At 39.1% G+C, this 51,982-nt stretch overlaps 1 protein-coding gene across 4 annotated transcripts; it reads left to right on the forward strand.

The window, feature by feature from the left end:
- The first annotated feature begins 22,571 nt into the window (after positions 1-22,571).
- On the forward strand, positions 22,572-49,480 carry CHODL (chondrolectin). 4 transcript variants are annotated; one of them, XM_088051699.1, is made up of 8 exons: positions 22,572-22,749; positions 38,120-38,432; positions 39,132-39,289; positions 43,032-43,079; positions 43,448-43,531; positions 44,857-44,959; positions 47,171-47,243; positions 49,007-49,113. In XM_088051699.1, exons 1-7 carry the CDS (start codon positions 22,659-22,661, stop codon positions 47,238-47,240), a joined length of 867 nt encoding a protein of 288 aa, XP_087907825.1. In that variant the 5' UTR covers positions 22,572-22,658; the 3' UTR covers positions 47,241-47,243; positions 49,007-49,113. The 4 variants fall into 4 exon arrangements, with proteins under 4 accessions (XP_087907825.1, XP_087907824.1, XP_087907823.1 ...); XM_088051698.1 differs by lacking the exon at positions 49,007-49,113 and adding an exon at positions 47,375-47,404; XM_088051697.1 differs by lacking the exon at positions 47,171-47,243 and having other exon boundaries at positions 49,007-49,480.
- The last annotated feature ends 2,502 nt before the right edge of the window (positions 49,481-51,982 follow it).

The following is a 51,982-nucleotide window of genomic DNA, read 5'->3' on the forward strand; positions in this document are numbered from 1 at the left end:
CAAAGCCTAATTCCAATTCCATAAACATAAATTCCTGCCTTCCTCATTGCAGATATGTTAACTGCTGACTCTGGCTATGAATCTCCAGCATGTCCTATTCCCATAACTATATATAGCAGTCAGCATTACATGTCCATCAGAATTAAGAACTTATCTTTGGATAGACCATAAGTAATCACGTATTAGTGGGAGGAAAATCAATTAAGAATAATGGAAATACAGGTGTGCTCAAAATTGTTAAAACTGAAAAGGTTTCCTGTTCAGTGTATTCCCATCTGAAAAGGTTATTTACTTAAGGCTATGGGAAGTGGATATTAGAAAAAAAAAAACTTTACTGGGAGGGATCACCCATCCCTAGAAGTGTTCAAGGTGTGATAGTGCTCTGAGCAATCTGGTCTAGGAAGGTGGATGGAACTAAATAATCTTTAATATTCCTTCCAACCCAGGCCATTCTGTAATTATAATCTTCCCATGAGCCAGGATCTTCTAAAGAGAGGTACTGGAGGGTGCTACACTGCCTCAGTAATAATGAACTTTACTGTCCCACTGATGCTGATAGATGCATCAAGAGTGGTGTAGGCTAGACAGGGAGTTTACAAAAGATTCAATAAGAGGAGAATGCTTCTGAGTGTCAGGATGTTTGCTTGTGCCATCTCAGCCACAAAACAACATGGGTTCTCAAATCTGAATGATTTTAGTCAGAAATAGCTGAACAGCACAATTCAAACTGTCATAAAATATCTCATTCACAAGATAAAATATCATTATTTTCACTATTCTGTCTCAGAATTAAAAGCTGATGAAATAATCAGTGAGAGAGCAGTCTGCTATTTCAATGTTTCTTACTTAAATTAAGCATCATCCACTAATAGAAAATTGTCATCACTGATAAGAATTGATAATTGTCATCACTTCACTACTTTTAGTTAAAAAAAAGAGAAAGCATTAGCTGTATCACTGCAAATAGATAACGTGAATAAGCAGATCAGGCTGATTTGCAAGGCTATGGGAAGAGCTACATGAGATTACCAGATCACATTGACTGATCTATCGGGGTGCTCCCAGTTTAATGCTGACAGTTCTTCACAATTTTGAAGGCCATTAAAAAATGCTATAATAATAAAATAAATAAAATTGTTTTGTTGCTGGAATGTGTAGAAAGAATTTCTACTATTTATTTAATCTGGATTCTTAGATTCTGTTAGGTCTGTTCAACAATGTGTACATAGTACAAGTTTTATTGTAGCAGAGGTACCTTAATGAGTTTGAAAACAGACTGATATGAAACTACCTCACTGAAGAAGAAAATTTGGCATGGTCTAATTAACCATGTAGAAACAAAAAAATGACACTGATAAATTTATGCAGCCAATGTTTCACAGTAAAAGACACTGCAAACACGTTTATTTCAGGTGACCCAAGATGGCACCCATATGGGTGGTCAGAGAAGTCTCAAATTAACAAAACTCACCTAGTCTTAAAGTCAGGATAAAGAACTGCATGAATTACTTCCTTTGCTAGTAAATATTAAAAGTTATGAGAGATTTATGTGCTGTTACTGAATTGGTCTGGTTTTGATCTCCTTAAAGAAAGGATATAGGTTTTGAATATGCATATTTTTATTATTCGGTTAAACACCAGGACCATTTGCATTTGATTCCAAAAGTTTGTAGTCACAGAAGATCCACACTTCCCCCCTGACCATCACTCCAGTGTCACATGGGTGGCTGCTGACTAGTAGAACAGAAGCAGAAGTGCAGAGAGCTGCACAGCAGGAGTGTTGAGTTTATATTGGCCTCTAGAAGTTGTTTGTCTATCCGTTTTGGCCAGGGTATATTGTCTTGCCAAAAGCTGTTTTCCATCTGAAAACTTTCACTGACTGATTCTGTGGTGGCTGGACCTTGACTGGCTGCCAGGTACCCACCAAAGCCATTCTATTACTCCCCTCATCAGCAGCACAGGAAAGAGAATAAGGACAGAACAAATTTTTGTGTCCAGATAAAGGGTGGGCAGAGATTGCTCACTAATTAATGTCATGGTCAAAACGGACTCGACTTGGGAAATAAATTTAATTTATTACCAATCAGATCAGAGCAAGGGTAATTAGAAATAAAAGCAAATCTTAAACACCTTCCTACCACCCTCTGCCTTCTTGACAGACTCATCTTCACGCCCGATTTTCTCTACCTCCTCCCCCCACAGTGGCACGGAAGGATGGAGAATGGGACCTGTGGTCAAGTCATCACGGGTTGTCTCTGCTGCTGCTTTCTCCACAGAAGGATTCTTCACACTCTTTCCCAGCTCCAGTGCTGAGTCCCTCCCATGGGAGACAGTCCTCCATGAACTTCTCCAGCTAAAGTTCTTCTCATGAGCTCCAGCTCTTCATGAAGTGTTCCAGTGTGGGCTTCCCATGGAGTCACAGCCTCTTTTGTGCATCCACTTGCTCCAGCAATGGGTCCTTATGGGCTGCAGGTGGATCTCTACCACGGTCTTCCTCTTCTGACTTCAGGGGGCTTGCATAGCAGACTTCTTAAAAAGTGAGGGAAGGCAGGATTTAAATAAGCACAGTGTGTAAGGTATGGAGAGAGTAATCAAGTTTAAAATGGAAAACACTTCATGGATTTGATGAATAATATAGGTATCATTGAAATAGATATTCCCAGATAAAATGGAATTTGAGGTTCATTATTCTAAATCACTAATGGCTAGAAATTGAAAACGGTAACAACACTATTTATTATTATTATTATTATTATTATTATTATTATTATTATTATTATTATTATTTTAACTTTAATTGGCAATTCAATTTTCCAAAACCTGCCAATCTTCTTATCTATGCACAGCATCTTGCCCTTATTTCAGATCTCAGCAAGGAAGCTCAAACTACCCTTGCACTGGTTAGCTTGGAAGAATATCATAGGACTGTGTGATCCCCATAATGGTTAATCCAGGTGAATGCCTCTATCCTGGATGTCATTATTTAGTCAATATCTGTAGAGATATTTAGTCAATATCTGTACAGTCAGTTGCAGTTTGTAGATGTACCTGCAGTCAAAGTGCATCAATCTTGAGTAAATGTATAGTATGTAGTCTTGTTCCACTGAAATATTGTATGCACCTGTTCAGGAACTGCAGCTTTACCAATGAGAATATTAAAGTGCTTGTCCAAGTGACTCTTCAAACCTAAGTGCATATTCCAGTCCTGACTGCTGTCACTGACTGAGAAATCTGTATTTTGACCAAGGCTCTGTCAGAATTCCAGGGATCTTTGAGCTGGTCACTGTGGCTGGGTTCTGTGCTGCAAGCTGTTCCCTGACCATAGATCCTTCTCCTATGGCATCACCTCGGGGTTCCCAGCATCAGAAATAAGATTTTATAACTTCTATCACCTTTTTTGGGCTACTAATGAATAATTATCTGCATTGTGAGTGCATTTCTTACAGGATGTGAAAAGAACTGGCACCTCCTCGGGGCAAAACAGCTCTTGAGCTTCTTGCTGTGCACACAAGACCAGACCTCTGCCTCTGTGCTAGTAAGCTGAACTAACCTAACTGCAACAGAAATAGGTTGCATTTTTTTTCCTGCCCTCTTACACAGCATGATGAACTCTGACAGTGAATTTCATCTCTATAGCCCACTTCTGAGCAGTACCTGCAGTAATAAGTAATAATAACTGTGGTAAGGAGTGCAGTGGGATATTTTTGGAATAGGGAAAACCCCTCAATTTTCTGTAAGACAATAAAATTTACTACTGCGTGCACTTCAGCAAAAAATTCACAACCAGTCCTTCTGTGTTTCATTTTTTTTTAACTCTTGGAAAATGAACAGCATGCTGAAGCTCCATTTTAACTGGTTTTCCTCATTAATTTGGCCACATTTCACAAATGCAAACTGCTTGTGCCAAGCTTTTATACACTGCTCTTACTTTCTCTCTCCAGTGTGCCAATAAAAGTGTTTTTCATCTGAAGTCTTATATATATTACTTTTGGTGTCACTTCAAGGAATAAATCTATCATGGAGCAAAGTGCAAGTCAATAAAGTAGTGTACATATATCAGAAAAACTTTTTACCAGCTAAGGTAGCTAGTATGTTACAGAAAATAGAATTCTTTGAAATATACTGTAAGGTAATATTCTTAACTCTAGTTGTAAATTCTGCAGTGAACCAATAAAAGTGTGCTTTTATGCTCTAATAAATGTCAGGTTTAAATATCTTAGGATGCCTTAGCCTGTTTTAACCTCACCCCTATAGAATTGCTCCTTTGAATTAAATAGAAAATACATTTCATCAATTTTTCCTTCAAAAATAATTTTTAAAAAACCTGTATTGTTGGTAGGGCTTCCACAGAAAATCTATAATGAAGACCTCTATATCCTAATAGCTCCAGACTCACTAAAACTATATGATTACATAAAATAATGACCTGGAGGGGAGCTGTAGAGGTAAAATAGATATCCACAGCCACTTAAGCTGTGTATCTTCTCCTGTTCTTCTGGGTGGCTCAGCAAAAGCCAGAATGATCCAGGCTCAGGCCAGAGCCTTACCTTGATGGAATGATCCTTTGGCTACCTAATGCAATTGGCAGGGAAGTTTCACTCTATTTTTTTTCAGATGTTTTGCTGGGAATTTGAAAAACCCAGACACCAAAGGGATCCATTTGGTGGACTTATCTTGTCAGTCCAGTGTGTGGGCTGAGTGGTTGGCTAGACAACCTTCAGGCTGGCTTCTGTCAAAAATTTTGATGGAACCATCAAGCCATTCATGGGAACAAAATACCATCTGTAGTGGGCATTATGAGTGCACTAAAAAATAGGCAGATGAACAGGCACACATGTATATTTGTGTGAAGTAAACTGCATGGCAGTATGAAAAGCAGAAAAGGCCTTGGCTCTGTGCAAAGCCCCACTCAGGAATAACAAAAACATCTCTATATTATCCGCTCTGTATTCAGCACAAACCCAAAACACAGTCCCACACCAACCTCTGTGGAGAAAATTAACTCTACCCCAGCCAAAATCAGCACAAACTCTTAGAGTTTTAAGACAAGGAATGGTATGCAAGACTTGGGTATTGCAAATAGCTTCTCTCAGACAGGCCATATGGCCCTGCCACATCACACTGATTTCAGGATTCTGGGTATGCTGTGATTCAGTAACTTTCAGATTACATTTGCTCAGTTCACATGCAAAACAGTGTTTTGTTTGGATTTTATTACTAGCAGTTCTGTCAGAGCATGCTTAAATCTGAAAGCCAAGCTACTTTTTCTTCCCAGCTCATGCATTTTCCAGTAGAAATGAGGTCTCTGGTGGCCTAATTTCACCCCTGCTCAAACTGGCACTAGTCTTGTCCTTAATAAGGGCTTCAATCTGTGCAATTTTACAGAAGGTATAAGAGATGAGGAGATTACACATGTAAAGGCAAATACGTTATGGCAGAAGAACTGACAGCCAGATGTAAATCATTCTCTTTTTGGATTGGCACAACAGCGGGAAAGAAAGAAGAAACCACATACCTGGCAACACTTGTTCCATTTAGATGTGCAACAGGAACGCTCAGATAAAGCAAAATCAGGAGTGTTTTTCCCCAATCACTTTTCTGACAATTTCAGAATTACACCAATTTTGTGCAGTTTGACTGTGATCTGTGCACATTCATCATTCATTTTTTTCTAGAGTGCTTAACACCTCACCTCTTTCAGTACTGAATGTATTTTTTGCTGTTATCATTTCTAGTTCTTGTGAACTCAACATTTTTTTCAGATTGATCTTATTTGTGCAAATGGCATGCTGCACACAGTCTGTAAGTACACTACATAATTTAAAAAACCAAAATTCTTTTCACTGGTTAGCACTATGGTTAGAGTTTAGATACTGCGGTGACTAAACACGTAAATATTTAGCAGCTAACTTATACATATTAAATACTGATGTTTTGTAATATTGAAGACAATAATAAAACCGAACTGTTTTTACTGCCTTATCTACCAGCTGAAGAGGTTGTCAAGATTTCCAAGTGCCTGATGATGTCCAGTGACACATTAGAAGGCTAATTACCATCCAACCCAAAAGGCAGAAGAAAGGAGACATTTTTCTCTTTGAGGAGAAATGAGGCTAATTTGCAGACGAAATTTGTCAACAGAGAGTATTCTGCTCTGATGTTCTGCTTTGACTATGGCAGTGAAGCACAGTGTCTTAGCAAAGACCATACAGACAAAACACTACTAATAAAATAGTGGCAAAAAGATCCTCTAGGCAAGCAGATACTCATCAGCTCTTTGCTGGAATGATTTGTGCTCAGCATTATTATTTGTGCTGCCCAGCTGCCCAGAAGCTCTGGTTGTTGTTACCACCTTTTCTAGAATGATCCAGAAGGAAACACTGCCTGCCCAAATCAGGGCATCTTTTGAAAGAAACACTGATAACTGGTGTAAGAGCAGTACTGTCTACCTTACTTTGCTGATTGGGATCTGAAGTACTGCTAGACATTACATTCCAGGATGCTGAAAAAGCTACAAAAGAAGCCTATCTCAAAGCTTGGCCACAGTGACAAAAACTTTATTACTGGGAAAGGGGGAATGTTTTCAAACTTAAAGAGATTTGTTTAGATTAAGTATTAAAAAAAAAAATCTTTACTGTGAGAATGGTGAGGTGCTGGCACAGGTTGCCCAGAGATGCTGTGTCTGCCCCATCCCTAGAAGAGCTCAAGGCCAGGTTGGATGGGGTTCTGAGCAATCTAGTCTGGTGAAAGCTGTCTCTATCCACAGCAGGGGAGTTGGAATGAGATGATCTTTAAATTCCCTTCCAACCCAGGCCATTTGCAGTAATTAAGGTGAGTTGAAATGAAATAGGAACTTTGGGCAGTATCTGTGAAGGAATGTAAAACAATAAAGAGAAGAGAAGGTCAAAATCTCCCTGCTGAGCACAATAAAGATATAAAAGTGTAACAGACCCTCAGGACCTGAGAATGTGCTGCAGTTCCAGGGCACACTTCACTGTATGTGAAGTAGAGCCTGACCCAGCACCAGCAATGGGCCATTCTGCCCTGTGGCTGGGAAGCTTCTGAAGAGCTGCAGCACAGATCTCTGAGAAGCAGAGAGACACATTCTTAAGCCTCATTTCAACCCTTGAGTTCCTGCTGTGTTCCCTTAGAAACAAACCTAAGGCTAAACGTCTTCTGGAAGAGGGCTACATATACTATTTATCAATTTCAGTATAATTTTAGTTTCATACAGGGTATGTGCTTCCCACCTCCTGCAGCTGTCTTTGCATTTAGTCTTTGTCATACTGTCATCACCTGAAATTGGCCACTGGCAAGACTAGAGACTCAGAAATGGTCATTCTGGGAGGAAGAACCTCTCTTGTTTTGATTTTCTTAGTAGGTGACTCCACTGCAGCATTCAGTTTAAGGTTAAATACTTTGCTTTCATTATGAACTAGAAGTAAGGCATTACTGATCAGATCTGAAATGAAAACAAACCTCTGTATTTACACATTTGCCATGCTCTTACTGTAATTATTGGTCTTGAGTCTTCTCATTTACATTTCATTTTAGGACTTGCAGGTAGAAAAATTAGACTATTCCTCCAGAGGGAAAATTCTGCTTTCTTATCAAGTCTATTTTAATTGCCAAAATTAAATCCACAGCATGCAGAGAAGTCTGTGTTCCAGAAAAGCATCTTCCCTAACTCCAGTACTTTTTATGACCATTTAGTTCACCTTTGTTCTCTTCCTCTATTTCACAAAGATGACGTGAGTAATGATTATTATATTATCTCTGGTACCATGAATGCTACAGCAGACTTACAACATAATTCTCTTCCTCCTTAGGGAATTGATATTTTTATTCACAGCACAAGAAAAACTAGTCTGTGGCCAGAATATTTTTTTCCCTATTTCTGTTTCTTTATTTGGTGTTTTGATGCAATAAATTGATTAGATAGAGTAGCCAGTAGTTTCATAATCCTGTTCTGAGCCTACCAGAATTAATTAATGTTCACAGAATACTATTCAGGAAGTATGTTTTAAAAAGCAGACTACTCATTCTGATATAATTTTCAAGGATGCCATCCACATGGTATAATTGCCAGCAGTTATAGGGACAGATACTTGCATATTGAAAATGGGCAGCACAGGTCTCAGGTGAGGGGGTGTCCAGGGTGCAATGTGTGGTCCTGTGTGAGGTTCTTCTCCCTCATCAGATCTGATTTCCTCTGCCCTGACTGCAAGTATCAGTACTATGTCTGTGAGTGCAGAGGGTGTTAAACCTCTACAGAATGGGTAAAATGAGTGAAATAGGAAGCAGCATTAAAAGGCTTCACGACACCCCATGTCAGGTGTGCTCAGTGTCCGGTCCCAACACAGTCTGGTCTTCAACACAGTCCTTTGCAAAAGAATTGAGAGAGTTTTTATCCAATTCTCTTGCCTCAAATAATCCAAACTTAATAAAAAAGGCATGTGAAAGAGTATCTGGAGACCTCTTTAGCAGTTTGTTTGCTATTTGGTAAACATTTCTCAGCATCCACAACAGAAGTAACTTGATAGTTGCCCTTACAGACTCCAAAACTGGGCTTTATGTCCATCTGGTCCAGCTTATTTTTGATACTGCACTTTTACCTGGTCTGTCCCACCACAAAAGAAGAGGAAAACCTCAGACTTCGATAGTGCACAAACACAAGCAGCTTTCATCAAGAACTTACTAGTACACCCAAAATTTCTATAAATTTATTGCCAAGGTCAGTGCTGAAGGGTTTTCCCTCAGTCTAGTCTCTCTAAGCCCTGAAAGTCAGCCAGTGATGGCTCTGTTGCCCGATCCGAAGAAAACACAAACAACCGAAGTCGTTTATGCGGTGCTTTATTGAGGGCCCGGGAGCCTGTGGACTAGCGTCCAAAGACAGAGCCCCATTTCACAGAAAAATCACAGGGTTTTTATATGTTTTCTACATGATTTCTTCATCATCATAATTTCTTAATTCTCTCTCACTACCTGGTACAATTATCTCTCTGACATTTAAACTTTGCCAAAAGTACATTCCTAGATTATCTCCTAGTTACACTGCTTACTTTGCAATATCTGCCGTATAGTTCATCTGCAGGTTACATGTGGCCTACCAAGCCTTAGCATAACTACTACTAATGTCAAACTAATGCTAACTAATACAGTTTATTGAACCAAATGGCAACAGCTCAAGTCCTTTTGATTATGACAGCCTCACTGAGCTTCTCAGGTTTGTCTGTGAATCAAAGGGGAAACTGAGGTACATAAACACTACAAAATTCTGAACACTACAAGATTCAGGAATCCGTGGTATTCCTGTGGATGATTCCTTAGTGCCCTGGTTGCAGAGACTGGGCAGAGTTTAGCACCATGTGGTCAGAGCCAAGTAGAAAAGAGTGGGCTTTGGAATGACCTAATTGCAGCTTCCTAGTACCTCAAGGGAGCTTACAAAAAAGATGAAGAGAGACTATTTACAAGGGCCTGAGCGACAGGGCAAGGGGCAATGGCTTCAAACAGATAGACAGTAAGTTTAGATTAGCTATTAGGAAGAGATTCTTTCCTGTGATAATGGTGAGGCACTGGAACAGGTTGCCAGAGAAGCTGTGGCTGCCACATCCCTGGGAGTGTCCAAGGACAGGTGGGATGGAGCTCTGAGCAACCTGGTCCAGTGGAAGGTGTCCCTGCCCATGAAAGGGGAGTTGGAATGAGGTGTTATTTAAGGTCCCTTCCAAACATTTTATGATTCAATGGGGATTCTGTGGCATCAAGGTGACATTTAGAGGATGATATTCTTTGTCAAAATACAAAGCCTTGAAGTAAACCAACATTTATATTCCTCTGCCACTTTTGTTTTGCACCTTGCATCTGCAGTGATACACGTGAATGCTGCACACCTGAAGAGCTCTATAGCTCTGAATGCCTGAAGCACATTAACAGCATTGGAATGGGCTAAGGCATACAAATCACTGTTAAAGGAAAAGTGGTTGCCACAGTGCTGGGATAGAGCTAAATGTGATCTTCAGAGGCTATTAAGTTAATGCTGTATCATATTGAACAAAGTAAAGTTAACCACTGATGATTCATGTCCTTTCCACCACAGCTTAATAAATGGATACAGAAGTATATTGATTTTCATGGATGAGGAAGTAGATCTGAAATCTGAAAACTTGATAAAATATAAATTATGGAATATGGACCACGTGTGATGATCTCATAACCGAGTGAGAAGTCTATCACTTGAAGAAAGTATGCTAAACTGCAAAGGATTATTTTGACACACTATCACAATACATTTGTTTTGTCTTTCCTTTTTTTTTACAGTTTGACAAACTTCTCCTTGTGCCCACTGGGATTCTCTGAAGCCTTGACTCTAGCTGCAGAAAGCTCTAAAGTGGAATACCTAGTTTGTCATAAAGTGGAGAGTATTAACAGGAAAGTAGCAATGTGAAAAGGGCAAATTCAGTCATTAGCACAGAATGAAGAAATATGAAGAAAAACAAAGTTTTTATTGCTTTTAAAATGAGAATTTGACAATCAGCTTCCGGATTCATTGTAATTAGAATAATAAGAAAAAGAAATCATTTTACCAGATATTTTCTACATAATAGTTTCCTCTGGATTTACTTTGTGGAGGATTTCAACCATTATGGTTCCACAGGTTAATGCTTCCAGCAAAGATTTATTCCTATAAAATTAATTTTCTTTTTCATAATGCAGAAGGGAAATCTCTTGAACTTGTAACTCAAATAGATTTTAACCAAAATTAAGAACTTTTTCTAAGTAACTGTTGCCAGCTTGTACTGGAACTGTTAAAATATTTGGTTTAGTAAAGACCTGAAGATGGAAGCAGACCCTCATGCTTATTTTTCTGTGCTCTACATGGTCAGACCAAAAATGTTAAACAGAGGAGTACTGAATCATCAGAAATGTTACTGTACAGGTTATTCAGAGGTCAAGAAAGTACAAAAGGGAATTTAGCATCCTTGTATTTTCTGATGTCTGCAAATTAGTTTGAAAAGTCAATGAGGAGCTTTTTGAACCTTTTAAAAAAGAGGATATAGTCCTTAAGCTCATTGGTCATGTTTCACTGTTTTAGTTGTTTTCCCTTAATACCCCTGGGGGATGGCAGTGTAGGGACACTCTAGGAAGCAGTAGTAGGGCAACAATTTTTGCCCAGTTTTTATTAGCAATGCTTTTTAACTGTTAGTATTATTTTTAAAATAGAATTTTGTCCATGACCTTATTCACATTGACTACAGAGGAATCCACCCCTCTCCAGAAGAACACATCATGTGGCACAAAGACATCCCAAATATAGCTCATGAGGTCATGGGAGGCTGGGAACATATGTTAGACATTTGGAAACAGTTCTGTGGCATCATGTCAATCAAGATCAATAAAGCCTCTAAGAGATACTGAGTTTGTATTATTTGTGGAAAGAGGATTCAAAGTCTTGGGTCATTCAAATCAGCAGCAAGCGCCTCATGGGCCTCAAGGCAAGAAGGACAAGATCTGTGACACACATGGGATGAGAATAGGATGCTTTGAGATTTTTCAGATTTTTTTTAATAGCATCTAGATCTGAAAAACTAGATTTAAGGTGTTCAGATACTCAAAACTTCTGAAATGCACCTCCTATAACAGACTGCAGAACCTCTCATTCCTATCCTCTGTGTTTCAAGATGGAAAACAGTTTTCATGGGAATGTAAAACTGAGGAAGAACACTAAATGAGAGACAAGAAACCCAAAATTTAAAGTAAAAATTCATTTCCAGTCAGATATTCCTAGAGCAAAGCTGTTGTAAGTTCTTAAAGATACCTTGTGGTTATATTAATTTCCCTAACATGCTGAGGAGACTGTTAGAAATAAAGTGCCTTACAGCATATGTAATTTATCTTACACCTTTTTCTGATGTTTTTAACAACTGAGCAAGAGCAATTGTTTCCTGAATTAATTCAGCACCACAACATACCCATAGCCAACTAATACCACTAATTCTATCACAGTTCCCATGCATCTGCTTGGATGCAATTCCACAGTCCATCTTACTAAAAAACACTCTCAGGTTTTGCATATTAGGCAGTTGGAACAGCCACAAACACTAAGATGCATTTAATGATTTAATCAGATTTGTTCCCTACCTTCTACACAGAAGAATTGTGTGCAACAAACATTGGTGGAGTAGAAGTTAGGGCAGAAAAGAGGGATAAAAGGGGGGTAAAGCAGCATCCAAAGGAAAATATTTGTCTAGTGAGAGATCAGGATGTATTGGAGCTATCTCCATGAGAGGGAAATTCTAACTTGAAGAATAACAAATATTTAAACATGAAAGCAAGAAAACTTGAGGATAAAACAGTATGATTCTTTTGGGAGTTGGATCGCTCAATTTGAGTGCAAGACAGGAGATTGGTCTCATGCAAAAATCCAGGAAGAAGGGAAAGGAGAATCTACAAAGAAAGAAGAGGAAAATAGCCTGATATTAATAATTTTTTGAAAACAATTTTTTGGAGGAAAAAGAAAGTAGCAGTTGTGCATTTACAGGTGCAAAGACAGTTCCCTGCCACCTCCCTGACTGCAGTAGGCACACTCTTAATCTTTTAATTACTTGTTTAACTTTATTCCCCCCAGAAAAACCCAAGTCAATCCAACCAAACAATACAAATGCTTAAAAAAGGCGTAAGTACCTAAACCTGATCACTTGGCTAAAGTTAAGCTAGGAAGATATGGCAATCTAACATTCCTGATTGTATCAGATATGCCTCTAGAACTCTTAAAATTCCAGCAAAAAGATGGATACATGCACCAAATGACATGACCAATGTTCTTTCCAGTTTTATGGCTGAAGTAGCTTGTACAGAACGTAAGAATTAGTAGGTTTTTGCATTACTATGTGAGAGATAAACTCATGCTTACAACACTTAATTATTTTATAGATATCATCACTCTATTTCAGTTGTGGGGAATATTATACTCTAATATGTATACACATGTAGAATATGCACCAACATATATTACTATATAACTATATGTATATGTAAGTGTATAGAATATATATTTTCTGATACTTGACACATTTGCATCTCCCTGAAACTAAATGTTAAAAAAATTAGTTTTCAAACTTCTTCTACTATTGAAGTAATTCTAATTAATCAACAACTCCAAAAGAACAGATATTTTGCCTATAATGTGAGCTTTCAAAGATGAATGAAAAAGTTTTCTCTTGCTGCTTATAAGCATAGTTTAAAATCTCATGATCAGTTCTACTACTCTGATACTTCCAAATCCAAACTAATGGACACCAAAGGCTGACTCCATAGTAACTTTTAGCCTTTATTCTTCTATTTTACTGTTATTACATACTTAATTTTATTTTGCTGATCTATGAAAAGTAACTATATTTTTTTTGTTAGTTAAGTAGTATATTTACCTCACCAAAGTCCTTGTTAGCAGTATTTTGATAAAAAGAGAATCCAAACATATTCAGAGACACTGGCCTGTGCCTGGGAAAATGATCCAAAAAGGTAAAGAGTAATCCTTAATTTTCTCACCTGTGGAACTGTCCATATGATGGAAGCTTTGTTGGTGATACTAAGTCGGCATTTTCACTATATCCACTCCCTAATAGCTGAGTCGTTCTTCAGCTCATTTGCAAAACCAAAGGCAAAGGTTTACACCACATACAGAAGAATGGCCTGGTGACTCCAGATGAAATAACAAGCATTGTAATCAGTTTTCTGCAGCAAATTTCCTCCAGGAGGACATGAAGCAATTTCCACCCCATAGATACTACCTGTCATTTGATGTTCAGCTCTGGAGAGCTGAAGGCATTCCAAGTTTGGAAACTCATAAAGCCATGGGTCAGTTTGTGCAATATAGTGTATGACAAGAATCATTTTAATGAGCAGATATCCTTAAGGTATGCCATATATTTAAAGTCAGAGAATGTATTGCACAAGCTTATTACAAAGAGCTTTTGTTGTACCAAGTGCAGCCAGCACTCTTGAAGTGCCAGTGTTTGTTTTTACTGAGGTTTACTGAAGATAAAGTCCCTCAGATGTTTGTTTTTACAAGTAGTATCCTGGGTAGTATATCCTCTTGCAATAAAAATAAACTTTGTCAAATATTCTTAAGGAACAGAATCTTCTCCTCTTCTGTAAAGCTATATATATTCTTTTCCAGGCTTTTACTAATACAACTTTTCATACAGGAATTTTTATGTCCTTAATTTCTAGACTCCTTTTTGTGATGCAGATTCCATCAATTTTCTTTACTTGAACAGAATCTTCCACCTTTGAAAGAATGGAAGCTTTAACTCAGCAATGTAGTCTCATGAGATTATTCCATCTTCTCTGTAAAGATGAAGTAAAATCTACTGATTAGACTTTCTAGAGAGGATAATTTTTTTATTATTTTGTGCATGTTATCCATTCACCCAGCTGATGCAGGGTATTTTATGTGGATTAACTTCCTCCTTCCCCAAGTGCATTTCAAGAAGTGACAGGGATAAAGTGATGGAAAGGAGGAAAACAGAACACTTTAAGAGCAGTAGCATGTTCGATGGTGTCAGTTGCCAAAGCTCAGTTTTGGACAGAAGCATGAAAGCTAAGACTTCAGAATTCCTGGCATCCCTAACATCGATTAAACCTCATTGGGAATGCAAGAACAGTAGTTATAACTGGCACTCCTCCTTCTGCAAGGTAGGGAGGATCACAAATAGCTTAGCTCATGAAAAGAGATACCAGTATGTGTCTAGAAGAAAATGAATTCTCTTTCCTGCTGAATCAGCCACCTTGTTGCTGCAGAGCTGAATTAGCAACAATTGACATCTGCAACTGAATTAAGCTCAGATCTCCAGGAATTAGAATCCTGAAACAGCGATGAGTCGCTGCCACCGTTACCACCATCTAAAATAGTCAGAGTTGTGAGGCCATGGTAGCTCTCCCTATTGATGGCAGATCTATGGTGGAGCAATCCCCTGAGGTGCAAGTAGTGTTGCATCTGGAAAACCCCACCACTTGTTCAAACAAATCCATGGAGATCACTGGTTTAGTGTTACGTGTTATGTTAGAATGGCAAAATGACATTTGGGACAGTTTCTTCCAGAGCTTCAGCATCACAGCTCATTTGCTTCCACTCAGAGAACTAGATCATGTTAATCGTGAGCCATACTGTCCAGTCTTTTAAATAAAATGTTTAATGCTAAAAGGCCAGTAAACAAGGCAATGTAGGGTATGAATGAAAGGCAATAATCTTGCTATGCTGAGCATTTTCCATAGCTGAGATTTTAAAGGTTACATGTGCTTGATCTAACAAGTCTACGCTTGTAGGTTTTGCCTAATTTGCATCTAGGTAGTGGCTGGACTCTAGTTTTTCTCCACTCCATCCTCTTCCTCTTTCTCAGGCTGTATTCATACAAGCTACCCATCTTCATTACAGAAAACTTTCACTTTTAAACTTCCAATTGTATTGTTTGTGTTCCAATACACAAAAAATCCCAAATGTACACAAGTTTGAGACATTGACTGCTCAGATAGAAAAGGGTGACTTACAGCTGCCTTGGGATCCAGCCATCATCAGATGAACCAGAAAGAGTAGGGCAGCAATGTGCTCATCACCTTCAATGCTTCCAGCAAGGGGCAGCTTTGGGGAGCCTCTGACTTGCTGGACTTGTGGTCAAAGCAAAGCCAGAGCTGGGAAGGACTATTTTGTGCAAGAAACATGTTGTGTGTGGGAATCAGGAAGATCAAGGTAGCAAGGGCAGCAGCACCTAACCACCACTCTTCAGCAGTGAAGCTTAAGAATTAGGATGATTCCTTCTCATAGAGAGGAATTAAAGAGCCAAGCCACTGGATGTGAAGTCCATAGCTATCCTTCAGTGTTCTGACTAGACACCTACAGGGTCTCTGATCTCTGCCTCTCTCTCATCAAATTTGGGTTGAAGAAGTTATACACCAGGGCATCACCTGGGTTGTCCTCTCCCAGGCCTAAATGGAGATCTTTCATAGTGGAAATCTGGACTTAAGTGACAGAAGTTGGTCAGATCTGGTATCTGCACATGTTGATGTCATGAGCTGGGAGGCAGTATAAAAATTTCAAGCTATGAGATTTTCATAGATTTTCAAGGTCAGCAAGGAAATACAGGTCAGAGATCGAGGGATTTCTTACTTCTGTTTCAGTCCCAGGCAGATAGGCCTTGCCAGGCTGGAAGTTCACACAGGGTTGGGAAGCACTGACAACATAGTGCTAATGTAAGCTGACTTTCTTGTGTCAGGCCTCTTGCATGGAATTTTGGTGTTGCTCTTCAAGAAAGAGAATGATTTTCTTCCAGGAAACATATTTCTCCTTAAAGTTTTTTAAGTGGCATTGTTATGGCTGGCAAGAGTGGACCAGAAGGGCAGCAGGAAAAACTTGAATCATCAGCTGCTGACATCCAAGTAGAAGAGCCTCTGGAGGCACATGAGATAATCTTGCTCCTGTGGGTTTCTGGTGTCTCTTTTGCTTTGCTCTTGTATTTCTGCCCCAGTTGGTCCTGACTCCATTAACTCACAGTCTGCACAGCTCAGGCAGCAGAGTTGTCAGAAGTCACCTCTGCAGACATGCTCATTGCACTGTGGGTGTATCCAGCCTGATATTGAGCACAGTTTGGTCTGCTTTGACACAACACACAACACACTCTCTTTCACTCTGCATCACGGGAAAACTCATCAGTCAGGCTGGCTAAGAGACGTGAGCTGACCTGTCCTGACTGGGAGGAACAGACTCAAGCAGATCCTTCTGTGAAGAAGACTTGGGGTAATGCTACCAACACTGCCCCTTCTCCTGCTTGGAAGAGGGAGGAATGCATGCACACAAACTCATAACAAAAAGTTATGTGTGGTGAGAGTTTTTGCAAACGAATTGCAGAATTTGATCCGAATACATTAGAAAAAGGGACAAGGTTGTGAAACAAAGGTCTTATTTTCTCTGCTGATTTGAATGCTGATTTTAGCTTAGTTTGTTAAAAAGTTCAGACATTGACAAAAACAAAGACACAGGAACAAGCAGGATTCCTTGTTCTACTTAGGAAATAATAAGTCCTTTCCAGAGAATAAGAGAGAGAAGGCATCCTCTCCACTCCACAGCTGTCTGAGTACTCTCACTTTTTCATCTGATGGTATATCCCGTGACTCAGCATCAGGACTTAATAGAACCTCACTGTTTAGAAGACCAGGACTAAACAGCACTGCAGAGTTGCTTTCAGAGTTGCATTATGGGGCTTGCAGGACATGGTTCAGACTTATCAGGATGAGCAGAAATGAGCTGCAGTTTTATCAGCATCTGCAGAGTTCAGGAGACCAGCTGCTGAAGAAAGAGGGTTCAGACAGTGTAACATTGTAGAATTCTTGCAGAAACACTCTCAGAATTTTCAAATTGGAATAACAGGGTGAGGAGTATAGGAACAGAATAAGCATTGGTAGAGACATGGAAAAGAGACAAACTTTGCAATGAAGTGCTAGAAAGAAAACATCACTACATGCCCCAAAACAATACATGACGCTCCTTTTGTCTCCACAGCCTTGACCCCTTTCTGTTGGTTGGTACAAGTCCCTCCAGAGCAAAGAAGAAACAGCAAAATATAAACCACAGCTCAGTTCCACGTGGGAAGGAAAAATCCTGAGACTGTCAGGTCATCTCTACTGCTGAGCAGACCTGAGTCATCAATCTTTATTGGCCACCACGTCTACTTTAAGTCACATTTTCTTTTCAAATGCCTGAAAGCAGTTGAGAAGGAAAGAATGGGTGTGTTGGCCCATGTAATCATGTTTTAAGAGACAGAGAAAGTTTTTAGGAGAAAATAAGAACAAAATCAGATTAAACAATCACAAGGGTCACAGCAAGAGGGAAATGTGCAGTGCATCTTTCATGAAGGGTACAAGGCTTATGTAAATACTGTTAGTAGCTGTAATACATAGAGACTCCATCAGCCAAACGAGGTCCTGTCATCACCTCTGGTATGCAGGGAAAACAGAAAAACACTGTGAAAGAGGAATACTAATCTTAATAATTTTATTCTCACAAATTTGGCGTAAATTTGACAAACACCAATAACCAGGACTTGAGTTCTCATTCAAATCAAGTAAAGGCAGATCAAGTAAAGATATGCACATGCTTTTCTCATCCAAAATTAGATCTTAACCTCCTGGTTAAGAGACCAGCTGGACTTTGAAGAGATGTCTTAAGAGAATATTGCTACACACTTGTTGCTTCCACTGAGAAGACAGAGAAAGAAATCTGGCTCAGCTATAAATTCCAGTGAGCTAGTATTTTTGAAGAACATTTGTTTTCATTTACCTCCTTGCCTTGAATATGTTTTCATAATAAAGCTTTAAAATTGTCAAAATGTTCATTTTGGCAGTTTGAAACTCAGCTTACAATCTTGGTTTGGACAGAACTGCTGCTGACTTAGAATGCTGGTTTGAGAATCAGGCTTAATTAACATGCAGAGTTCCATTTCTGATTAGTCTGATCCAAGCCCAAGAGATATTAATAAGTTGGGTCTCTAGCCATGAAGATTTTGCTGATGAACTAGATTTAATGGGACTTTAAGGGGGAGGGGGAAACAATGTTATTTTAGTAGATGCAAGATATCACAGTTTAAGAATATTAAAAAAAATTGTGAACTTAAATTTTTTCTGCTGATATATAAAAAAAGTCCTGTGGCCTTTGAGAAATCCTGTTTATCTAAACCTTTTTTTTTTTTTTAAGCTACTTCTGCTATATGTTTTATCTAAATGGATTATAATAGAAGGAAATTCAATTACTTTGGTGCTCCTTGGCAGAACTTGTTGTAGCTGTCAGTCCTGCTGCATTGCACATACAGCCACAGTGGCATTTTGTGCTGTGCAATGCAGCACTCTGCAGAAACACCCGAGGTAGTGCTGAATTAGCCTGGCCTGGGAGCTGGACAGTCTGAGGTGGGAGCACTGCCATGGGAACTGGGGGACCACCGGCCACAGCTATGCAAACCACTAATTCACAGGTAGTCTGAGAATTTCTAAACCACACCATATTGTGCAGGGAAGACATAATTTTCTAAGACACTTGAATATAAAAATAATGGTACACTTCCATTCTCCTCCTCTGTTATTTTTTTTTTTTTCTTTTGACCTGCATTAAATTTATGGGTGGATGGTACCTAGGTTAATGCTAAAAGGGGTGAAGGAAGCTTAAAATTTTTGTTATTCCCTTCGCTTCTCTAGTACATCTTATATTTTCTCAAATGTTTTTAACATCAGTACTGGATTCTTTTCCATAACTACAGAATGAAAAACCCATAAAAAATATAATGCCCTTATAAGCCCAAGAAACTTGGCAGAAGAAGCTAAGTAACTTAAATCATTTTTGTAAGCCAATGAGATACCAAATGGATGGTGTTCTAGCAAAGTTATCTAATAAATTACCCATGTGCAAGCCACTGCTTTCTCCTCCTACTTTCAGTTGTGAAGTAGTTTCAGTTTCAGGGCAGCTCCGAAGACTGAGTTAATGGGCAAATGACAGATGGATTTTACATATGAGCGAGAAAAATAAAAAGAAAATATTCACTGCTGAGAAATGAAGTCAGAAAACAGCTGTAACTCAGATTTTAGACAGCATTTCATGAAAGCAGAGTATAGAGCACTACCACTTTGGGGATTCACAAAGCAGAGGAACTCTTAAGTTGCTGCAAAGACAACTATTCTAACTTAATGTACTTTTTTCCCCTTCTAGGTTTATTTGAAAATTGATCAGTGATACTGAATAGTAATGATTTTTTAAAATTGCCCAAATCTGGTATTTCAAGTGGTCATAAAGCAATGAGAAGCATTTAATGATTGTATTTATTCAAAAATAATTTACCTACTTTTTGGAACAACACTGCACAATTTTACCTGTTTTCTTCTTTGATTTATTAAATAGTTTCACTCAGAAGAAAAGAGGTTAGAAAAGCACCTAGCCCTGACTTGAAGATAACAACATTTTGAAAGCTTTATGTTCAGCTAAACTGTTCTCTTTCCAATTTCTTATTCTCCAGATGAGGAAATAAAACTTTGCAACATGGCAAATTAATGATGCCAGAGAAAACACAGTTCTAGTTCAAAAAGTAATTTCATGAACATGCAAGTTGCTATGATTTAGCCAAAATAAATATAAAATTTTAATGCACTGGATGTTATTCGTATTCTGGGTACCAGAATCTTGAAATATGTATTGTTAGGCTTCAGAGTTAGAATGCAATTACTGCATTTGCTAAAATTCTAGGTTGCCCAGTCACTTCACAATGCTGTCACTGTGTATACAATATTAGCTAATAAACCAGCACAAAGCATGTCAGAAAGGTGATGCATAATTTACTAAGGACAGAATTAGTTATGTTTCCCTCACATCCTGCTAATTTCATTGGAAAAGAGGTGGTATGGATCCTGGAGCCTTTCCTTAGCTGTGTAGATATACAACTGCTGCATTTCAAAATTACTTTAGAGTCTGACAAGCTAAGAAAATTTGCAAAGGTGTGGGAAAAAGATAGAAGACCTTTTCAGTACCTATGGGTGGTATTCAACATATGATTCTCATCAGTTTAGAGAGGTTTCTCCCTTATTAGCCATACACCATTTCTGAGACAGTAGGAGACTATCCACTCCAGAAAACTAGTAACACCTTTCTAAATTTTCCCTCCTCCTTTGGCTGGACATCACTTGAGATCCAAGATTATTTGAACAACCTTGAACTCTCTCATATTAGCAACATAGGAGAAAGTTAAAAGCATATGGATTACAAAAAATGGTTTAAAATTCTCATTATATTTATCCTAGGTCTGGATTGTGCTCTTTTATTTTGCATACCATCAGCTTTACAGGAAGGAAAAGTTGAATCTCAGATGCCATGGAGATTCAAGGCAACTTCTCCATTTCATAATGTATTGTTCAGCTCAACTTAACTATAGATGCAGAGAAAAATCAGTTATTGCCTGGAAGAATAAATTCACTTGGAAAAAAATCTGTATCAGCCAAACAAATAACTTTGTTTTTAAATCAAAAAAGTTGGTAGCAAAACACAACAGTGCTTGAAATAATTTTCCAATGCTATTATGAACCTCAAGGATTTTGTTTTTTTTTTTAGTAAAAAACTGATCCCAGCTAGTTTTAAGGCAGCTAGGACTCCTTCAAATGTTTTAAAATTCATAATAATCTGAGATGTATTGACTTCTAAACCTGGCTATAAACATCCAAAGGGAAAATGACTTAACAATATGCCATATATGATCTTTGAGTTCTGAGAAAGATGAAATGAACTGGCAAACCATCTAGGAATTTGCATACAAGATGTCCCTCAAGCACATCTGTGTGGTGGCCAGGCCAGGTCCATTGGTCTGGGATGCCTCTCCCGGAGAGAGGTGTCCCAGGAGACAGCTTTTGGGGGGTTTCTGGCAATCCCTGGCCACCAGGTAACCTCAGCAAGGAGCAGTCTGTGGCTGCAAGTGATCTGTTCAGTGAATTCAGTTCAGTGATTTCAGCTCAGTGATTTCAGCTCAGTGATTTCAGCTCAGCTTGTGAGGTTATCCCAGGCTGACTCAGAGACAGAGAGACAGGAGTGTTGCGTGGTGATTCCACAGAGACAGCCTTTATTGTCCAGCAGCTCTGTGAAGGGTAGCCAGGGACAGCAGCTCCCCCCTGAACTGGGCAGGAGCTGGGGTTTTTATGGGGGAAATCCAGGGTGGTACCAGGGGGGAAAACCAAAGAATTAACATAGTCATCAAGGCATGGTGGGATAGCTGGAGCCCTCAGCGTGACATGGCTCCATCTAAGGGGTATCTCTCCAGGAGAGGGTTGAGATAAGCTTATCACAGCCCATTCAAGGGATATCCCTCCAGGGGAAAGCTGTGTCAAGCTTATCTGCCTCCACACATCTGCAGTGATCTATCTGGTTTAAAAGCAAAGTACACAAGTAATCACAGAAATCTATGAACTGTATTTTTAGATAAAACCTCAGCATGACTGACGAACAGAGAAGTCTTGAAAGTGGTCCTTTGAAGAGATCCAGAGAATTACCAGTGCATTTTCAGAGTGACAACAATGTGGATTTAAATACAGTATCTTCTGTGGCAATGAGAAAAGGGAATTTTTCAGTATATATAGTTATAGTCTAGTGTGTATATGTCCTTTCCAGGTGTATACTTGTATATACATATTCCCACATTTACAAGCTGGCAACAGGACGCTTCTATTCCTCTTAGGGAAAACACGGAACACGAAGGTCTACAAAGCCCTTAACAGATATGAAACCCTGACAGACCTGGGCTTGGATCACACTCAGAAACCACTGGGACAGTAACTCACCCTAAATGACCCGGCAGGGAGGCTGGGAGGGACCCGCAGCCTCCACCCAGGAGAGGGAAGCGACCGCACATCGGGTACCTGTGGCGGTACTTCTCCGGAGAAGGGAAGGGACACGGGCAGGGGCTGGGGCAGGGACAGGGGCGGTGAGGGGGCGGTCCCTCCTCGGGGGAAGCAGATAAAGGCAGGGCGGCGAGCGGCGGGGAGGTGGCGGAGGGCGGTGGTGAAGCTGGGTGTGTGTCCCTCGCCCGCCGGCCGTCATCGCCCTGCCCTGAGCGCTTTTCGGAGCCAGCCGGCAGCGGGGCAGCACCATGGGGGCCGGAGGAGGGCTGGGGCTGGCGGCCGTGCTGGCGGCCGCGGTGCTGTGCGGGCCCGGGGCGCTCGCCGGGCGCGTCCTCAGCGGTGAGTGCTCCGTGCGGGAGCGGAACCGGGACCCGCACCGGGAGCTCGGCTGGGAGCGCCTCCCGAGCGCGTCTGTCCCGCGGCGGAGCCGGGGGATGCCGCGGAGCCGGGGGATGCCGCGGAGCCGGGGGATGCCGCGGAGCCGGGGGATGCCGCGGAGCCGGGGGATGCCGCGGAGCCGGGGGATGTTGCGGAGCGGGGGATGCTGCGGAGTGGGGATGCTGCGGGGCCGCGCACCCCTCCGTGCGGCTGCGGGCTCCTGCGGCAGCCTCAAGTCATGTCCTGCCCCGTCTTCTTAGAGCTGGTTGAGTGCCGGCGCGCTATGTCTGAGTCCGAATTGCTTAAAAAGATCGAGCGTCTTCCCGGGGAACGTTTGTGCACCGAGTTTTGTTGGCAGCTGGACAGGGACATTTCCGTCTGCGATATTGTTAGGAGGAGAGGGCAAACTTTTTAGAGCTTGCGGTATAAATAGTTTTGATGTGCGTGGGTGCATCCGCAACTCTCAAAACCGAAAGGAAGAATACTTCAGAAATCTGTATCTAACATTGGAGCTTAGGTTTTATTTAAGAGCTGTAGACTCCCACTGTGTGTTTACAGTGTACAGGTGCATATGCTAAGAAGCTGCTAAATTTAATAAAAGGGCTCCTTTTAAGCTTACTTTGTTTCAGACCCTCTAGACTAAAGCTGACAGGCTCTTGAAGGTGTGTTGCACTTGCCTATATATACATCCGTGCATCTGCCTGGAAACAAAGATTTACACACCCCACTCTGCTTGTTAGCAAGTTATGTGTGTGTATATATGGGTAAGAACACGGCTCTTTGTAAACTGTCTCCAGAACAATGCCAATTATTTGTGTACTATTGTCTCAGGGGCTGTAACAGTAGCATATCAACAAAACTTTTTTGTAGGTTTTTTTTTTTGTTGCAAACATTTGACTGCTGGATTCAGGTAACTTTCTTTGTTGCTGAGGGAGAGCAGTCACTGGCCCATTTTGGTCATGCTCTATTTGAAGTGTGTTCTAATGCTACATCAGAGGTGGGTTGTTGGGCTTTTGGTAAAACAGTATGTCCAGGAAACAGTAGCTAAGTAGTACTTCCAGCACTTTGGAAAATCTTATTTGCCTCAACAGTAACCTGAAATTTTTCCTCTACCTCTGTTATACTGTGAATTATACTGATTTATATGATACATCAAAGCTCTAAGTATTACCATTTATATGACTGCTATGTAACACTGTTATTTTTAAGGAATAGTGAAGATTAATTATCTACAAGATGTGTTTGGTATTAGCAGTCTTAGTGCAGGAATCCATGTGTGTCTGAGGAAACCCAGTGCCTTAATCTTCTAGCTGCAACTTCTGTGTTTAACAGAGTCATAGGAAACTGAGATCCAGCTTTTAAAGCCCTGTGTGATATGTGTATACTGCCTTGCCAAACTGTTCCTAGATGCACATAAGGCTTTGGGGGTTTTGATAGGACACAGACTCTGCCCCATATTTCTCTGAAGCATTTTAAAGCATTTAATGTGCCTCACGTCACTGTTATGCTGATAATACTTGTCTGGTGGAATACAGGAGAGGGTTTGAAGCCACTTACAGAACAAACCATTTATGTACTATTAGTTTATTTGTTGAAGTTGCATTCATTAGATGAAGGTTTCCTAGACAATAACAACCACATTTATTTATTTATGCTTATTGAATATATTATGTACTGGAAGAACTTTTTCCCCCCTCCCTTTCTCTCTCTCAATACCATTTCTCTCACACCCATATTCTGGCACATGCAGAAGTATAGGTGTAGTACTAGCAGTAATGACATTATTTCAGGCAAGAAATAGTACCACTGGAAAGAATTTGGGCAGTGTGTGCTGTCACCTGGCTCCCATCTAGCTTACCTCTCTCTTGTATAAGAACCAGCAGTTTGGACTTAAGCAAGCTTATGTTTGAAATCATAAGTCTATATGTTAAACAGACCTAAAAAAAATTATTTATTTATGCTTCAGTCATAATTAATAATCTGGCATAGTAGGAAATTTCACTGCTCACATTATAAATAAATATATAGTTCCTATCATTCACCTAAGCTGCTTGAGTGCTGGTTGGACTTTGTGGAAAGAGTACCATTGACTGCTGTAAATTTGCAGCAGACCTAGCAATAATTGCAAACTCGCTAGCAGTTTGATCGCAGTGTCAAGAGGACAGAGAAGAAAAGTCCTGCCTTTTTGAAATACCATTTTTTAAGTAAAGGGTTTCTGTTACTTTTTCTGAGTATGTTAGTTTTCCTAGGATATAATTAAAACTATTTTTGGCATCAAACAATTTGCATTTTGGTGTTATTTCTTTGTCATCTTTAATTTGGGAAGTTTTGAACAGTGATGCAAAATGGTTTTTAATTTTTAACATAGCTAGACAGATGTTTTGTGAGCAGTGCTTACAGCTTCCATATCAAACTGTCTAGTGTTGCCAGAGAATTGATTCCTGTAGGAGAAAACCCAAAGCAGGCTCAGGAGAAAGTGCTGAGTCTGCCTTGCTGTCCCATGACATCATAAAGAACATGAAGTGATGATAATGCAGTTTGCAAAGATGCAATTACTTTAAGTATCTATTGGGCAGAAGAGATGCAAGCTAATCTTATTACTAATCATTTAACAGCCTATATATTAATCATAGATATTATAGCTTAATGACTGCTGTTTGTCTAGTTGTATTTCTACGACTTCTAAAGTTTTGCTCTATGTTATTGCTGTGCATCAATAGCAGATTAAAGAGTGATATAGTATTTTAAAGCAGTATGTATCTATTTTGGTGCAAAAGTACTTGAATATATAAAACACTAAATGAGGAAAAACAATTGGTGGGTTAGGAAACTACCAGAGTTGCCCCTGAACTATAGATTTTGTTGCTTCAGATGCCTTTAAGGAAGTGGATATGTTCATTCACATGGCTTATGATCAGATTTGAGTTCTACATAAAGTCCTACAAAGTAAGAGAATTAAAGCAGTGTCTTTGTGGGTACTGGATTGACTAGAGATAACAAACCCTTTCTCAAAACATGCATTGTTTAATTTAAATGAATTTTCTTGACCTGCTTATTGCACCTGAGTTTTGTCTGTCAAAGTGTAAGCATTTTCTCTAGATGAAGCCTTCTACTGTAAATTTGTGGGTTGGGTTTTTTTGTGTGAAGTGTAAATTTCAAGACACATTTGCAGCTCAGAATTTCCAAAGGTATAACCTGATAAAAACACTGCCATCTCATCTACACGTGCAACAGGTGTGTGTTGAACATGTTTCGTTGGAAATATCCAGCACTTAGTTCCATACTAGAGAAGCTTTTCTTGGATAGGCATGCCCAGATAGTGGAAGATCCTTTTGCTCAGTTGAAGGTCTCAGTAATCACTAAAGCTGAGACTTGGAGAAGTGCAGGAGAAGAAGATGGGCCTTGAATTCCCATGGACTCCTGCATTAGTTCCTCTCCTTCTCCAGCTGTACTGAGCACTGTCTTTGTGGGGACAAATCAATGATCTGGGCTCTTAACGTGAAATGAGGTGATGATTTTTGAATATAATACGTGTTTCTACTAAACACACTTTGCTGCAAACCAAGAAATTCCACAATACCCTGTGGAATGGGAGCCCAGTTTTGATGAGACATCTGATGGTGGAGGACTCCTTCTGTAGCAGGGTAGAAATACCCAAGTACTTAAATCAGTTTCAAGAATCAGATTTCTGTATTAGAAGTGATTCCCCCTTTGTCAGCCCTGTGAAACTTACATTTCCCATGGGTCAGAGTTGTGCCAGGCTGCAGTTCTGTTCAGGGATAAGGAAAAAGACATGGAAAATCCTAGTGCTGTGTCTCAGACCAGCATGCTGTTTGCCCAGGAATACAACTTTTTGCTCCCAGCATTTTGTTCAAAAAAGAGAAAGACATTGCAAAGGTCAAACTCATGATTTTCAAGTCCCAGTATTCCACTTGGCTAAAGAGCTCAAGAGGAAACAACTACCATGGAGGGAGCTATGGTAAAAAACATGTGGAATGGTATGGACAGTCTGCTTGCTTTCACTTGACTTTTGGTGCTCCCAGAGAGAGAAGGCTGGTCTCTTCTCTGGTTGAACTCGTGTTCTGTAGCTTCATTTTAACTCTAGTTCAGATCTCACCCTATTTAGATCAAACTTCTTGATTATAGGATGTTTGCAGGGTAACATACTTTGGTTCATAAAGGGTTCTATACATCATTATTTTTATGAAACTAATTCCCTTTCTAACTAATGGCTTTCTCTTTGCAAATCTCTGGTGGGTCAGAAAAAATGGTAGATGCTAATGTACAATAGGTAAGATGAAACAATCCTTTGATAGTAATTGTTACACTCTATACTCTTACCAGTCACTCACTATTTGGAAGTTGAGTCTCTTGCTGAAGCCGTCCCTGCTCCCACCATTGACAAACAGTGGGACCTTCAGTTCCAAGCAATCTTAAGAAATAATGAGTCCTAATGAAAAAGTTGGCATGGCTTTAAGAAAATCTGAATGTAGCTGCAGTGTCCAGCTAATGACTCTAGGCTTACTTTATAAGAAGGGAAAGAAAAGATTGGTATTTTAAGAGTGGGATTAATTTAATTTAATTTTGGATTTTGAATATACTGCAGATCTGTGCTAACAGATGCTGCTGTGTTTGCTTTGTTCAGTTGTCTACACAGTGAGGTCAGTAAGCCAGTTTAGATATGGGCAGGTTATTGGGAAGAACTAAAGTTTGGTGAGATGAATCCCACGCTGTATCTCAAGGACTACATGTAATGTGAATTAACCACTGATGCTTTACCTCTGAATTTTTTTAGTGTAAATTATCCTTTATAATATTCTAACAGATCTCTCCTCCCCTCAAACTCCCCCTCAATTTTTGTCTTAAGTTAACTGTCACCAATTTTAAGATTCCACGTGGATTGGCTTTTCCTACTTTCTTAGGAGCAGGTGAACAATGTTTTGCTTGTTGCTTTGTCTTTTAATTGTGGAACTGCTGCAGAAAGAAAGCACTCTACAATCCTGTACTGAAATACATAAGGAGCTCCCTACATAAATACTCCTTACCCTAGGAAACTCTTAAACCAAGGAAATTATTATAATTTGCACCCAGATATATATTATCTAAATCTATTGCAAATACTTTGGTAAAAAAATAATGAAAATACACCTACTTGGAAAAAAGGCATTCAAATTTCACTGAAAATTACTGAGAATGGATGGTGCTTGCCATGAAAAATAATTGGGAAAGAGTATATTTTCTTCTCATTTTTTCTTCATTTAATTGATGTAGTGTGGATCTGTTGACTGTGGAGATTAGTGTCGAATATCAGGAAAAGGTTCTTCCCCCAGAGGGTGGTTGGGCACTGGCACTGGCTCCCCAGGGAAGTGGTGACAGCACCAAGGCTGACAGAGCTCAAGAAGAGTTGGCCAATGCTCTTGGGCAAATGGTGGGGTTCTTGGTGATGGTCTGTTCAGGGCCAGGGGTTGGACTTCGTGATCCTGGGGGGTCTCTTCCAACTGAGTGATACTCTGTGATTCTATGACCAAAGAGTTATGAACTATTTCATTCTAGAGGCAAAAATAAGAAGCCATCAGCAGAAACTATCAAAAGTGCTTACATTTATGCCTTGGAGAAAACCTGTTGAGGGAAGCTACTGATGGGTATAAAATTGGGTATTTGTGAAAATGTCTGCTGGTTTGGGATAGGAGAATAAAACTATTCCCTGCTCCCCTAGGCTGGCACACATACTTAAGGCATTCAGACTACAATTTTTGTCTATTATGTCTGTTCCACAGCAAGTTAACTACAACTTCTTAGGTACCAAAGTATGTCTGTCTTTAAAGTTTCTGTGAATTCTGTTCTGGGCTTCATGGCTACACAGAAAACTATTGATGAATGGACTTAATTTGAATCACAGGATTGTTTGGGTTGGAAGAGACCTTAAAGACCATCTCATCCCAGCCCTCTACCATGGGCAGGGACACCTTCCACTAGACCACGTTGCTCAGGGCCCCATCCAACCTGACCTTGAACACTTCCAGGGATGGGACATCCACAGTTTTTCTGGGGTAGTCTTGTGTCGTGGTTTTAAACCAATAACTAAGAAAATTACTTATTTCTTGCTGTGAGATATGGATTAGAACAAGAGCAAAACAGGCATAAAACTTAAAAGGGAAAAAAAGAAAGTTTATTGACAAACTACAATAAGAACACCAGAATAAACTTCCAGAAAAACCTTTTCATCCCCTGTCTACCCACTATTCCCTTGTTCACATGACAAAAGAGACAAAACCTTTGGAACTTTGATGGTTAAAACAGTCCCAATTCTTGCTACAGTCTTTTCACCAGTCTTTATAGAGAAACAGAAGTTTCTTCCTGTTAATTTATGGAGTTTCTCACAAGAAAAACTATTTTTGTTATAGTTTTCCATTGCTCTAATGTTAGCTGCCCAGAGCTGCTGTTATTAGAGCCCACTCCTCCCATTTTTCACATCACTCTTAAGTGTATATGGGCCATGAGTCTAGGGATGGGATTTTTAAGGATAAGTTATTCAAAGGCAAAAAAAGTCTTCATCTGTTTCCGTGAGCTTCACCAGAAAACAGTTTTCTCATTGCCTCTCAAGGCTTCAAATCTTCCAGCACTTCACTGTACCATAATTACTCTACTTTTTTACTCAAAATTTACACTTTGAACACTCTATTCCTCCCTATTTACTGTCATGAATTAAAGGAGTGTTTTCAAGACCTTATTGTCCATGTCCATAGTTTTAACAGAAAGATATTTCAGCTTAATTAAAGCATCTTCTTAATTCTCTACCTTTTCTGAAGCTTCTTTTCTTTCCTGTCACTAGTAGTTTATAAAGTCTCTTTTCATGTTGATCACTCTCTTTTCTCTGTCTGGATAAAAAGATTAATCCGCAAGTCTTATCTGGGAAATGAAAGAGTTAAAATCTTGCCCAGGCTGTTGTAGGTAGTTCTGTGGCCCCGGCCGGTGCAGGAGCTGGAGCCGTCTGCGATGGAAAGTTCCTCATGGCTGCTCTGGAGAGTGTAGGCGCCGCGCCCAGCCCGCTGCAGGTCCAGAGCCTCTCTCCTTCTTCACTCAGCAGTTTCTAGTGAATCCAGCCACAGCAAAAAACCTGCAGCCGAGCCAGAGATCGGCTCGGCCCGGCCCGGCCGGAGCCCGGAGAAAACCCCCTCCACAGGGCCCGCATCCCCCGGCCGGGAGACGCTGGGCCCAGCCCAGTCCCCGCCCGGCCGCATGGCCTGGGCAGGGAGCGGGAAGCCTGGGGCTCTGCCGCCCTTCCCAGCCAGGAAACAAAGAGAACCAAGAGAGCTCTGGTTTTACACTTTAAGGTAGGGTTCACAAGTTGATCCCACTTTTCAATGGCCTAAACTGCTGTCAATTCTCAGCAATGACCGATAATTGGTCAGGAGAAAAGACGCCAGGCAGATCCCAGCAACTTAAACTTTCTTAAAGGTAAAGTAACTCCATGACATCTTGTCAGTGTTTATGCTTTTTTTAATAAACAGCTGAAATTGTGGAGTTCTTGGTGTGTCTTTAGGCTATGATATATAAAAAATTATCGTGTTACTGTGTTTATAAGAATTAACCTATGTGCTTCTATGTTTATAAGAATTTAAAAAAACCCAAAAAACAAAGCAAAGCAAACCCACTGCTAACAGCTTCAGCAGTAGTGTTTTGTTTGGTTGAGTCTTTTTTGTTTTGAGGTTTTAAAGTTCTGGGTAAAATAATACACATCCCAGAGCAGACTTGTAGATTTGTAGATCTTTCCAACACACCGTATTTCCTCTTCTTTTGAATAAGTTAGAATAGATACCATTGACACTTGGGTCTTATCATGGGCCTGACTGTGTCCAAGTTTTTCTTTAAAAGAGGGAAGGCAATTGTCAGCTTTAGGGGTTGTTTTAGCAGCTATGTTGGCACTTTTTGTGAATCCCCAGGAGAGTGCAACTCTGAGCTTGCCCCTTAGAGAAGGAAGTGGCTGACTGCCATGGTGAGCCCTGTGATATACACCTGTAAAGTTCACATGACCAGAAGAAAGGAAAATAGTTATTACAGGAAAAGCTAAATGGATCTCATGCTTTAAATTTATGATGTGTTAGATAGCTGAAACCAGAGCTGATGCCAAAATGAAGGTATGTTTTACTTAAAAGAAATGAAAGCTCTCAGGGCTCTAATGATTTGACCTGGGGAAAAAAAGAAATACTTTATAGATTTTTTTTTCTTTTAATCTGAGTTAGGACTTGAATCAGTGACTAAAACATTTTCATAAAAATGGAGTTTAATTTTCCAGTTGAAGACACCCTGTATTAATTCACATAATTGTAATCGTATGTTTCCCTGCAATGGTAATTACGGAGGGTGAAGTGTTGATTAGCTTCTAATGAGATTTACACATCAAGCTACTCCTTTAAAGCTCTTTTGTCAATGGCCTGAGATCTCTCCTTTGTGTGCCAGGGTTGAGAAGCTCAGTATAAGAAATAAATGTGTATTGTTTACTTTGGGAAATGAGTGAATAAGCCTATCATTGCTCTGTGAAGATGGCAGATTTCTTGCAGTCTGGTATTCCAGTTCCCAGTACATCAAGAACAAGCCTGAAGCACCACATCAGGGATTTTGAAAATCCAGACAAACTTTTAATCTGCTATGCAAAAGACAAATTCTCCCAGCAATTTATTTAATGCAATGAAGAACATTTTGCAGGACAAGGAATGCTCTTGCATCCTCCCAAGACCTAGAACAGGGCAGGTCCTGAGCACACAGAGGCTTTGACAAACCTCCCCCAAAATAACCTGCGTAGATCAATACTTTTTATAAGGGGTCATATGTGTACTCTTAACTATTTTTGTGACCAGCAATCTTGCTGCATTGTGCAAGGAAACTCTCAGATCCGATTTTAATTGCAGTTGTATTCAGCTGATGGCAAAATCCAGGTGTTAGGAATGAGTAACATTTAATATGTAAATGAGCACTACCAGGTGCTTCTTTGTGTCTCCTATTTGATTGCTTGATTTTTTTGAAGGTGTAGCTATTATGGGTCTATTGAGGACAACTGTCATTCAGAAAATAGCCCATTCCCTGTCCCCAAAATGCTTAGAAACACAATAGCTGAACTAGTAAAGGCTAACATAAAGGTGAAACCCCATTTTCAGCAATAAATGTACTCAAAAGCACTTTCTGTGGCAAAAGAAAAAATAAAGACAGGGACCAGATAGGAAAAACGTATCTTGTATATCTTCATGTATGTATCTTCAATATATCTTCATATTCTGCATAACTGTACTAAATCTCTGTATAAATGCTATAACACAGTAATTTGATTTTACTTAAAACTTCATTATCCCTATTTTTTTTTTGCCTTTGCAAAAGTTGCATTAATCCTAGAGACTGTTTACTTGGTGTCAGAGGATCTCTTGCATCATCTTTTCTAATTCACAAGATATGTGATGGTTAATGGCTAAAGTTACATTACCTGGCCTTTGTTTGATCAAGAATAGAAAAAAAATTCATATTTATCATTTTAGATTTGCTGTTGATAAATCCATCTATAACTTTTACTTGCCCAAGAATTTAGCAAGAAAGATACTCCATTGCAAGAAGTATTTTAAAAATGGCTGATAGATGAGTTTTGCTTGAGAGGTTGGGGACAGCCTCCATTCAGCCACCTTAGACATAGTCTGCATGCTTGTGACTCTGATATGATGCATACAAACTGCTCTGCACATCTGCCTGAAGCACAGCTGTTGGATAGGCAAATGTGGCCCTCAGGGTTTTTTATATAAACCATTTGAACCTTTGAAAATTTTTCAGTCTGGGAAATGACTTAAAACAAAATGTATGATGACACTTCAGGCATAATCCCTAATCCAGAATAAATCAGTAATGACTTTCTCTTCTCTCAGAAGGCTTGGTGATTAGGAGGATTGGAGGACAGAATACCTACTAAGGTATGGAAGAGATAGCTATGAAGCTATCAGTACAGATACAGGCTGGCATGTGATCTGTACAGCAGGCTTGATTTGAATGTCAAATTTATGAGCACATGGAATTCCTTAAACAGCTTGGGACTGTGAGCTGAGAAACATCAGTGGAATGAACAGTGACTCAGCCAGAGAATGATGTATATTCAGTACAAAGTTTGGGAGAGAGGATGGCAACTTGCTTTTATTGTAAATACAGACAGAATGTAATTATGAAATGTTATCACAGTTTTTTTTTTAAAAAAGTAATATGAATCATAAAAAAATATATATTTGGTGGATGGACGCAAAAAATGATGCAGTAAAAAATCAACAGCAGTAATGTAATATAGCAAAATATGACTGGCATCTGAACCTGGTCAAAATCTGACCGGATGATACAAAGACCATCTGACAAGATGCAGCAGCTTTGAAACAAAATGTGATTAGGAAAATTTATTACCACTTAGTCTCTTACTGGCCATGTTCTGGCGTGCATCACTGGGACTTGGTGTGGAGTGCCCTGTGATGTGGAGACAGGTGAAAACAAATTGTGCCCAGTGTCCTGCATGCTGCTGCGTCATCCCTGAGGTCACTGTGCACGTGCAAGCTCGAGACCAAGGCTAGTCTTCATAACATGGGCAGAGAAAATTTTGGTTAGTTATCATAGATTTCTGTTTTGCTATTTCATTATCACTTTCACTTAAGTCCTTGTGTTTTTATTTGTCACTTTGTTTTCTGAGGTTTCCATCAGGCTCACGCTGCTCTGGTTAATGTTAAATATTTCACGTTGCTTTTTACCAAGTGTTCTTCTTGTTTTCTTCTGAGTCCATTGCCTTGGGATGAAAAAATAGTGAAAAAACAAAGCATAAAGGAGTTTAGCACATCAGGCTTTGTGCATTAATTTTTGTCTCTCTTCACGTATGCTGTGCACGTGCAGTGGCAGACCTAATCTAGGTGGATGCTAATGGTATCAAGCCCTGGATTGCAGGTTAGTTTGTAAGGTTCAAGAGGAAGAGGGATGGGATTTATCAGCAGGGAGCTTATCTTCTACCTGACATCTTCAAAGGCTCCAGCTAAGTCAGGTGTGTCACTGAAAATGACCTTTGTGCCGCTCATGGGCCTGTGGGGTTTAGTTTAGTAATGAGCCTGATGCTCTTAGGGAGAGGAGTCTTTGACCTGGGTATTTTAGCAGGTTTTTTAGATTTCTTTTTTTTTTTTTTAGAATTTTGCTTCTAAATGATACTTTGCTGTAACTCCTGTCATGACAGAAATCAAGGAATCCATTATTTTTAATGAAGCATGATTATTAAAACATAATGGAGATATAACTGATTGAAATAACAGCTTGTAATTTGCTTTTTTCCTTTTTTCTTGAAGGAGATTTCCCCCCCCCCCCCATCTGCAGAAATATTTTAATGAGTAATTTAGTTTAAAAATATCTTTGTTCTGAGGCTGATAACTCTACAATGGACCTTCTGTGAAACACACAAAGATGCAAACTGACCCATATGGATGGAAATGGTAGCTAGCACTTTCTGGAGAAAATACTGTTCACTTGCTTTCATCAGCTAATGAGACGATGAGACAAAAAAAATAAAAAAAAGATTATTTGTGTTGTGTAGTATCTTAGCATGATTCATTCCAATAGTCTTGCTTACAAATCTAATTTCTATTCAATTGTGACAGAAAAATTGGAACTCAATTTTTACAGCTGAAATAGCAAAATATTGCCTTAGAACTAACCATGGAGTCTGCTGAAAGACGTTAGAATAAAGTAAAATAGCACAGAGTTGATATTTCCATACTTATATTGTCTCCTGTACAGTGTGGTCCATTCTGTCATTTCTCAGTGGTAAATTATTTCTGCTTTGTAGTTCAGAAATTAGTAGTGAGAGAAAAAATGAAGCTTTAAAACCTGACATCTCAGGGTGTTCCGAGAAAAGCACTAAAATGTCAACTGATTTGCCAGCTATTAAGGGACAACTGCAGATTTCCATTAACACATTTATCTGCTGTAGTGGAACTGGTTCAAAGTCCGCTTCAAAAGAAGAAAGAAAAGATTCATAGTAGGTCATTGCCTAAACACAGGGATTAAATTAACTAGAACAAGAGAAATTCACAGCTTATTCCAGAAAGCTTACTGCTCTGCCTCACACACTTCATTCACGCTGTTTAGGTCTATGGATCTTAATGCCAATTATTTCTTTGTTTCTTGCTGCTTTCTCTGTTGGTTTCTGGAGGTATATTCTTGCAGAAATGATCATCCTGTAAGGAGAAAATGATTTCTTTTGCCATGGCCATATATTTCATAAATAAATGAAAGAGCAGTAATTTAGGAGTTGGATTTCATGCAAATTTTCATTTGTTCAATTCTCTCTCACTTTTTAAAACTTGATTTTAGAGTTACTTAACCCTGCCCAAATATCTGTAATAAAAATGATGTCCTTAGAAATTATTCAGGTCAGTTTAAGGGAAGAAAGAAAATGTCTTCCACAAAGCTTCAAGATTTTAACTTGCACACCCTTTCAGATAAGCCCTTGGGTAGAAACTGGGCCTTCACATCTGTATGCTGATGGCTCCAAGAGGGCTCCCTGCTTTGAGTGCAGAACAGGAGCAAGCTGGGCACATATTAGGGGCTGCAGTAGCTCTTTGTGTTGTGCATCACAAATGCTTGTCATCCTCCTTGCTGCTCCATACAGTCCCACCTGGTTTCCTTGGTGTGGGTGATGGAGCTGAGCATTGATACAGCCTCTGTATGAGACAAGAATACAGCACAGCTTATGGACAGAAGCCTTGGAGCAGGTCAGAAACAGTGCTTGCCTTGACTTGGTCTTCAGGGTCTTTGCCAGCCTAAAATTCTAAGGTTCTACCTGAATCTCCATGCAGCAGCTGACAGGCAGATGAGCATCCTGAGAAAGCTCAGGTAGGTAGCCAGCAAGGATCCATTTCTTCAGCTAGAAGGTTTGAGTCAGATTTTGGGAGAGTCACAGAAGAGCAGAGGCTGTGCATGGGAACAGAGAGTGAGAGGAGCACTTCAGCCACCTGAGAAACATGCAGGGATGGGGTGTGGATTGTCTGTTTTAAAGGCAAAGTTAGCTGTTTTCCCATGAGAGGGAGGAACAGCACAGGAATTATTCTCTGTAGTAATCAGCTTGCTCATCACAGTTGGTTGAACATTCCAGCATGGCTGAAATTGTGACCAGGATCCTTTGACATCTGAATTTGCTCATAACTTACTACTTGATATCAAGGAGGAGTATGTGCACAGAATGAAAGGAATCATGGAAGAGCTTATTTCAAAGATTGTCTGGGGGAATAAAAAGAATAAGACAATGGACAAAGCACTCTTCCTAAATGTGCATGTACATCTTGAATTAATGCTTTGAATCCAATCTTCAGCTACAGGGAAAGGTGTGGTCACTTTTCCTTGGAAGTGATTAGTGTCCTGCATAATTCAGTGCTAGGCTTTGGATGTTTGTGCTGTTGTATGCACATGAGTACTCTGGCAATAAGCCATTCTCACTCACCCAGCAGTGATCAACAAAATGTTGATCAGCTCCTTCTTCCTTGTGCACTCTACTCTGTCAGTGAGAGAGCTCCTGGGGAAAATCAATCATGTTCACAAAATTGGAATTTCAGCATTGTGTAGAGGAAGGGAATGAGCTAGGTTTCATTTTTGCATTTCTCACTTCAGAACATTTAGACTTACCACTTTGTTACTTTGATAACAGTAGTTCTTTTGTTCAAAGAAGTCTAGGAAGAAGCCTGTTATTTCATTTGCATCTCTGTTAAAACATCTGTACCTTGCTTCTTCAGCACCACTGCCCAGCTACAATCATGGCCCTTTCTACATTTATTGGGAGTGAGGCTCTTAACCTATATGAATAAAGGGAAGTATCAGGAAAGAAATTTGGGCATACACTGTGTTGTCAGGACATTATCAGAGAGAGCCAAAATTGGTACTCTCTGCCTGATCTTGGAGCCTGGCTTTTTCTACATCTGTGGCACAAGCCTGTCCTTTTTTTAGACTGTTCTTGTTCCTGTGTTATTTTGGTAGATTAATTACTGATAAACAACTGAAGTCTGTCTGACAAGGTAAGAATGAGCTTAAAAAGATGCTTTTCTTCCCAATAGTCCTTTTCCAGATGAACTTTAATAGGCTATTATAAAGTGAAGGTTTCAGAGTTTGTTTTTTTTTTTTTTCTAGAAAGATTACAAGAATTGTAGGAAACCCTAGAAAGTTAAGCATAGTATATCCCTACTGCCCCTGTAATTTGGCCCTCTACAACAGAAATAATCCTGAAAAATAGGAGTTGCTTTCAGATTTAGCTTTAAGTCAAGAGCTGATCCTGATTTTCCGTTCCTGCATTAAGGCATCTTTGATACAATCTGTTTATTCCATGCAAATACTTGAAACTATGCTCTGTGCAAATACAGAGATGTCTTCATCTCAGCCCTTGTGCTGTCTGCTATTGGAAATGTCTTACTCATTAAATACAAAAATGAAACAACACTAATGCAAAAAAGAATGAACTTTATTGTAGCTTTTAAGGTTTTTTGTTTCCTTTGGTGTTTACTCTTTGTGTATAGAAAAACATTGCCTGGGAAAACTTAAATATAGCTTAAGTTATGTGAGGATGTTGCTGTTTCCTGGTGACAAATGACAATTTATTTTTTTTTAAGGTGAAACAGGATAAATCTTATTCAAATGTTATTTATGTGAGTCACGTATCTGGGTTTGCTTAAAAGTGAGACTAAATACAAGATTTTCAAATGGAAATTTGATATAGTACAATAAACTACTGTACTTTGTGCCAGTGTGGCTTTACAGGTTGTACTTAGGCACATTGTAGTGAAGAGTAGCTATGAGTTCCTCTCATATACAGCCTCTCAAGGTTAACTTAGGGGATCAAAAAGAATTTCCAGCTGCTTCTTGCCACTAAACATGTGAATTTGAAATTTATTTTTTTTTTAAATTGAATAGCTCTGATTACACAATAGAAGTGAAATTGGTCCATTAGTATGAAATAGTCAAGGAAATACCCTCCAAACATATCCTGGCTGTTACAGAGAGGCCTGATTGTTGAAACATTAAAGTAGAGAATATTTTTCTAGAACCTGCTGGGAATCTTCAGTGTTTTAGAGAGTTTCATATGACATGGCAACATAGATTCCCATGAACTGTGTGCTATTTGAAATTTAAATTAGAGCAAAGGGTTTCAGCAGTGCCGTTGTTATCACCATGAATATGCTCAGAAAAAACCCTCCCATCCTCCACCAGTATATGCATGATGTGCTGTACTCTATTCTTTCAGCTTTGCTCTTCATTACTGTACTCTGAGCAGCCCCATGTTTTTGTTTTTCAGGCCAGAAGGTGTGCTATGGTGCCTTCAAGCATTCATGTTACAAATTAGCTTATTTCCAGGACTTGTCTAGACGTGTGGGCTTCCAGGAAGCCCGCCAGGCCTGTGAAATCGATGGTGGGGCTTTACTGAGCTTGGAAAGCGAAGCTGAGCAGCAGCTAATAGAAAACATGCTGCAAAACCTCACCAAATCAGGCTCTGGGATTTCTGATGGTGATTTCTGGATTGGGCTGTGGAGAAGTGGCGATGGACTGGCCACGTCGAGTGCTTGCCCCGACCTCTACCAGTGGGCTGATGGAAGTATGTCACCATTCAGGTAGGTGTGTGAAACTGCTTATTGAGAAGAGTTCTTGGAAAAGAGTGGAGCCTGAAATGACAAGCCTTGCTTGAAGATATGAAGTTTGTCTGGCATCTCCCCCTTGACTTCTCCAGATGAAGAGTAGCTGGCAGTCGGGGTTTTGAGTTTGAAGCTATGGCAGGATGGCATTGTGTGGCTTCAGCCTACAAATTTCTTTGCTCCCACCCAGAGGGTTTGCTTCTGCATGAAGTTTGGAGGTTGTTCTGCCACATGTAGAGTCTTTTGGGTGTGGTCTGAAAGCAGGCAGCTAAATTCTGCAAGGCTCTGGCCACCTCAAATCAGGGAGCCAGCCACCAAATAAATTATTGTGAGGTGCTTACTGTAAATTGTTTGTTTCTACCCTTTTTGAAAAGCCTTTAACTTAACTTTAACTGATGAAGCCAAAGGCCAGAGTAGCAGCAACTCACAGAACTCAAGACAACGGGACAGATAAGAGTCCAATAGGGAGGAAAGCAGAGGGTGTTATTTCTGCAGAGGTGCTTTGATCAGTATTTTTTCAATATTCAGAGATGTGTTGCTTGGGCCTTAAAACTCCTTTGACAGAAGTATTGTGGGAAATACAGGATGTCTTTGAAGAGGACTGTTGGGGTTGATATTTCTTCATTGATGCAAACTGTTTCCTTTGTCATCCTGATGAACCTTATTTTCAAAAACTAGAAATTGGTACACAGATGAGCCTTCCTGTGGAAGTGAAGCCTGTGTGGTGATGTATCATCAGCCAACTGCAAACCCTGGTCTGGGGGGGCCATACCTTTATCAATGGAATGATGATAGATGCAACATGAAGCACAATTTTATCTGCAAATATGCCCCAGGTAGGTAAAACTGAAGTTGTATTTCACGGGTGGGACATTGTCTTGGGAAAACAATTGTCTCTTTGTTTATGAGGGAATCTTCAAGTTTTTTTTGGCCTGTGGTACTGGTTCCTTTGGTGTGTGCCTGAGCTGGCATTAACATGGGATATAATATGTCAATAACAATTATTAAAATACATTTTTAATACATTTTAATAAACCCGTTTATATCTAATAAGAATGTTTTCAAAGTTAGCTTCACTGTCACGCATTCCCAGAGATTTTTTTGATTTAATTAATTCCCTTACTTCACGAAGTATTTTAAGTGTACATTTTCTACTTTCTAGGTAGAATGACCAAGACATCTCTTGGTCCTCCTGTAAAAAATATTGCACTGTCCTTGTAGTTGCAGGCCTGCCATTTTATACCATCTTATGTGTGGTAATTGTTTCAAAAAGTTATGGCTTGAAGAATGAAGTCCAGAACAGCAGGAAAAATTTCTGCATTCATGCATATAGACTTAGAGATATGAAAAGCAGATGCATGCTAGTTGAGATGGTGACAGAAAAAACAGATCTTAGGCAATTTGGCTGTACTTTCAGACATGACATAAGTTCTGTGTATGTCAATAGAGGAAAAGTGAACTGTAAACTAGAACATGGTGCAAAACCAGAAAGGACGTGAAAAGTAAACTTTCCAGTTTGAGCCTGTAACATTTTCTATTCTTGGCGGTACTTAAAGCAAATGAAAGCGTGTTTTTCAGCAGGATCATGCAAATGTTTTAAAATATTTTTTAGTGTGTTTGTTTTTCAAAACTAAGCTAGAAGTCAGAATGCATATGAAATTATGGATTTATTTCATTTATTAATTAATAAAAACTCAAGAGGCATCCCATGGGAATCCCATGAGATTTAACTTGGACGTTTAACTTCATGAGATGAAGTCCAAGGTGCTGCACCTGGGTCAGGACAATCCCCTGTACCAATCCAGGCTGGGGATGAACAGATCCAGAACATCCCTGGGAGAAGGACTTGGGGGTGCTGGTGGGTGAGAGGCTGGACGTGGCCCAGCTGGGAGCCCAGGAACCCCCCGTGTGCTGGGCTGCATCCAGAGCCCCGTGGGCAGCAGGGCAGGGAGGGGATTCTGCCCCTCTGCCCCTCTCTGCTCAGACCCCACCTGCAGGGCTGCATCCAGCCCTGGGCTCCCAGCACAGCAAGGACAGGGAGCTGCTGGAGCCGGGCCAGAGGAGACACCAAGGTGATCAGAGGGGTCGAACAGCTCTGCTGTGAGGAAAGACTGAGAGAATTGGGAATGTTCAGCCTGGGAAAGAGAAGGTTTCTGTATGATCTGATTGCTGCCTTTCGGTACCTGATGGGAGCCCACAAGAAAGATAGAGACTATTTACAATGTTCTGGAGTGCCAGGATAAGGGGGAATGGCTTCAAACTGCTGAAGAATAGGCTTAGATTAGATAGTAGGAAGAAATTCTTTGTGTGAGGCACTGGCACAGGTTTTCCAGAGAAGTTGTCGATGTCCCATCGTTTAAAGTGTTCAAGGCCAGGTTGGATGGGACTCTGAGTAACCTGGTCTAGTGGAAGATGTCCTTGCCCACGTCAGGGGGTTAGAAAAAAGCCATTTTTTAAGGTCCCTTCCAACCTAAACCATTCTGTGATTGTATGAAATCTTACTCTTAGTAGCTGTTTGACCTATAAAATTCTGCAGTTTCCTACCTTCTTTCTCTATGCTGATGATCAAACAATAATCACTCTCTTTGTGGAGATCTGTCTGTCTGTAGAAATCCAGACTATTTTGTTCCACTGGTTTTAGTGGATACATAACTTTTTCACTTTCTGGTCTCGAGCATATTAATGGCAATTAATATGGCAAGCAAATATTAAATATTTAGCAGAGTTGATATACCAACATGTTTTGGTATACTGTCAACCCCTGAATCTGTTTCTGCTTTTGAAATTGTTAGTGGATATCACTACTTTATGATGATCAGTAATCATCATGGGCCCTTCAAGGAAATGCGACAATTTTATCACTTTTGCAACAGTTAGAATTATTTTGAAATAATGTGGAAAAATAAAAGTGTTTTATATTGTTAAAAACCCAACACTTTTATGTCAGAAATTGCAGGCTTTATTAAAAAGGTTTGGTTTCAGGTGTATTTTGTAGCTTTAAAAGCAAACAAGTTTAAATTAGATAATTATTCTTTAATAGAACTACTCACCATTCTCCTTGAGATGTGATAAAGAATTGTTTTTTCTATTGCTTTTACCATCTGGGAAAATGCTGGTTATTTTGGATTGTTGAAAAACAGTAACAATGAAAATACATTTATATTTCTTTCTCTAGGTAGAAATGGGTTATTAGTTTATAATGAGGCATATAAGGCAAACAATGTATAGGTAGATTATTGTTTGTATTGTCATTGTTATGCAGCTAAATACAGTACTACTGAATTGTAGCTATTTATTTTTCAAACTGTTGGAATTTTGCTCTTTAGCAAAACAGACTATTCTCCAGAAATGTGTTTTTCTATCACATGGAGGGAAAGGAGTAGATGCAAAATTTTATATAAATAGATACATGGCATTTCTTTAACTGCCTGAAGAAAGTAACACAATGTTTGTAGGAAAATTACATTTGTTATCTCAAACCAAGTGAGTCTTACAAACGACCTTTTTCTCCCCTCAAATCACTGTAAAGGCTTCAATGTCAGCTCTTAGCAATGCAGAATACATCCATTTCACCAGGAGTACTAAAGTGCCACGTGCATATTGAATTTCATTTTGTTGTTTGAGCATGTTGCTGTTCCCACCTCTCCTGCCTGTATTCAATGCAGGGTGTGTGATACCAGCCATAGGCCAAAGCAGCTTGTGGGTGACTTTGATGAAGTTGCATCTAATTGTATCATCAGCAAGTCCAGGACAGTGCTCATTAGGCAGCCTTGCTCAAGAAGCAGCTGCATTTCTGGTAGACACTTTTATTTTTCCAAGCCCTCCCTTGATAGCGTTTACTGTTGTAATGTTCAGTCTGGCTTTGGATCGTATTGATCATTCAGCAATCTTAAATTTAATTATAGGTTGGTAATTGCAAACACATTTAGTTCCTGCCCAGCTCCTGTAGGTTTGGTTAAGCAATCAAATTAAAAATTCATCTCCTGCTGTCAAGAGACAGCAGCTCTGTTATTTGGGGTATCTTGGCATCTTTCTTTGTATAAGACCAAATGTAGACATCTTTTACCCGAGTAGGTGAAATAATTGCCTTTTCTGATAGGCTTTATCACTGTTTTGATTTCTCCCAGCAGTTTGTATTTATCAGGACACTCAGAACTCTAGTCTCGTAGCACTATTAAGTTACTATAACTATATGAGACAGAGAACTTCTTATATTGTTTTAGAATTGTCTGCACAAATGAAGCTTTGGATATGTTAGGTGCTTCATTCAGCACCTAAGAAGCTAGGGTGTTCTGAGGCCTAGTCTTTAATCATTAGCCATTAAATCAGAGGGCACCAAGAACTGAAACTAGACTAAATTATAGCCTTCTAAGGAGCAAAAAATATGAACTAGGGGTGATTTGACACTAGTTTGTGAAGAGTCTTTGGTAAGAAGATGAAATGCTGAAGAATTGAGCAATTATTGTTTGGGGGAATGTATCTATTTCTGTGATACTGCATGAAAAAAAATGGAAACATCTTTTTTATTGCACACGTTTTTCATTCTTCAACAATCAATTTCAAATATTGGTTTAACAGATAATGTCTTAGAGAAAGAATTAGGAGACAGAGCAGAGCCAGAATACGGTAAGACATTTTGACACATTAAATTCCATTGCACTGGTAAATACATAATTATAAGGATAGCTGTCTAAGAACCTCCAAAATTTCTTAAGTTTAACAGGCATGGTTAAGAACTGAAACGGGAGAAATGAATTCTTCAGAGAGCAGCAGCTACAAATATATGGCTGTTGTTCAGAATAACATTGCTTTTAATCTTTCTTCCAGCTATAATTCCAGTTTTGTAATAAAATCCTACTTATATATATATTTAATAAAACATAAAAATGTTCTTTTTCCCAATATAAATGAAAATGTAATTGCTATTAATTAATTTAACAACATAATGGCCATATTTTTTACTAGTTTCCTAAAATGTCTTATCTCCTTTTCAGATATTTTTCCAACCGTGCCAGCAGGAAATCCTTATGACACGAGCAAACCAGAAGATCAGTATCATATTATTGCTACTGAAACAGGTAATGTGTTTATATGAATGTAGTGTTCTGCTAAAAATATTAACACTGGAATTAGAGATTTTTTTTATTTTTATTTTTTATTTTTTATTTTATTTTTTATTTTAACTGAAATATATGAATATATAATATGAACACACACACATATATATATTCAGCTGTATTTCAGTTTCCATTTTTATCAATAGGAAGAAACAGCCTGTTTCCCTGGGAAGTGCCCTGAAAATACATATATTTGAATAACATTTCAAGAGTCTTAGTCCTCTTAGTTACTGTGGAAACAAATGATTTCCTTTTCTCACCAAACAGAATAAACACCGTGTCCATAGCTCCCCCAAGTATCCTGTGTTTTGGAAAAACCACATGCTAAGAGGAGTTCAGTGCCTCAGTGAGATTCCCAGTAGAGATGACACTTGATATTTGGGAAGTAGATACCTACTGCCCAGATTCTGCAATGTCCCTGGCTGCTTCACTCAGCAATTTATCTTCTGAATGGAATTCCTGACTGGAAGAATTGTGGCATGGCTTAAGTTCAAGGAACTGAACATGTCTAAGGAGCAGCTCTGGATTTCATAGGATTGCACCATGAATTATTATTATATTGATGAACTGTGGTTTGAAATCAATAATAGCATTTAATACAAACTGTGCAAAGGCTAAAACTCAAACACTACCTGAATCTTCTAATTTATTCTTATTAGTGAAAAATATTTTAAAAATAGGACAATGAGTAAGAAAATCTCCACAATTTGTACATTAAATGTGTACCAGTGTAAAACATGGGCATATAGTTATAGTTACTTCTGGAAGTTCAGACCCCATCCTCTGTTGCAGACACATAACAGAGTCTCATCTTGTACCATTTCCCACTCCTTTTGTGCAGGGACCTGCAGAGGAGCACCTCTAGCTCCTCGTTAGTCAAGGAGAGGCTATATGTGTCTTTTAAGTGGAAAGGGAAAATGAGAGCCAGGCTCATTCCTCCTGTGGTCCTGCATGGGCAGGGAATCCACATGCAGACAACTGAGTATACAGTTAAAATGGACTGTAAGAAAAATAGACTGTGAAATGAACTGCATTAAAGTACTTGAATTTTGAATTACAAAATTGGAAAATAGCAGAATTGAAGACTTTATGATATGTTTTGCACATAACTCAAGTGCTGCTTTATTCTTGATACTGCTGAGCTCCCTTTAAAGCTCTTCCTGTAGAGGGAATATATGTTCTTTTGTGTAAGTTAATGTATTCCTGTTATTTTACTCCAAGTTTTTATTCACACAGTTAAAAGCACTTCAACATGGGAGACATTAATGAGAACTTTTGTTTTGTAGGTATAATTCCAAATTTAATATATGTTGTAATACCCACTATACCACTACTGCTGTTGATACTGGTGGCTTTTGGGACTTGCTGTTTCCAGATGCTTCATAAAAGGTAAAATATATTCATCCATAGTGTTTTTATAATGCAGAATTCATATTTCCATTGGCAAGCTATTCCTACTGAAAGACTGCTTACATCTGTCCCCAAATATGCAAATAAGCGCCTTTTCATCTACTAAAATGCAAGTAGTTTACAGCTGTTACAGCTGAACATTCACCTTCAGGCTTTTCTACAACATGCTGAAATAATTCCAGGTCTCAAAGGATGCTGCTGTTGGGACTCCACCTGCTTCTGAAGAAAGTCTCTTTGCAGACCACTTGATAGGCAGGGCTGTTGTCAGCACTTCTACTTCACCTCTTTCATTTGCTTACCACCTATAAAGTACCTGGGCTGTGGGAAATACTAGAGGGGTCCCTCACAGATACAGGGTGAGCCCAAGGACTCACTTTCTAACCTGAAATAAAAATTTATTCCAAGGACAAACCTGAGGGCCAGCAGCTGCTTAATCCTGCTCCACTGCACATACCATACAAACACCAGATGCACCACTGGAGCACTGAAACTGAAAATGAAAAGCAAAGCTTGCTTTGAGCCACACACCAGTGTGACATCCTTTGTACATCACATATGTGCTAAAGAGGATGCATAAAATAAACAGATATGTGTTCATAGCTGTGGTATCAAGCAGGTGAACTGTTATGCAAAAAGGAAACATTTCAGCCTTTGAAATACCATATAATTTGCTTCATGCTTTAAAATTCTTTGGACTTTTAATTTTTTTCAAAATATGATATCGATGCATAAAGATATGACAGCATATAATTGATTTTTTTTTTAAACTACTATTTCTGAAGCTTTCAAATATAATTTTCATCCTTTAGTTCAGGAAGTGTTTTCAAGTTAATGTAATCCAGAAGAGTTTAAACTGAAATATGTTTTGTAGATAAATGCTACTTTGGTAAAATATCGAGAGCAATTAGCAGATTCATAATCTGTTGTCTCTCTTGAAGAGCAGGAATAGCTAAAAGGAATATGATATCACTATTTTAATAAATTAAAATAAAAAACTCCTCCTTATTTTTAACCTTTATTTTTTCCTCATGGTTTTTGCTTTATATTTCCTGCCAATAGCTGCAGTAACTTATTTTGGGTGAGAAAACACTCCAAATTAGAGGCTGTTTCTGTCTGTATGAGTGAGTGCACAGTGATATTTGCAGTACTCTTTGCTGCCATGTCTCATTGAAAAAAGTGGCCATAAAGAAGAGATGTTACAAAGCCTGCATAACAAACTTGATTGTTTTTATTTTATGCATTTTCTATAAAGAAAGGGGAAATGTATGCTTTCCAACCTGTCTTATGACAGGCAAATACAAGCCTTTGAAATGTTATGCATAAACCTTACCACTGGGGCTGCAGAAGGTTGGAAGCTCAAAGCAAAGAAGAGTAGTAAAAAAATAACACATATAACACTAGCAATTACATAGTACTGAATTCTGGAGCCCTTATTACAGTGGCCCTGGATTTCTTGGTAAGTATGGTACATCTTAGTTAGTACCTTTTCTGGCAGATCCTTCTCTTCTGAGAAAAGTTTCAGCCCTTGAATACTCCTGGGAAAGCAGTGAGAGGTTCATGGCCCACTGAAATCAATAGAAGTAGTAGTGTTGACTTCAGTGGGCTTTGATCAGGCCTTTGATGCTATAGCAGTTGATCCAGAAGTAATTCATCTGAACTTCCAAGACTTCAAAATTGCATGATGCAGATATTGGAAATTCACCCTGAAAGACTGACCTTTTTTCTGTTAGCTGATTAGTTTGATGGATGAAATGATAGAAAAATCAAGGACAAAATGGTTTTGATGCAAAACAGGCTTGCCTTTTTTATTGTTTGGTTGGTTTGGGTTTTTTTGTTCCCAGAATGTCCATTTTGAGTTACATCAAAACTTTTAATTAAAGAAATTTAAAAAATCATTTCGATCAAAAAAACTATCACAAAAAATGAAGTATTTTACCTGTTGAAACAAAACTTTGTTTTTTAAAAAATACTTTCCTATCTATTTTTAATTTCTGCTTATGACCTGCCTTGCAAATCATTTTAGTTCATCACAAATATGCAGCTCTTGGGCAAAAACCAAATTAAAAAAAGAGACAATCACTTGAACTTATCGTCCGGACACCACAGAGCTTTAGGAAAGGTATTCTGTCCTGCTGGGGAAGGAGGGATCCCCAACTTTCCACATGAACCTGACTTCTCATTCTTTTTTAGGCTTCCACAGCATGGTGACCTTTCCTCTGAAAGCCACAACCCATGGCCAACCAGGACATGCCTAGCTTGAAAGGTCATGACCAATTTTGCTTGGCATTGGGCTCTTGAAGGGTAGTAATAAGGCAAAGCAACACCTCGTCCCTGTAGCTAGCAGAAATGATCAGCTCATTCATGCTTAGATGCTCTCCCTTTCATTTCTTCCAGGGAAGCAAGGAGAAACTGCTTCAAAGACCCATCTCCATTATCATCTGAATGCCTTGCAGAAAGTTTAAATTCCATCCTGGTATATTTCTCAGTTTCTATGATTGCATTTGATGGTCAAAACACCAATATGCTCAAGTTATTTATTGCATCTTACCTTTGTCACTAAAATCTGTTTCCTGAACCAGCTGTGAAATATCAGCAAAGGTTTGCTGAAGATAAGATGATTTGATACAGCTCAAGTTCTGATCCAAGGTGTTTAGAAGTTGTTCCTGCTGTGTGGCAAGGACTCTCCATTCAAAGCCTTTCATCATTAATTTACTCCTGCTTTTGCCGGATTAATCCGGAGGGAAGTAGTGACTTCGTTTCTTTAAGAAGGAAGCGCTGGAACTACTTGATTCATTGCAATTGCTTTGTTTATAGCATTGTGGCCTGATCTAAAGTCCACTGAAGCCAAAGGGAGTCTTTTCAATTACTCCAATGGGCTCAGGTACATAATGCATTACTTTGTAGGGCTTCAGAGGTAAGTCTGGAGGGATTGAAAATTACTGTAGCATTCAGAACCCTTAAAGCACACTTTAAATCAACTCAGACTCGCTTGCGTTTACGCACCAGGAAAGAACTAAAACTGAATGTATAGGACTGTTGGGACTCTTAGGTTTCTACCTTACAGAGTTATGTAGGGCTGCTTCTCCTCCTCTGGTTTTTACTTCATTGGGGAAAAAAACCCCTCAGTGTGAAATATTCTATCCTGAGACTGAAGCATTTCTATTGAAATGCAGCTGCAATGGCTCCTGAAGTGGGTCCTATTTCAGTAGTCTGCAGTGCACTGTCATCTACCAGTCTAAGTGAGGGAAGATGGTGTACTGTAGCAGTTGTAGCCACGTGAAATTCTGCCATAAACTTTCAGGGTGCCCCAGGGCTCCCTGGAAAAATCAGAGCAAACACTTTAGCAGTATTGCAGAGCAAGTCCTTTTTGGAACCAGTTTTATCTTTTTTTTTTTTAATTGAAAAAGTCCCAAACACAAAACCTACTATTGACAGTTTTGACTGAAAACTAGCCCTAAGGAAGCTTTCTACCAGTCATTCATTGCTAGGAGTCTGATTCATGTGCCATCACTTCATTAGATGTCAGGTCAAGCCCTGAAGGGAAGAGGCTTGCTGGTGCAGGGGTGCCCAGTGAGCCTGTTGGTGTACCAGGGTGGGCAGGGGTGTGGTACCCACTGGGGTGGGTGGGCTGCACTTTGGATGTAGATTTAGGGGGGTGTGTGTGCTCTGGTCCCCCCCCCCCCAGACAAGGGAAGTACTCAGCTCCCACCAGCCCTGGTCAGACTGAGTCCTTCTCTGAAAAGACTCCTCTGTACAAGAGGTGTGGCTGGATGGGAACTGAAAAAAAATGAAATAAGATAAAATCCATACAGGCAAATTCAGTACAGTTCCTGGGAGCAGCACTGCTAAGCAGGGTGATCTGGTATTTTTGGTAACAGTGCCACTGTGGATGGGGAATCCACACTGTGAAAGCACCAAATGTGGCCTTGAGATCCAGGGATGGAACACTCAGGTCTGATCGCGAAGCTGAATCAGGACTGCAAAGGCACACATGCGCTGAAAATAATTTATATTTTTATTTTTCAGTAAAGGAAGAACAAAAACCAGTCCAAACCAGTCCACACTATGGATTTCAAAGACGTCTAGGAAGGACAGTAGCATGGAGGTATAATGATTTACTGACTGAAAACAGAGCAAAAATAACATTTTGCAGTGAGGCTGTATTATAATGTCATCAAAGAACATTAGCTTGGAATGGCTTGAAAATGCAAAGGATCTACAAGAATGAACTGTAAGCTCCCCCTTGAGGCAAATGTTCACATCATTTTTATATAATGTTTGTTTATTAATTCAGTAACAAACTATGCCATGCTAAATAAAGGGTATGTATTTATTTTGCTAAGAGATGTAAGTTAGCCAGTTGTGAGCAATGAAACGAATAGAGCATTTGAAGTTTTTATGGGGAAATATCCACAATGTATGTCAGTTTTAAGACTGTTTGTAGTTAAACAAACCTCCTCTGTTTCTTTTAGTCTCTCATGCATTGTATTGTAGTCAATGTACAGTAAATGGAAATGACAATTTTACAGTGTAACAATTATTTATCTTTGCATAAAAGTTTGATACAAAATATTTGTTTAGTATTTATTTCCACACTTAACATAGTTTTTGAACCTCGGGAACAAGTATTATTTTATTAAATATTAACATGGTTGCTGCCAGAAACAGCCACCATGTTGTGACACCAGCCTGATGTGGCAAAATTCAAGGATTCATCAGAGTCCTTTGCTGTCATAGAATGAATTCATTCTGCCAGGGAATGACTATAACTTTTTGTCATATTGGCCCAAGGTCAACATAAATAACTTGGAAAGTGATATCTCATTAATGGTGTGTCCTTTAAAGGCAGCTATTAGTTGTTACTTGAGTAAAATAATTTTCTGATGGAAAAAAAAAATCACAGTGGGCAAGAGTTTAAGATTAAAATCACTGCTTCAGTAAGTCTACATAAAAAAGACATTAAAAGGTATTTAAATATAAGTAATAGTTAAGAATAGTATAATGTTGGAACAAAGAAAAGACATGGGCTTTTTCTTGGAAGTGGCACTCATAGATTGATTCCAGCATTACTCAGACTATTATCTAGAAATACATTAATTATATTAATTGATGGACAGATTTGGAGGTAACTGTGATGCATTTAAAGCTGTCTTTTAGAGTTATGATTAACATCATTAATGTCCATTCTCTTTGGTGCCTTAAGAGCTTTCTGTGCCTTAAGAACAGTAGTGCCAGTCATTAGGAGCAGTCCAGGGTGGTGGCAGTAGCACTCTGGTTGATTTGTTGGTTGACAATCTGGTGTCAGAGCAACAAGTTAAGGGATTTTACTGCTGTTCCAGCAAGAGTTCAAGAGCCTGAGTTCAACCAAGCTGGCTTTAACACAGATTCTGAACTACTGCTGGGTGGATGCTGGGGAGAGACTGAGCAAAGCAGAACTGAAGGGTTGCCTGCACTGTGCTGCCTGATGTTCACCACATCACTTTGGAGACAAATGTGTCTCAATTTTTCATGAGTAGAGAAAAAATATTTGAAAGTTTGGTGCCATTAATACTAATTGTGCAATTAGTTGCTGAAGTGCTATTGGAAGTACCTTTAAGCTGCTGTTATGCAGTAGTTTTGCTTCCTTTTCAAAGAAAACTCCTCCTGTAGTTCAGGTTAAATATTGTTATTCCAGCTTAAAATATTCTACAGTTTTTCCAGTTGGTTTCCTTTGCAGTGAGAAAATACTATGATCCTACATGATCACCACGACCAGAATTGTATTACTAGTGATGTAAATATTAAGTCAGCTGAGGGGAAGAGAGACCTCTTTCTTGAAAAGAGTTGTGGTAAAAAGAACTTAGTTCATTTTTATGGTCTTGAAGGATTAACTCCCTTTAATTTAAGGATTAACTATTTCTTCATACTTCATACTCCCAAAGGACATTAAGTTGTCACTATCAATATGATGATTAATGACAGCAGAAGTGATTTTGAAGCAGCAATTAAGAGAATGAAAATACCTTCAGGAGTTTTTTTTAGAGTGAAAGTGATGGCTGGGCAGGCATTGGCACAGACCTGTCTCAAACTCGGTGTCAAGGCAGATGGGGAAGTGCCATCCAGTGCTTCTATTGTAGTGTGCTCAGATTTCATGTAGAAATAAGAAATATTGGCTATTGGGACAAAATATTTCTATATTTATGGCCATATACATCCTCTGTTTCAAAACCTCTTGGAACTGACTCAGTTGCAAATAATCTGTTCTGCCCAAGTGTTTTAATTAGTATTGACTGGTTTCTCCATAGGTTAATTTGCAGGCAGCTGGAGCCCTGGATGCTGACCAAAGGCAAGAATGTGATTGACTGAGGTTATGCAATTTTACCTAGGCATAATTAGTTGAAATAAAATGGCTTTTTAAATTAAAATAGTATATATATTTTTTATGCCAGTTTTTATATTATAACTTTTTAAGTCTGATGAGGTAGTTTATCAGTGTATATCCCAAAATACATTTATGGTTTGCATTTTGGGATGCAAGGAAAAGCACACAAATAAAGGTATCTTACTCTATTCCTGGAAAGCACATTTTCTAGTGACTGCATCTGCTTTCAGTTGGCTTTTGTATTTCATTAACAGACTGGAACACAATGTGCAATAGTGATGTATGGTAAATAATGCAAAAATCAGGTCATACTTAAGCATTTTAATGTAATTGCTTCATCCAAATCAGTTTCTATTGATAGCAAAATGCTCTGCTTTTCAGAGTAATAGGAGAAACAATGGTCCACTATGAAAGATAAAATTTGCAAATTTAATATTTTAATGTTAAAAAGCTGTGTCTTTCATATGAGAGACTCAGTCTAAAACACCTTCTTACCTTCTCTCTGTCATAACTGTGTTTATCTGTGTTCTTTGTGATCACAGATGTCTTGATAAAGCTACAGATTTTGGTCTGGACCTAGTTCTCTAATGCTTACAAAGACCTGAAAGCAGTTTGGGACTTGTTTTCTTTATCAGTGACTG

The sequence above is a fragment of the Pseudopodoces humilis genome, chromosome 2 (assembly GCF_049639895.1).
Source record: "Pseudopodoces humilis isolate 2021_Gansu_Grassland_sample_001 chromosome 2, ASM4963989v1, whole genome shotgun sequence".
In the NCBI taxonomy this organism is placed as follows: Eukaryota; Metazoa; Chordata; class Aves; order Passeriformes; family Paridae; genus Pseudopodoces; species Pseudopodoces humilis.

Excerpts from the sequence above, each read along its gene's own strand:
- CHODL (XM_088051697.1), top strand. The coding sequence starts at position 22,659 with ATGGGGGCCGGAGGAGGGCTGGGGCTGGCGGCCGTGCTGGCGGCCGCG. Across the intron at positions 43,080-43,447 it reads CAGAGCAGAGCCAGAATACG|ATATTTTTCCAACCGTGCCA; the intron begins GTAAGACATTTT and ends TCTCCTTTTCAG. Across the intron at positions 43,532-44,856 it reads TATTATTGCTACTGAAACAG|GTATAATTCCAAATTTAATA; the intron begins GTAATGTGTTTA and ends TTTGTTTTGTAG.